This window comes from Zingiber officinale, chromosome 9B, assembly GCF_018446385.1.
Source record: "Zingiber officinale cultivar Zhangliang chromosome 9B, Zo_v1.1, whole genome shotgun sequence".
NCBI classification, from domain to species: domain Eukaryota; kingdom Viridiplantae; phylum Streptophyta; class Magnoliopsida; order Zingiberales; family Zingiberaceae; genus Zingiber; species Zingiber officinale.
In genome coordinates this window covers 35,458,836-35,530,924 of record NC_056003.1, presented here as the reverse complement: position 1 = coordinate 35,530,924, position 72,089 = coordinate 35,458,836, and the positions used below count along the sequence as shown (strand labels likewise).

At 38.0% G+C, this 72,089-nt stretch overlaps 2 protein-coding genes and 2 non-coding genes across 11 annotated transcripts in view; 2 read left to right on the top strand and 2 right to left on the bottom strand.

The window, feature by feature from the left end:
- Positions 1-32,730: 32,730 nt before the first annotated feature.
- LOC122025849 lies at positions 32,731-32,836 on the bottom strand. Its single transcript, XR_006123874.1, has one exon. It is a non-coding gene; the product is annotated as a small nucleolar RNA R71 (small nucleolar RNA).
- A 2,433-nt stretch (positions 32,837-35,269) lies between these two features.
- LOC122025253 lies at positions 35,270-38,255 on the top strand. Of its 8 annotated transcripts, XM_042584036.1 has the most exons (7): positions 35,271-35,543; positions 36,131-36,151; positions 36,315-36,434; positions 36,515-36,610; positions 37,222-37,334; positions 37,649-37,828; positions 37,915-38,255. In XM_042584036.1, exons 4-7 carry the CDS (start codon positions 36,598-36,600, stop codon positions 38,050-38,052), a joined length of 444 nt encoding a protein of 147 aa, XP_042439970.1. In that variant the 5' UTR covers positions 35,271-35,543; positions 36,131-36,151; positions 36,315-36,434; positions 36,515-36,597; the 3' UTR covers positions 38,053-38,255. The 8 variants fall into 8 exon arrangements, 6 of the variants coding, with proteins under 6 accessions (XP_042439968.1, XP_042439970.1, XP_042439967.1 ...); XM_042584034.1 differs by lacking the exon at positions 36,515-36,610 and having other exon boundaries at positions 35,270-35,543; XR_006123639.1 differs by lacking the exons at positions 35,271-35,543; positions 36,131-36,151 and having other exon boundaries at positions 36,198-36,434; positions 36,515-36,620.
- A 20,408-nt stretch (positions 38,256-58,663) lies between these two features.
- LOC122025842 lies at positions 58,664-58,769 on the bottom strand. The gene has a single exon (XR_006123867.1). It is a non-coding gene; the product is annotated as a small nucleolar RNA R71 (small nucleolar RNA).
- Positions 58,770-69,574: 10,805 nt separating this feature from the next.
- LOC122022464 (G-type lectin S-receptor-like serine/threonine-protein kinase At4g27290) overlaps positions 69,575-72,089 on the top strand; it is a 3,331-nt gene continuing 816 nt past the window's right edge. Inside the window, exons 1-5 of the mRNA XM_042580484.1 lie at positions 69,575-71,103; positions 71,184-71,294; positions 71,384-71,523; positions 71,594-71,804; positions 71,885-72,089. The exon at positions 71,885-72,089 is cut by the window's right edge and continues 33 nt beyond it. Coding sequence (XP_042436418.1) covers positions 69,732-71,103; positions 71,184-71,294; positions 71,384-71,523; positions 71,594-71,804; positions 71,885-72,089 — 2,039 coding nt within the window. The 5' untranslated portion in view covers positions 69,575-69,731. The remainder of the gene's footprint in view (positions 71,104-71,183; positions 71,295-71,383; positions 71,524-71,593; positions 71,805-71,884) is intronic.

Sequence of the window (72,089 nt, the reverse complement as noted above, 5' to 3'; positions counted from 1 at the left end):
AATCCGCGATCTCCTTCTGTAGGGGTGGTGACATGGCCGCTAGAGATAATAAGGTAGCGCTGGATTTTCCGCTAAGTGCATCTGCTACCCTATTGGCTTTCCCTGGGTGGTAGAGGATGTCTATGTCATAATCTTTGACCAGCTCTAGCCACTGCGCTGTCATATTCAGATCTTCCGAGTGAAGAATTACTTCAGACTCGATGATCTGTATACACTCTGCACCGAGCTCCATACAAGTAATGTCTCCAAATTTTGAGAGCGAACACTATCGCTGCAAGCTCAAGATCATGAGTAGGGTAGTTATTCTCATAATCCTTGAGTCTGTCTGGAGGCGTGGCGATTACCTTGCCATCTTGCATCAAGACCGCTCCTAATCCCAATTTAGAGGCGTCACTATATATATCAAAGCTGTCTGTATTTCAGGGTCAGAATAGGTGCACTAGTCAATCTCCTCTTGAGTTCGCTGAAGCTGTTCTGCAGTCCTCCGTCCACTGAAATTTCTTGTTCTTCCTGGAGTGGGGAGGCTATCCTGGAGAAGTCCTCTACAAACTTTCTCGTAATATCTGCTCTACCGAAAGCTCCGATCTCGTTGGCGTTCTTAGGTCTCCTCCAGTTACTTACTGCTTCTTGCTGGGATCTACCATAATACCATCCTTTGAGATGACGTGACCGGGAAGGACACTGATTTAGCCAAAACTCACATTTCGTGAACTTGGCGTATAGCTGGTCGCTGAAGGGTCTGCAATACTAGTTTCAGGTGCTCTGAGTGTTCTTCCGAGTTCTTCGAGTAGATAAGAATATCATCGATAAACACAATAACAAACTTATCTAAATACTCCCTGAATACCCTGTTCATGAGATCCATGAATGTAGCTGGAGCATTTGTCACGCCAAACGGCATGACTACGAACTCGTAATGTCCGTATCTGGTCCTGAATGCTGTCTTCGGTATATCACCCTCCTTGACCCTGACTTGGTGATATCCTGATCTGAGGTCAATTTTTGAGAACACTGCTGCTCCCTTTAACTGGTCGAACAGGTCATCTATTCTGGGAAGAGGATACCTGTTCTTGATCGTGACCTGATTCAGTGCTCTGTAGTCTATACATAGCCGCATGCTTCCATCCTTCTTCTTCACGAATAGCACAGGCGCTCCCCATGGTGAGTGACTAGGGTGTATGAAGCCCTTGTCAAGTAGCTCCTGTAGCTGCTCATGAAGTTCCTTCAGTTCTACTGGAGCCATGCGGTAGGGCGCTTTGGAAATAGGATTGGTGCCGGGGAAGAGCTCTATCTCAAACTCAATCTCCCTGGTTGGGGCTAGGCCTGGTAACTCTTCAGGGAAGACTGCTGGGTAGTCACATACAACTTAGACCTCTGTTAGCTGTTGGTCCTCGTCCTGGCTGGTAGTGACTACATGTGATAGGTACCCCGTACATCCTGAATCCATCAACTTCTGTGCCTTCATAGCTGAGAGAAATTTTCTGGCTTTTCTCCTTGGTTCTCCGATGTACTCGAACTGTGCTTATGCTTCGGGTTGGAATACGACTTTCTTTTTACGGCACTCTATGGAAGCACCATATTTGATCAGAAAGTTCATCCCAAGGATGACGTCGTAGTCAGCCATTTTTAGCAGGATCAGATCACAAAAGAGTTCCCGATCTGCTATAATGACTGGCACTGCTCTGAGCCAGTGCGTGGATGCCATGACCTCTCCTGAAGGTAGTGCCGTCAGAAACTGACCGCTGAGTATCTCTGGGGGTATTTCTAATTTCTCGGAGAACACCCTGACTATATATGAGTGGGTTGCCCCAGTATCAAATAGAACAGTAGCACTATACTGAAAAATGCTAATCTGACCTGTGACGACTGTCGAGGCATTTGCTACGTCCTCTCTGGTGAGTGAGTAGATCCTCGCATTCGCCATAGGAGGGGCTTCTAATCGCCCGGCCGATGAGTGGACCTTCTAGAGCGGCTCGATCCGATGTAACCGAGCCGGGCTGCATCGGATCTGGCTGTGGTGAGGAAGACCGGTCTTGTTCGCATGCTTTGCCATGTGCCCTTCTTGTCCACATTCAAAGCATCCTCGTGTGCCCTTACGACAAACCCCGGGTGGAATCTCCACAAGTGGCACACTTTGGATAACCGGGTCGCCTAGATGGTCCTCCTTTGAGTCACTCCCGATTTGCGCTTCGTTGGGGTTCCCTTTCCGTTAGAGCTGTGGCCTTCTTTGAGTGTGAGAGTTTCCTTGGCCTTGGACTCGAGGAGACTTGCTTCACGCCTCATGCTTTATTACGTAATGCTCGTGGTCAAGGCACCGCTCACCAATTCCTCCGTGGTTTGTGGCCTATGTATGCCACCACCCACGTTCATCGCTATCTCGGCCTCGGCATCTTGAGCATCAACCCGATCCGTTCCTTTTCGCTGACTAGCTCTGGGCATAGACGAGCCAACCTGTTGAATTTCTTCACGGCTTCCTCCATTGAGAGGTTGCCCTGAAACTTAGTGAACTCGTCATAGTGGCGATTTGTAACCCGTATGAATGAACTCCTCAAAGAATTCTTTCTCAAAGTCGGCCCATGTCATCTGGCTGGGCGCTTCGTTCGATTCTTTCCACCACATGCGCGCGTCTCAGGCGTAAGGAGGCACACTTCACCTTCTCGTGTTGCCCGTAAGCTCCATCGTGCTCTCCAGTGTTTTGAACCAGGCTTGTGCATCCCATGGTTCACTAGCGCCTGAGAAGTTCTCTGGCTTGACTCGCTGCCACTGGATCAGATAGGCTTCCTTTCTTGGCTCAGCTGCTGGGGCTACTGGTGCTGGTGCTGGTGCTGTAGGCTGAGCTGGTGGAACCTCTAAGACTACCGGAGTCGTCAAATTCGGTTCCGGGGTGACTGTGGGGGTATTCTGTTGATTAGCCTTTAAGGTGGCTATTTCCTGTTGCTGTTCAGCTAGTTGCTGCTGTAACTGAGCCACTAGTGCTGTAAGGTCTGGAGGAGGCACTGAACTGCCTGCCTCTTGCTGGGGCTCAGTAGCTAGTGCCCTTCTAGCTTGGCGTCCTCGTGCCATTTCTAAAGACATAGAAAACATAGGTATAACTAACACTATCACCGTTATCTAACTACTGATATCATGTTTAAACTATCACATACTAACAAGCAGTAGGTATATAAACATGAACTGCAATAATAAACAAGAAGCATAAATAAAGTAGAGGCGTTCTTACTTGGAAGCTGCAGGTACAATGCTGATGTGTGTGTAGGAAGTATGGAACACTGCTCTGATACCACTCTGTAACGACCCGCCTTCTACTGACTAGGCTGTATGGAAAATCGTCACAATAATGCTAAACTATGCTGTGCGGAAAGCTGGGCTAATTAAAATTTTGCTACTAACTGATCAAAACATAATGCTCTGGGTGTACCTAGGAGTTGTACACTTGCTAGGGGAGACAACCTATGCCTCCCGAATGACCTGCTAGCTATAATCAGGCATTTCAATCGATCCACAGATCGATTGGGCTGTCGGATCGATCATGGGATCGATCCAGCTTGATACTGGCACGGTAGAAGTCTCTGGATCGGCCGGCGGACCGATCCACTGACACCCACGCGAACACTGGCTGGATCGGTCTGCCGACCGATCCAGCTGCTCACTGATCGGTCGGTGAGACTGATCAGTGGCTCACTGATCGGTCGGCCGTCCGATCAGTGACTGCAGATTTCGTCCCGAACTCTCTGTTCGCGGATGGAACGGTCGGCTGACCGATCCTGGGAGATACAGTAGCTACTGTATCCATCTGGATCGGTCGGCTGACCGATCCAGGAAGAGGAATGGCACTGGATCGGTCTGCTGACCGATCCAAGTTCTGAAAGTCTGAAACGAAATCAGAGTTTCTGATTTCCAGCACTGATTCGTGCCAAAAATCACATATACCAGTTCTAGATACATGAGAACACTCTAGCATGCAAATACTAACATTCTAACATCATATATTTAACATTTTAAGCATAATCTAAAGCATGGTTCGTTAACTCATGTCAAACATGGAAATACTAAAGTTAATATGCTGAATTGAAATTACTAAAGAGTTCAAATGCGTAATTTAAAGCTTGTTAGATCCCTAAGATCTTTCATTTCCAGTTCCACACACACACATCTTGATCTGCATTGCCCTCCAGCTTCCTCTGCTAGTCCATCTTTCCTTTACCTTTATCTGCAGTATAAGGAAAAGTAGAATCTGTAAGCTTAAAGCTTAGTAAGAAACCATCTACCTCACAAAATCATGCATTCGATGCAGTATGCTTTTAAATCATGCTATTTGAAAATATGCACTGAACTTGCTAAGACATGGTATACTGAAATCGTAAGGCATAACATATAAGCATGACATAAGCACTGAATCATGGCAAAGCAACCAAATAAACACTGAACTGAATATAGCTAAATTAACTGAAACTAGATCTGTAACTGGAAACAACTCAACTAGAATAATTGATTTTGAGTTTTGAAATCTAATACATAATAGGTGAAAATACTAAACATGCTGTTGGGCCCGGCAACTGTACTTGCTGTGCGTGCATCCCTACTAGACCCGGGGTTGCAAGTCCCGAATTTAGCAGGGTTGTCTAGGCTATCTGAACCTAGGGACGACTGTGGGAGTCCAACCCAATGGATATCTAATCCAGTACAGTGCCACTGAAAATAAAATACTGATATCTATAACTAACTGATATAACATGCTGTTTCTAGGTTATCTGAACCTAGAGCTAGGTTATCTGAACCTAGAGGCGACTGTGGGAGCCCACCCATTGGACCGTAGTCCCATAAAACTGAACTAAACTAATGTGCTGGTTTAAATGCCTCTAATGCATCTAACTGAGCTATTAAACATAACTGAGGTGGTATTTAGCTACACTAACATTTTACCGAACACTTGGTGTGCTCCAACTCTCTCCTCTAATAGGGAGATCACCTCTAGGCACCCGACAACGTCTAGAATCTCCAACTAAAGGGGAACAACGTGTCCGGCCCGTCTAGAGGTGTTCAACTAGATCCCTAAATCCTCGAGGAGGGTTAAAACACACCCTATGTGCCGAAGACCTGCATATAGCTAAATCTAACAGTGTGCAATCAAACGAAAGCTATTATACTGCAGGTGAGGGGTTTCTTACCTCTTGATCGTAATTTCTTACGATTCTATTCGCTAGAGTTCCGGTGGAGATGATCCTCTCGACGATCCGATCACGTCTTCGCGTTCCTCTCGCGGAGAAGAACCTCTTTCGTGTTGGAGTCGTCGCCGGAAGGTGAACCGATGGACCGAGGGCTTGGTGTGTCGTGCGTGAGGAAGAGGAGAAGAAGAGGGGCGCCGGCGTGAGGGTTTGAGAGGAGAAGGCGCCGAACCAAAATAATAATAATAATCACCCAACTCCAACTTAAGTTTATTATTTATATTAAGTGGTTTAATGAACCCAACTCTAATATAAATATATTTGGTTCTCCTTTCTTTCAGCACGGCCCTGCTGGGTTCACCGGTTACTAATCTTATCTGTAAACCATAGGTCTCGGGTTCGATTCCCGCCTAAGCTATTTTACGGTTCTAATTATTTTTGCTACTTCCGATACTCGGAAAAATTCCGGAAAAATATCTAAAAATTCCAGAAAAGTCATAGAATAATTCTAAAATAGTTTTGAGAATTTTCGGGCGTTACAGCACACATTCTTGGGATCAAAGTTATAAGGGATCGCAAGAAAAGAATGTTGTGTCTATCCCAAGCTTTATATATTGATACAATCCTTGCTTGTTTTAGCATGCAAAACTCCAACAAAGGTTTCTTACCTTTTAGGCATGGAGTAGCTTTATCTAAAGAGATGTCTCCGAAGACATCAAAGGAGATAGAGGACATGAAGGCAGTTCCTTATGCCTCGATTGTAGGAAGCCTTATGTATGCAATGCTGTGTACGAGACTTGATATCTGTTTTGTCGTGGGCATGGTTAGCAGATATCATAGTAACCCTGGACAAGGACATTGGACTGCGGTAAAACATATATTAAAGTACCTGAGAAGGACTAGAGATTATATGCTAGTCTACAAAGCAGACGATTTGCTCCCTGTGGGTTACACGAATTCGGATTTCCAATCAGATAGGGACAATAGTAAGTCTACGTCAGGCTATGTGTTTACTCTAGGAGGTGGAGCCATTGCATGGAGGAGTGTTAAGTAGAAATGCGTCTCAGACTCAACCATGGAAGCAGAGTATATGGCAGCCTCTGAGGCAGCCAAAGAAGCTGTATGGTTCAGGAACTTTCTAATGGATTTAGATGTGATTCCTGGTTTGCCCAAGATCATCACAATTTATTGTGATAATAGCGGTGCAGTTGCAAACTCGAAGGAACCACAAGCCCATAAAGCAAGTAAACATATAGAGCGCAAGTACCACCTGATACGAGACATCGTCAAGCGAGGAGAAGTTATCGTTGCCAAGATTGCATCAGAAGATAACCTAGCAGATCCTTTCACAAAGGCCCTTCCGGCGAAAGCTTTTGATCATCATGTGGAGGGGATGAGAATCAGATGAAAGGCAACAGATATGGCAGCTTAGTCTTTTAGTATAAGTGGGAGATTGTTAGAGTGTATACTAAAAGCCTAGCTTTTGTAAACATTTATTTGTTGAAATAAAAGAATCACATTGGTCAATATCTTCATTTATTTATTAAATGTAATTGTTCAATTAATTTACATAGTAGACAACATGGAGTGTGGTGTCACACTCATAGATCATGTTGTCGGTTCTCTATAAATTATAAACAGTTGCTCGCGACTAAGATGGAAAGGAACAAACCATCAGAATAGTTGTAGTGTAATTAAGTATTAGTTTATCTTGACTAATAAATTACATTGATACACTTCAAGTGTATTGAGTAGGATCATTTAGGTAAGTTCTTTTTTTACTGACTTAGTAAAAGAACAAAACCTTAGTTATTATGGAAGTGGGTGCTCTTAATCCTAATATAATAACAAGCACATATATTTAATATTTATTTCTTTGATTTATCAAAGGGTGAGGTTTAGCTCGATAAATCAATATGCCCGATAAATTGGGAAATGATATTACCTATAGTGTGTGTTGTTGATTATAGAAGGAATCTGTGTCCTAGTTATCAAGGTTGAGAATGTCCCCAAGAGGAGCTCATAAGGATTGCCATGTAAAACCCTGCAGGTGGACCTAGTCCGACATGATAATAAAGTTGAGTGGTACTACTCTTGGAGCTAGATATTAATTAAGTGAGTTGTCAGTGACTTACTTAATTAGTGGACATTCGTAATCTTAAACACAGGTGTTGGAGTGTATACTGAAAGTCTAAGCTTTTGTAAACATTTGTTTTGAATAAAGAATCACATTTGGTCAAATTATCTACATTTGTTTGTAGTTGTTCAATTAATTTATATTGTAGATAACATAGCATGTGGTGTCACATGCAGAAGATGATGTTATCAGTACCTTATAAATTATAAATAGAAGCTCACGACCAAAATGGAAAGGAACAAATCATTAGAAGGTCGTAGTGTAATTAGATATCAGTTTATCTTGACTGTATAATTACACTAGTACACTTAGAGTGTATTGAGTAGGACCATTTGAGGCCGTTTTTTTTATACTGACTTTATAAAGGAACAAAGACCTCAGTTATTATGGAAGTGTGTGCTCTTAATCCAAATATAATAACAAGCACATATATTTGATATTTATTTCTTTAATTTATCAATGGGTGAGTTTAGTTCGATGAATCAATAAGTCCGATAAATTGGGAAATGGTATCACTTATAGTGTGTGTTGTTGATTATAGAAGGAAGCTGTGTCCTAGAGATACTAGGTTGATAATGTCCTCAAGAGGAGCTCATAAGGATTGTCATGTTAAACCCTACAGGTGGACTTAGTCCGACATGATGATAAGGTTGAGTGGTACTACTCTTGGACTAAGATATTAATTAAATGAGTTGTCAGTAACTCACTTAATTAGTGGACATTCGATATCTTAAACACAGGGAGACTAACACACTCATAATAAGAAGGAGCCCAAAAATGTAATTTGGGATTGGTGTGGTAGTTCAATAATAGTTCTCTAGTGGAATGAATTATTATTGATAAAATTAAGTTGTGTGTTCGGGGCGAACACGGGATGCTTAATTTTATCGGGAGACCAAAACCAATTCCTCCTCTCGGTCCCTATCATAGCCTCTTATTTATAGAGTACTATACCCACCTATACCCACCTTCTATACCCATCTAAAGGGGGCCGATCAAGCTAGGGCCGGCCTAAGCATGGATTTAGGGTGGCCGGCCCTAGCTTGAACCAAAGCTAGTAGGGCCGGCCATAATTAAATTAAAAAAGATTTTTATTTTTAATTTTAATTATGTGGAAGATATAATTTATTAAAGAGAATTAAAATTAAAATATCTCTCTTAAAAGGATCTACAAAAGATTAAAGAAAGAGATTAGATCTCTTTCCTTATTTGTAGATTGGAAAGATATTTTATTTTTTCTCTTTAAAAATTATTCACATGATTAAAAATTAAAATTATAGAAATTTCTTTTTATCAACCATGAAGGGATTTTAAAGGGAAATTTTATTTTTTAAAATTTCCAAAGACAAATAAGGAAGTTTTAATTATTGATTAAAAATTGGCTTATTTGTTCTCCATGAGGTGGCCGGCCACAATTCAATTAATTAGGAAATTTTATTTATTTTTTCTTAATTAATTATTGTCAAATAAAGTTAAGGAAATTTTATTATAAAAAAATTTCCTTATTTGACAAAGGCAAGGAATATAAAAGAAGGGGTAGGGGTGCCTTCATGAGGTACAACTTCTATTATTTCTCTCCCTCTTTTGTTCCTTGGTGTGGCCGGTCATTATCATCCTCTCCCTCTCTTCCTCTTGTGGTGGCCGAACCTCTCTCTCCCCTTGGAGCTCTCGTGGTGGCCGGATACTACTTGGAGAAGAAGAAGAAGAAGGAGAGAAAGCTAGCATCCCTTGGAGCTTGGTTGGTGTTTTTTCTTTCATCCTTGGTGAAGCTTTCTTTGTGTTGGCCGAACCTAGCTAGGAGGAGAAGAAGGTTCATTGGTGGTTTCTCATCTCGGAAGATCGTTGCCCACACAACGTCCGAGGTTAGAAGAGGAATACGGTAGAAGATCAAGAGATTTTTCTAAAAGGTATAACTAGTAATTTTACTTTCCGCATCATGCTAGTTATTTATGGAAATAATACCAAATACAAGAGGCTTACGTTCTAGTATTTCGAATATGTTTTTCGAAGTTGTGTTCTTTTGTTTTATTTTTCCTTGTGATTTGATTGTTCTTTTCGGTTAACCTAAAGTTATTTTAGGAAATTAAATATTAAATTTCTATAAAAGGTTTTGTCTAGTCGGTGGTGGTTGCTCCCATATCCAAGAAGGTCATGTGCCTCGCCACGTCAGTACTGGGAACCAATTATGGAAATTAATATTTAATGGAATTAATAACTTAAGGTGATTTGGGTCGAACGTGTTAAGTTCCGCAGGAGATCCAAGTCAAAACCTAAAAGAACAAATAGATTAAGTTTTGGATCAAACGTGTTAAGTTCCGCAGGCGATCCAAAATTTAATTTAAAAGAACACATGGTAGCTAGGAAAAGGTTCAGACCTTTGTACAAAATTTTTGTACAGTAGAACCTCTAGGCTTTCCGAGTAGCAACCAACAATTGGTATTAGAGCTAGGGTTTTGCCTCTGTGTATTTGGTATTAGGTTAATTATACACATGTTATACATAGTTTAGGCAGGTTAATAGTAGGATGTGCTAACTTTGTGGATGCAGGATCCAACTATTATGACTTTTAATTATTATGTGTGTGATTGGACCCTTAGACATGTCAAGGGCATTTATATGTGTGTGCATGATTGTATTAAAATACAGCAGGAGCTGTATTTAGTTTTATTAGGATTTTATTTTTGATCCAGATACATGTACATTCCTTTTATGGAATATAGGATCAAAAATGTAAAATTCTATTTATGTCGCGGATCGAATCTTGCAAAGCGTGGAACCTTCTAAGGACCAGAGGCGCAGCGGAACTAGGAGCAAGATGGAGGCGACAGCTAGACCCGGTGGCGGTGGCCAAATATGGCAGCAGCTTGGGATGACAACACACGGAGGACAACTAGAGACAAAAGCCATAATAGTTGAAAATTAGATTTTCTATTTATTGCTTTTATATTGTGCTGTGTGTGCATGTTAGTTTACAAGTTTAGTAGGCTAGCATAGTTAAAATTCCTCATTTATAAATAACTAAGTGGGAGAGAGATTTTTTAAGTAAATCCCATGGTCTCCATTACTGGTTTGTAAGTGATGCAAACAAGCTTGCGCGTTGGTTCTGAGTGCCTTCCTCCATAACGGATGAGCTTGTTTGCGGATCACTAGAACAGACTTCCATTTTTGGATGACTATAGGAAGTTAATTAAGAGCGTGTGATCTTCCCCAACGGAAGGGGCATAATCTTATTAATGGACTTAGTGTCAAGTAGTGGTATACACTTAGACACATCTAATAGTATCCTCCCCATCGGAGTCACTGCTATTATTTGTGTGACCAAATGATACCAACTATTAATTTTATTTGTCAAAAAGTTAGGTTGACAAGATAATAAAATTAATGGGATAAAACCCTCCTTTTATAAATGTTGAATTTGTATACGTCCACACTAACGTGACATACAAAATTCACGGTGTTTTGAGGTGTTGGTTAATTTAAAATAGTATTGTTTGAGGAATCAATATTATTCTAAATTTAGAGTTCTGACCAAAAGTTATTTGTGATTCTTAGGATGACTTTCAACCCACTGTTCATCATACTTCAACAGAATATACTTACTGGACCTAATTACATAGATTGGAAAAGGAACCTGGACATTGTCCTTACTGCTGAAAGCTATAAATTTGTACTGACTGAGCCTTGTCCTGAAGCACTTACTAGTGAATCTACCCAAGAGGAGATTGAATATCATAGGAAATGGGTAAAAGCAGATGAGATGGCGCGGTGTTACATTTTGGCTTCAATGTCAAATGTATTGTAACATCAGCATCAAGATTTACCAACAGCCTATGATATTATGAACAATCTCAAGGAACTCTTTGGTCATCAGGATAGGGCTTCTAGGCAAGAAGCCATGAGAAAGATAATGACAGCCACCATGCAAGAGGGTACTCCTGTAAGGGATCATATCCTAAAGATGATGGCTTATCTGAACGAGATACAGATCCTTGGAGGAGAAATTGATGGGGAAACCCAGATCGATATGATCCTCCAAACGCTACCTAGAAGTTTTGAGCAGTTCCGCCTTAACTATAATATGAATAAGAGGATTTATTCATTAGCGGAACTACTGACAGAATTTCAAGCAGCAGAAGGATTATTTCGTCACAATTCTCAAATTCACTATGCTGAGAATGGTTCTACTTCTAAACCGAGAGGAAAGAAGAAGAAGAAGAAACAAGCTAGTTCAGCAAAGAAAGTGAATAAATCTCAGAGTACAGGATTTAAAGCTGGAGTGAAGAAGCCGAAGGGCAAATGCTTCATCTGCAAGCAGTCAGGGCATTGGAAGGCGGACTGTCCTCATAGGAATCAGAACAATAAAGGTATATCTCATGCTCTAGTTGTTGAAACATGTTTAGCGGTGTTATCTACCAGCACCTGGTGTGTAGATACGGGAGCCACTGATCATGTTTGCAATTCCCTACAGGGGTTCCAGGAAACCCGACGACTAACTAAAGGAGAAATTACCGTCTACATGGGCAATGCTACTAAGGTGGCGGCTGTTGCAGTGGGAGACGTCTACTTATCTTTTAGTAGAAATAGAAATTTAGTTTTAAGAAATTGTCTTTATGTACCCAATTTTAGAAAGAATTTAATTTCAGTTTCTAAACTGTTTTTAGATGGATATTCAGTTTCTTTCAGTAACGATGTAGTTATTAAAAGAAATAAAGTGATTATCTATTCTGGTGCATTAGTTGGCAATTTGTATACTTTAAATTCAATTTCTTCCACAAGGCAAAACATGGAAATTTATAACTCATCTTCTAACTCTAATAAAAGAAAAGAACCTTCGGAAATAAACCAAGCATATCTTTGGCATCTAAGGCTTGGTCATATTAACTTAAGTAGGATTCAGAGGCTTATAGCTAATGGACTTTTGAGTTCATTAGAGTTGGAAAATTTTCCAACTTGTGAATCTTGCTTGGAAGGTAAAATGACCAAGAGGTCGTTCAAGGCCAAGGGGTATAGAGCCAAAGAAGTGTTAGAATTGGTTCATTCTGATTTGTGTGGTCCTATGTCTGTCCAGGCAAGAGGAGGTTTTGAATATTTTGTCTCTTTTATAGATGATTATTCAAGATACGGATACATTTACCTAATGCGCTGCAAGTCCGAGTGCTTTGATAAGTTCAAAGAATACAAGGCTGATGTGGAAAAACGATTAGGTAAAAGTATCAAGACACTACGATCTGATCGTGGTGGTGAATACCTCTTAGGAGAGTTTAGGAATTACTTATCAAAGGTCGGGATTCAATCCCAATTATCTGCACCTGGAACACCCCAACAGAATGGTGTAGCAGAATGAAGGAATAGGACTCTTATGGAGATGGTTAGATCGATGATGAGTTATTCAGAATTACCAAATTCGTTTTGGGGATATGCTCTGGAAACAGCAGTATACGTTCTGAACTTAGTACCTTCTAAATCAGTTTCTTCTACTCCCATAGAATTGTGGAATGGGTGAAATCTCAGTCTAAGACATATTCGGATTTGGGGTAGTCCAGCACATGTGCTGAAACCAGATGATGATAAGTTAGAATCCCGTACAGAAGTTCGCGTGTTTGTAGGATATCCCAAAGGAATGAAAGGTGGTTTATTTTATAGTCCTAAAGACTAGAAGGTCATTGTTAGCACCAATGCCCAGTTTTTAGAAGAAGATTATATAATGAATCACAAGCCCAGTAGTAAAGTTGTTTTAGAAGAACTAAGAGAGGACATGTCTACTTTAGTACCAACAGTACAAGATGAAGTACCACAAGAGACTGCAACATGTGTCACACATAATACACAACCACAGACAGTGCCTCGTCGTAGTGGGAGGGTTGTAAGGCAGCCTGAGAGATTCATGTTTTTGGGAGAGTCTTCGGACTTGATCCCGGGTAAACATGAACCTGATCCCCGAACATATAACGAAGCACTCCAAGATATAGATGCAGCATCTTGGCAAAAGGCGATGAATTCTGAAATAGAGTCTATGTACTCTAATAAGGTCTGGGAGCTTGTAGAACCACCTGATGGTGTAAAAGCCGTTGGATGCAAGTGGATCTACAAAAGGAAAAGAGGGACAGACGGGAAGGTAGAAACTTTCAAAGCTAGGCTTGTTGCGAAAGGGTATACTCAGAAAGAGGGAATCGATTATGAGGAAACCTTTTCACCGGTAACCATGCTTAGGTCTATCCGGATACTCTTATCCATTGCTGCTCATATGGATTATGAGATTTGGCAAATGGATGTCAAGACAGCTTTCCTTAATGGAAGTCTTGAAGAGAACATCCATATGAAGCAACCAGAAGGGTTTATTGAAAAAGGCAAAGAGCATCTAGTGTGCAAGCTCAATCGGTCCATTTATGGACTGAAGCAAGCTTCAAGGTCTTGGAACATCCGGTTTAATGAAGTAATCCAGTCATATGAATTTATTCAGTGTCCGGCTGAGTCTTGTGTATACAAGAAGTGTAACGGAAACGTGGTGATATTTCTTGTACTATACGTAGATGATATTTTATTAATTGGCAACAATGTCAAGGTATTATCAGACGTAAGGGTATGGTTGTCTAAACAATTTGATATGAAGGACTTAGGAGAGTGTGCACACATTCTTGGGATCAAAGTGGTAAGGGATCGCAAGAAAAGAATGTTGTGTCTATCCCAAGCTTCATATATAGATACAATCCTTGCTCGTTTTAGTATGCAGGATTCCAAGAAAGGTTTCTTACCTTTTAGGCATGGAATAGCTCTATCTAAAGAGATGTCTCCAAAGACATCAAAGGAGATAGAAGACATGAAAGTAGTTCCTTATGCTTCGACTGTAGGAAGCCTTATGTATGCAATGCTATGTATGAGACCTGATATTTGTTTTGCCGTGGGCATGGTCAGTAGATATCAGAGTAACCCTGGACAAGGACATTGGACTTTTGTAAAGCATATATTAAAGTACCTGAGAAGGACTAGAGATTATATGCTAATTTACCAAGCAGACGATTTGCTCCCTGTGGGTTACATGGATTCAGATTTCCAATCAGATAGGGACAATAGTAAGTCTACATCAGGCTATGTGTTTACTTTAGGAGGTGGAGCCATTTCATGGAGGAGTGTTAAGAAGAAATGCGTATCGGACTCAACCATGGAAGCTGAGTATGTAGCAGCCTCTGAGGCAGCTAAAGAAGCAGTATGGCTCAGGAACTTTCTAATGGACTTAGATGTGATTCCTGGTTTGCCCAAAAACATCACAATTTATTGTGATAATAGCGGTGCAGTTGCAAACTCGAAGGAACCACGAGCTCATAAGGCAAGTAAACATATAGAGCGTAAGTACCACCTGATATGAGATATCGTGAAGCGAGGAGAAGTTGTCATCGCCAAGATTGCATCAGCGGATAACCTGGCAGATCCTTTCACTAAGGCCCTTCCGGCGAAAGCTTTCGATCGGCATGTGGAGGGAATGAGAATCAGATGTATGGTAGAAGATATGGCAGCTTAGTCATTAGTATAAGTGGGAGATTGTTGGAGTGTATACTGAAAGTCTAAGTTTTTGTAAACATTTGTTTTGAATAAAGAATCACATTTGGTCAAATTATCTACATTTGTTTGTAGTTGTTCAATTAATTTATATTGTAGATAACATAGCATATGATGTCACATGCAGAAGATGATGTTATCAGTACCTTATAAATTATAAATAGAAGCTCACGACCAAAATGGAAAGGAACAAATCATTAGAAGGTCGTAGTGTAATTAGATATCAGTTTATCTTGACTGTATAATTACACTAGTACACTTAGAGTGTATTGAGTAGGACCATTTGAGGCCGTTTCTTTTATACTGACTTTATAAAGGAACAAAGACCTCAGTTATTATGGAAGTGTATGCTCTTAATCCTAATATAATAACAAGCACATATATTTGATATTTATTTCTTTAATTTATCAATGGGTGAGATTTAGTTCGATGAATCAATAAGTCCGATAAATTGGGAAATGGTATCACTTATAGTGTGTGTTGTTGATTATAGAAGGAAGCTGTGTCCTAGAGATACTAGGTTGATAATGTCCTCAAGAGGAGCTCATAAGGATTGTCATGTTAAACCCTACAGGTGGACTTAGTCCGACATGATGATAAGGTTGAGTGGTACTACTCTTGGACTAAGATATTAATTAAATGAGTTGTCAGTAACTCACTTAATTAGTGGACATTCGATATCTTAAACACAGGGAGACTAACACACTCATAATAAGAAGGAGCCCAAAAATGTAATTTGGGATTGGTGCGGTAGTTCAATAATAGTTCTCTAGTGGAATGAATTATTATTGATAAAATTAAGTTGTGTGTTCGGGGCGAACACGGGATGCTTAATTTTATCGGGAGACCAAAACCAATTCCTCCTCTCGGTCCCTATCATAGCCTCTTATTTATAGAGTACTATACCCACCTTCTATACCCATCTAAAGGGGGCCGGCCAAGGTAGCTTGGAATCAAGCTAGGGTCGGCCTAAGCATGGATTTAGGGTGGCCGGCCCTAGCTTGAACCAAAGCTAGTAGGGCCGGCCATAATTAAATTAAAAAAGATTTTTATTTTTAATTTTAATTATGTGGAAGATATAATTTATTAAAGAGAATTAAAATTAAAATATCTCTCTTAAAAGGATCTACAAAAGATTAAAGAAAGAGATTAGATCTCTTTCCTTATTTATAGATTGGAAAGATATTTTATTTTTTCTCTTTAAAAATTATTCACATGATTGAAAATTAAAATTATAGAAATTTCTTTTTATCAACCATGAAGAGATTTTAAAGGGAAATTTTATTTTTTAAAATTTCCAAAGACAAATAAGGAAGTTTTAATTATTGATTAAAAATTGGCTTATTTGTTCTCCATGAGGTGGCCGGCCACAATTCAATTAATTAGGAAATTTTATTTATTTTTTCTTAATTAATTATTGTCAAATAAAGTTGAGGAAATTTTATTATAAAAAAATTTCCTTATTTGACAAAGGCAAGGAATATAAAAGAAGGGGTAGGGGTGCCTTCATGAGGTACAACTTCTATTATTTCTCTCCCTCTTTTGTTCCTTGGTGTGGCCGGTCATTATCATCCTCTCCCTCTCTTCCTCTTGTGGTGGCCGAACCTCTCTCTCCCCTTGGAGCTCTCGTGGTGGCCGGATACTACTTGGAGAAGAAGAAGAAAAAGAAGGAGAGAAAGCTAGCATCCCTTGGAGCTTGGTTGGTGTTTTTTCTTTCATCCTTGGTGAAGCTTTCTTTGTGTTGGCCGAACCTAGCTAGGAGGAGAAGAAGGTTCATTGGTGGTTTCTCATCTCGGAAGATCGTTGCCCACACAACGTCCGAGGTTAGAAGAGGAATACAGTAGAAGATCAAGAGGTTTTTCTAAAAGGTATAACTAGTAATTTTACTTTCCGCATCATGCTAGTTATTTATGGAAATAATACCAAATACAAGAGGCTTACGTTCTAGTATTTCGAATATGTTTTTCGAAGTTGTGTTCTTTTGTTTTATTTTTCCTTGTGATTTGATTGTTCTTTTCGGTTAACCTAAAGTTATTTTAGGAAATTAAATATTAAATTTCTATAAAAGGTTTTGTCTAGTCGGTGGTGGTTGCTCCCATATCCAAGAAGGTCATGTGCCTCGCCACGTCAGTACTGGGAACCAATTATGGAAATTAATATTTAATGGAATTAATAACTTAAGGTGATTTGGGTCGAACGTGTTAAGTTCCGCAGGAGATCCAAGTCAAAACCTAAAAGAACAAATAGATTAAGTTTTGGATCAAACGTGTTAAGTTCCGCAGGCAATCCAAAATTTAATTTAAAAGAACACATGGTAGATAGGAAAAGGTTCAGACCTTTGTACAAAATTTTTGTACAGTGGAACCTCTAGACTTTCCGAGTAGGAACCAACAACAGGGAGACTAACACACTCATGATAAGAAGGAGCCCATAATGTAATTTGGGATTGGTGCGGTAGTGCGGTAATAACTCTCTAGTGGAATGAGTTGTTATCGATGAACTTGAGTTGTGTGTTCAGGGCGAGCACGGTATACTCAAGCTCATCAGAAGGCCAAAATCAATTTCTCCTCTAGGTCCTTGTCGTAGCCTCATTATAGCCTCAAGTCCATCCAAATTTAAAACTCTTCTTGGTGTCCAAGAAGGGGGTCGGACCATTTCTTGGTGACCAAGCAATAGCCGACCACATCCTCTTATAGGGGCCGACCCCATTGCTTGGTGACCAAGCTTGTAGGGGCCGGCCAAGATTAATTCAAATAGGAGGGGTGTTTTGAATTTTTAAAATCTTCTCTTTGAAAAAAAATATAAGTTTTAAAAGAGAGATTTAATTTTTTAAAACTTTCCTTATTTGATTTAGGCCACATGTTTTAATAGAGAGTTTTAAAAATTTTAAAACTTTCCTTTTTTAACCATCCTCATGGTTTAAGGAAAAAGGGAGATAAGTTTTAAAATTAAAATTTTCTATCATCATGTTAAAAAAGGAAATTTTATAAGAGAGTTTTTAAATTTAAAACATGGTTTTAATTTTTAGAAACTTTCCTTTTTTAACTCCTACTTTAGGAAAGAGAGCTTGTAAAATTTTATAAGGGTTTTTTCTCTTGTAAAATTTTATAAAAAAAAAATATTATTCCTTTCCTAAATATGGTGGTCGGCCACCTTGCTTGGTGCCCAAGCAAGGGGCCGGCCAAACTTAATCCTAAACCATATAGGATTGATCACAACCATTGATTGGTGATTGATTCCATCAAGAGGAAAGAAAAGGAAAAATAAAAAGGGAAAAGGAAAAACTCTTGGATGATTTTATTTTTTATAAAAGGTTTTTCCTTATTTGCCTTGGGCAAGTAATATAAAAGAAGGGGTGAGGGGGCTTCATGAGATACAACTCTTATTCTCTTGCTTGGAGATCCCTTGGTGGCCGGCCCTCTCCCTTCTCCCTTTCCCTTTGCTCTCTTCTCCTTGGTGGTGGTGGTGGCCGAATTCTAGAGGAAGAGGAAGGAGTCTTTTGGGTGGTGTTCATCTTGGAGGATCGTCACCCACACGATGTCCAAGGCGAGGCGAGGAATACGGCAGAAGATCTCGAGGTTATTAGCTTACAAAGAGAAGGTATAACTAGTAGTTTCTTACGCATCATACTAGTTATTTTCTTTGTAAGAATTCTAAATACAAGAGGCAATTAGATCTAGTTTTTCGAAATAGTTTTTTCAAGTTTGTCTTTTCTTCTTTTTCGAATTTGTGATTCGATTGTTCTTTTTGGTTAACCTAGAGTTATTTAAGGAAATAAATATTAGCTTTCCTTAAAAGGCTTTGCCTAGGCGGTGGTGGTTGCTCCCATATCCAAGAAGGTCATGTCCCTCGCCATGCAGTCCTAGAAGCCAATTTTGGAAATTAATATTTATGGAATTAATAACTTAGGTATATTTGAATCAATAGTGTTAAGTTTCGCTTGCGATTCAAATATAAACCATTAAGAACAGATAAGTTAAATTTGGAATCAATGATGTTAAGTTTCATCTGTGATTCCTAATTTAACTTCTAAAGAACACAATAGGTTATTTAAAGAAAGGTTTGACACTTATACAAAAAATTTTGTACAGTGGAACCAGTACGTTTTCCTAGGACTAACCAACAGTGCGTAGATTATATACACTTTTATGCATGTTTGGACACACATCTACTTATATTTCATTAGCATAATCTATGTATATTGCACCCTATTTTATTATAATGTCATACTTCCATCATATTTTGTTAGGAGATTTACTCTTTGCTTGTTTTGATTGATAGGAGGTGATTTGGAGTAAAAACAGAGTTTAAATGAAGTCTAGAGCTTCCAGAGTGACACGGGCATGCAAAAATAGGTTTTCTTCGTGTTTTGTCCATGTGGCACCCACACGGCCATGTCAAGGCCGTGTGGGGGGCGTGTCAAGGCCGTGTGAATGTCACACGGCCTTGTGAAGGCCGTGTAAGATTTTCAGCACTACAGACCAAAAATAAAATGGTCATAACTTAGTGCTCAGTTGGAATTTTGGGTTGTTATTTATACCGATTTGTAGATAACTTCAAGATCTACAACTTTGATGAAGACTTCAACTAGAGAAAACCCCATATTGATGGTGTAAAAGACATTGAAATCAGACATATCCATGCAGAGCCATGAAAGGGGTGTGCATGGGCCATGCAAGGGGTGTGCAAGGGCCATGCAAGAGGGTGTGAGCTCCACATGGTCGTTTGAGCCACAGGGCCCATGGCCGTGTGAGCCACACAGCCATGCAATGTTTCTATAGGAGAAGAATGACATGGCCGTGTGAATCCACACGACTGTGTAACCTTGACAGAGCTGGAGGCAGTGCAGGCCGTGTAGATCTACACGGCCGTGCAGGAGTACTAGAGCAGGAGGCAGTGCAGGCTGTGTCCTAGACACGGCCGTGCAGGAGTACCAAAACAGGAGGCATTGCAGGCATTGTAGATCTTCACGGCCGTGTAAGGGAGCAGTGGCAGAGCATGCCACGGCCGTGTGAGTATCACACGATCGTGTTACCCTGGCAGAGAGGGGAGTAGGGCAAGCCGTGTGAGCTTCACACGACCGTGTCTCGGGGCCGTGTGGCGTCCAAATCCCTCTTCTATTTAAAGCTCTCTTCGTGATTTGAAAGGGGATCTTCTCCCCTTTGGGAGAGAGCAAGATTTAGGCGTTCCTCCACATTCTTGGATGATTTTCCAACAATTCAAGGGCAGATTCTTCAACGTATCGACTCCAGAATCGAGGATTGGATCCGAAGACCGTTCTTCATCATAGATAAGCTTTCTTTCTCTCATTTCATGGATTTGGGGATCAAGAATGCTTGTAATCTTCCCCTTTTCGATTTTCTTTCCTCTTTTTATGGATTAGATCTCTATGTTCTAGAATGAAGGGAGTATTTGTAAGATAAATTGATGTAAAACTCTTGTGGATTTGTCAATTTCCTATTTCTATGATTTTGTCTTGTTTGTACCTATTCAATCTTGTGTGGATTGTTGTGATTTGGACCTAATTATCATTCTTGATTGAATGTTTGAATACCTTGTGGATCTTGTAGAGATAATCTTGTTGGATCGAGAAGCGCTAGAGGGGGTGAATAGCGCTCGTGGCTTTCACTTTGTGAATTCGTAAATCGTACGAAAAACTAACAGAGTAATAAGCAGCGAAAAATAAGATCAAGCACACAGACACGAAGAAATTTACTTCGTTCGGAGCCTGTGACGACTCCTACTCGAAGGCCCGCGATCCTTAATCGCTTTTCGTGGGCAACAACTATAATATCGTCAATAGTACAAGTATGAAATGAGTACAGAAAATCTAAGCAATACCGACAACAAAATTTACAGAAATCGGAGCGTCGGGTTGTCGGTGTCAAGTCACAGCACTTCCGGGTCATCTTGTTAGCAGCTAGTTGCAAAGGGATCGCTTGGTATTCGTTGTTTTGAGCTGCTGGTCGAGACCCTCTTATAAAGGGTGTTCAAGGCGCCTCCATCAAGCTCCAAGGCGCCCTGAATCCCTAAGTATTATCCCGTAAATGACTCTGCGATAAAGCTTTGATCGTTGCCTTTTATCCATCTCAAGGCACCTTCATCACTGTCCAAGGCGCCTTAAGCCACCTGTTCAAGGCACCTTGAGCTTCCTTCAAGGCGCCTCCAACCCTTCTGGACAGCTGGCTTCGGCTCGCACCCGAGGCGCCTCCAAGCTCCATGGAGGCGCCTCGGTACTGTTCATCCGAGGCTATTCTTTGCACTTTGGTCCCTGCAAGATATATTAATCCCAAATATACCCTGTGGTACAAAGTTAGCACATAAAACATAATAATATAAGTGAACGACAATCATCAGACTGTCCGAGTCTGACTTCGGGTTTCCAACCGGAAACCCTAGGTCGACTCGACGCCTACTGTTCCCTCCACGGGGAACGCGTCCTCACCTACTCCACTCAGGAGATTTACCTGCTGCTAGTACGATCCTCCAGATCGACTGGACTTTTGCTCAGTGCTCGATGCTTCCGGACTTTCTACTGGACTTCCGCTTCCAGGCTAGTCCAGTCTTTCACCTGGTTCGCGACACCAAGGCTTTCCACCTAGGGTTACCCCCCTAGGACTTTTGCCTGAAGCACTCGACCCACCAAGACTTTCCTCATAGGGTTACCACCCCCTAGGGTTTTCACCTTGCCTAACCACAGTTAGGGATTTTTGCCTAAGTATACTTAGGACTTTCCTACAATCTCATTCAGACTGTTAGATCACCACACACCTTAACTTTGAATCCTTTGTCATTATCAAAACTTATGTTTGATCGTCGGATGCTTCCCGCACCAACAATCTCCCCTTTTTTGATTATGGCAACCCAAATTCAAAGTTAAGTAAAACAAATGCATAAATATATTTAAAAGGTTTTAAGTGAGCAAGCTTAAGTATATAAATTCAAATACAAGCATAACTTAATCTAACACTTAAACTTTGTGAAGCTCCCCCTTAATACAGGGCTTGCTTTTTGAAGTAGACTTTCTTTTACTTTTGAATTTTCCTACTCTTGAAGTAGACTTTCTTTTACTTTTGATTTTCCCTACTCTCCCCCTTTGCCATTTATCAAAAAACAGTTGAAAGCAAGTTTTAAGTTTCTAGAAAAAACAGATTTAGGCTTTGAAAGAAGGTAAAAATGCTTGTGAAACTTAGTAAAAGGAATATTTTTCACCTAAGTTTAAAAGGCTAATATATTGTTGACTTTGAAGTGATTTTAGCCACTTTTGAAACTTAGTTGTTTTTAGAAAAAATACTTATCCAAATTTTGAAAAACTTAGCTAGATTTTAAAGAATTTTTGGAGGCAAATTATTTTGAAAATAATTTGAAGTCTTAGCAGAAATTTTTTGAAAACCATGAGTTAAATTTTGCAAGTAAAGAAATATGCATTTTAATACTTTTAGCTAAGTATAGAATGAATTTAATAGGTAACTTAGAAAAGTATTTTAGCAAAAATTTATAAAGATGGCTAAGTTTGAAAGTTGCTATATGAATCACTTAGCTAAGCCTTTTGCAAACATTGAATTTTGAAAATGTAGTTTCAGTTTAAAAAAGGTACTTAGCTTAAAAAAAATTTAATTTTGAAAAAAAATAGGAGTAAGAATTTGTTAAATTTTAGGACGAAGAGGGAGCGACTAAATATTTAATTTAGGTTATTTATTCAAATTTAGTTGGTCCTTAAGTCCAGGCATGAGTCAAGTTAAATAGTTGTTAACTTATCCAAATTGTTTTGATCAGGTATCAGAGCCCTAAAGTACAAACATGCTTAATCTTAATATTTCATTTCCTTCACCAACTGTCTAACCTTTAACTACTTGCTGATTGCGCAGCAGCTTTCACTCGGTTAGTCAAGTTAAGTCTTTTGGTCCAGTTAGCTTTGACTAAAGCTGGATGACTTAAACTGATTTATGTTAATAAAGTATTTAACGCCCAGACTCATAATGATTCATAGATATAAGCATACTGGAGTCCAGGCTGTACCCTATGCATCTCACGTCGTTCTATGTTTTTCAAACACAAGCAAGGTAAGCCTAGGTGTTTGTGAGATGCTCTGGCTTAAATCTAGGGGAACAGGATTTCTAGGGGGAAAGCCTAGGCTAAGTCCATATATGAAAAATCTAAGAAATCGGGATTTTGAAAAATATATTTTCCTTAGAATTTTCAAAACAATTTTAAAAGCAATTTTGAAATTATACTCACAATTTTGAAAATTGACAAATAAGTGCTGAATTAAAGCATAAATCAACAAAATATAAGATAATCAAATCCAAGAGTACGATAATCTAGATCCAGATCTAATATACAAGCAAAAGAGTGAGTGACATATCCAGATAATCTAAAAAGATAGAGTGTAAAGCAGGGGGATCGTCAGCTGGAGGATCGACAGCTAAGGGATCATCGGCCGAGGGTGGTGCTAGGGGTTGCTCGGGTGCAGGCTGAGGTTGTCCCTGTTAGGATGTATACTAAAAGCCTAGCTTTTGGTATAAACATTTATCTAGAAATAAGAATCACATTGGTCAAATGTCTACATTTATGATAAAAGTAGTTGTTCAATTAATTTATATTGTAGATAACATGGTGTGTGGTGTCACACACAGAGGATCATGTTATCAGTACCTTATAAATTATAAACAGTAGCTCACGACCAAGATGGAAAGGAACAAACCATTGGAAGGCAGTAGTGTAATTAGGTATTAGTTTATCTTAACTATATAATTACACTAGTACACTTAGAGTGTATTGAGTAGGACCATTAGAGGTCATTTCTTTTATACTGACTTTATAAAGGAACAAAGACCTCAGTTATTATGGAAGTGTGTGCTCTTAATCCTAATATAATAACAGACACATATATTTGATATTTATTTCTTTAATTTATCAATGGATGAGATTTAGTTCGATAAATCAATAAGCCCGATAAGTTGGGAAATGATATCACTTATAGTGTGTGTTGTTGATTATAGAAGGAAACTGTGTCCTAGTAATTTAGGCTAGAATGTCCCCAAGAGGAGCTCATAAGGATTGTCATGTTAAACCCTGTAGGTGGACTTAGTCCGACATGACGATAAGGTTGAGTGGTACTACTCTTGGACTAAGATATTAATTAAATGAGTTGTCAGTAACTCACTTAACTAGTGGACATTCGACATCTTAAACACAGGGAGACTAACACACTCATAATAAGAAGGAGCCCAAAAATGTAATTTGGGATTGGTGCGGTAGTTCAATAATAGTTCTCTAGTAGAATGAATTATTATTGATAAAATTAAGTTGTGTGTTCAGGGCGAACACGGGAAGCTTAATTTTATCGGGAGACCAAAACCAATTTCTCCTCTCGGTCCCTATCGTAGCCTCTTAATTATAGAGTAATATACCCACCTATACCCACCTTCTTATCCATCCTATAGGGGTCGGCCAAGCTAGCTTGGAGACCAAGCTAGGGCCGGCCATGGTTTGGTTCATGGGTGAATTCATGTGGCCGGCCCTAGCTTGAACTCAAGCTTAGGTGGCCGGCCCTATTAAAATAAAAAAGAATTTTAATTTTAAAAAATTTTCTTATGTGGATAACATGATTTAAAAGAGAGTTTAAAATTTTAAATCTTTCCTTTTATAAGATTCTACAAAAGATTAAGAGAAGAGCTAAATCTCTTTCCTTATTTGTAGATTAAAAGGTTGATTTTAATTTTGGTAAAAACTTTCCTTTTAATCATGTTCATGATTTAAAAGAAAGTTTAAAAATTAAAAATTCTCTTTTATTAGTTTCTACAAAAGATTAAGAAAAGATTTAATATCTTTCCTTATTTGTAGATTGAAAGGAGATTTTAATTTTTAGAGATAACTTTCCTTTTTAGAAATTATCCACATGTTTAAAAGAAAGATTTTAATTTATAAAATTTCTTTTTTAACCAATCATGAAGGGATAAAAATTATTGGAGAAATTTTTTATAAATTTCTGGAGACAAATTAGGAAGTTTTAATTAATTAAAACTTTCCTTGTTTTGGGGAGAAGAGTGGACGGCCAAATAAATTGGAGAAGAGAAAATTATTTTTAATTAAATAAATTTTCCTTTTCATGGCAAAAGAATTAAGGAAGTTTTATTTAAATTTCCTTATTTGCCAAGACCAAGGATTATAAAAGAGGGGGTAGAGGTGCCTTCATGGAAAAACGACTCTATTCTTTTTCTTCCTCTCTTTTCTTCCTAGGTGTGGCCGGCCCCTTGAGGTTCCCCTTTCCCTTCTCTCTTCTCCTTCTTGTGGCCGAGACTTCATCACCTCTTGGAGACATAGAAGTGGTCGGATCGAGCTTGGAGAAAAGGAGAGAAAAGGAGGCTTGTTTCTTGCATCCCTTGGAGCTTGGTTGGTGGAAAAAGTTCTTCATCCTTTGGAAGTTTTTGCTTGGCCGAAACTTGAAGGAAGGAAGAAGAAGGTGCCTTGGTGGTTCTCATCTCGGAAGATCATTTCCCACACAATGTTCGAGGTTAGAAGAGGAATACCGTAGAAGATCAAGAGGTCATTAAAAGTTCACAAAGAAAGGTATAACTAGTAATTGTTTTCCGCATCATACTAGTTTTATTTCTTTGTAAAAATACCAAATACAAGAGGCATGTGATTCTAGGTTTTGAATTAGTTTTCGATGTTGTGTTCTTTTGTTTTCTTTTCGAACTTGTGCTTCGATTGTTCTTTTTGGTTAACCTAGAGTTATTTAAGGAAATTAAATATTAACTTTCCTTAAGAGCCTTTGTCAAGGCGGTGGTGGTTGCTCCCATATCCAAGAAGGTCATGTGCCTCGCCATGCAGTCCTGGAAGCCAAATTTAGAAATTAATATTTAATCAACTTTGTGACCTAGGTGATTTGGATCGAACGTGTTAAGTTCCGCAGGAGATCCAAGTCTAAACCTAAAAGAACAAATAAATTAAACTTAGAATCAAATGTATTAAGTTCCGCAGGCGATCCAAGTTTAATTTAAAAGAACACGTGGTAGCTAGGAAAAGGTTCAGATCTTTGTACAAAAATTTTGTACAGTGGAACCGATAGGTTTTCCGAGTAGCAACCAACAGTCCCTGGCGTCGGATCTCGTCTCGGAGAGAGGCGAACCCAGCAACTATCTCGGATCGCATAGATCAAAGGAAGCAATGGTTATCTAGCACAGCTCGTCGCGTCTGAGAGGACTGGATCTCGAGCCGAGTGAGTCTGTCCTCGACAGAAAGTGGTGCCGAAGCTGAAGGCCCGGCTGATGTGGAGGGCCCGGCAGAGGAAGAAGGATCCGTGAAAAAATCCTCGGCTAAGAAGTTGGCCCACTCCTCTCCCTCGCCTGGTATATCCTCGGCCTCTGGAGCGATAGGGGCAGCGGCTGGCTGTGGTCGACCTGTCCAGGCTAGAACTCCATCAGCGTTGACCTCAGCATGGGCTAGTCTACAACTGCGTGACCCTAGTTCGTCGTATATGGTTAAAGGGATAACTGTCCCTCTGGTCCCATCTATGCCCTCAATGGTCGAAAAGATGGAAGTCAAAATATGGCAGTAGGGCATATGCACTATATGTGTTGTGACTGTACTAGATGCTGAGATAATGTTCTGGAACATGTGTAAGGCTAGATCAATGTCCAACCGATGACTTAGGGCATATAGAAAGAATGAATGTGAAGATCGCATCTTCGGGACATCCCGAGATGAGATCGGCAATATGCAGACTGTCAGGACCCTATACATAACATAGTCCTAGACTCTAAGAAAAACTAACCTGAACTCAGTCAAGCCGAGTGATTAATTTTGAAAAATTATTTTAAGTTAATTAATTTGAAAAGTAATTTAAGTTGATTAATTTTGAAAAATAATTTTTAAGTTGATTAATTTTGAAAAATGATTTTAAGTTAATTAATTTGAAAAGTAATTTAAGTTGATTAATTTTGAAAAATAATTTTTAAGTTGATTAATTTTGAAAAATGATTTTAAGTTAACTAATTTGAAAAGTACTTTAAGTTGATTAATTTTGAAAAATGATTTTAAGTTAATTAATTTGAAAAGTAATTTAAGTTAATTAATTTTGAAAAAAAATGATTTTTAAAAGATTTTTCAAATAATTTTGAAATTAAGTTTTAAAAGATTTTTAAAATAATTTTGAAAGGATTTTTAAATAATTTTGAAATTGATTTTGAAAATAATTTTTAAATAATTTTGAAATTGATTTTGAAAATAATTTTTAAAATAATTTTGAAATTAAGTTTTAAAATATTTTTAAAATAATTTTGAAATTGATTTTGAAAGGATTTTTAAATAATTTTGAAATTGATTTTGAAAGGATTTTTAAAATAATTTTGAAACTAAGTTTTAAAAGATTTTTAAAATAATTTTGAAATTGATTTTGAAAATAATTTTTTAAAAATAATTTTGAAATTGAAAAAAAAATATTAATTACGAATTTAATTTTCAATTTGAATTTCAAATTTGATTCTCTTTTAAATTTATATTCCTTAGTCATCTTACCCGATCTAAATTTTCAATCAGGTAATCCTACAATTTTTGTGAGATGGATTAGGTTCAATTTTAGGGTTTAGTTTAACTTTGTGTTAGATTTAGGTTTAGTTTTGGGTTCAACAAGCAGGCGTTCTTTGGATAAACTTCTGGGCTATGGTGAGTCACAAGGACATCATTAAAGTAACCATGCATTCGAGGTTTTCCAAATAGTCCTACCTATTGAACTTAGTACAAAACCTTGGTCTAACTGGTTAAGATCCATAAAGGGTAGCTTCGGTCAGTTCCACTTAGCCAAATGCACCAGGTCGAAGTCATATCTTCCTAGACATGCGATGACTAAGCTTCCCCAACGTACTATCATCCTATACTTCACCAGTACCGTGGGTCAAGTTAAGCCTAGCCCTTTTTATTCTAACCCTATTTACCCTGCCGAGTAGGTAAAGTTCGGTTACCCTGTCGGGTAGATTAAATTGGGTTACCCAGTCAGGTAGTTTAGTCGGGGTGCCAGCTATTCTGGATCCTCCTTCTATTTTTATTTGATTTTTGAATTTTGAATTTTTAATTTAATTTTGATTTTTTAATTGAATTTTTAATTTTTAATTTTTAATTTTTTAAATTTCGAATTTTTAAATTTAATTTTGAATTTTTAATTTAATTTCGAATTTTGAATTTTTTTTATTTAATTTTGAATTTTGAATTTTTTATTTTAATTTTGAATTTTAAATTTAATTTTTAGTTTTTAATTGAATTTTGAATTTTGAATTTAATTTTGAATTTTGAATTTAATTTTGAATTTTGAATTTTATGTTCGTTTTATTGATATCATTTTTCTTTTTGCTCCCCCTAGATCATAGCCTCAATATGGTCTATTGAGGTAGTGTATTTGATCCTTCGGGATCCAATATTGACCAAGTCCAACTTGATTAATCAATTTGGACTTGGGGACCCATGCTTGGACTGCTTTTCTATTTACTTTTTGTACAAGAGATAAATAAGATTTATATTTTTTCTTTGGTTTAAATCCTAGACCAGTTCTATTGTAAACGACTCTTTGTGTCCCAAGAATTAGGTCAAGATTCTTGGAACCTAAAGAAAACTGTTCTAGTGTTTTCTCCAAATCCTTGACTTGAGTTTTCAGGCTGAAATTCTCTTCTTCAAGTTTTTGGACTTGAGTTGAAGTTCCAGTCTGAACTGGTTCAGTCAAAGATTCGGAGTTAGTCACTTCTTTAAGGACTTCTACTTCCTTTAGAAGTGACTTGACTCTAAGATTTGATTTAGCTAACTTTCGCAATAAATAATTAACTAGATTATTAAGTCTAGAAATACTCACAGCGGGGTCTGGCCCTTCGGAAACGGATCTGGTCCCGGACACGTCGATCTGGTCTCGGGCCATCAGTGCGAGGAGACTCGTCTGATCGAGTTCGTCGTCGGTATCTTCTTCTGAGGATTCGTCCCATGTCGCCTTCAGGGCCTTCTTCTTTCGCTTCTTTGCATCCTTCAGACTTGGGCAGTTGGCCTTGATGTGCCCCTTCTAGTTGCACCCGTAGCAGATAACCTCGAACTTACCCTTCAAACTCGGTTGAACCTCTTTGGATTGTACTACCTTCTTTAGATCTCTCTTGTTGAAGCCCTTCTTCTTGTAGAGCTTCTTTACGAGGTTCACGAGCTCGGTTGTTAATTCATCGTCTTCATCGTTTGAGTCGGGTTCTTCTTCCGACTCTGATTCAGTTCTTCGTCGTGATCTCGGTTCGCGTGTTCGACTGGTACCTGCAACCAAAGCAACCCCCTTCTCGGTTGGTTGTGCATTAGTCTGCTCGTGAAGTTCGAATTCCGAAAACAATTCATCTAATTTAATACAAGATAGATCCTTAGAGACTTTGTAGGCATCTACCATTGGTGCCCACAATGTACTCCTTAGAAACGAGTTAAGAGCGTACCTTATGATATCCCTATGCTCTACCTTCTGCCCGATTCCGTGGAGGGAGTTGAGGATGTCTTGAATTCTTGCGTGTAGTGAACTCGCCGTCTCACCTTCCTGCATCTTTAGATTATACAATTTATTAAGCAACAAGTCACGTTTACTTACTTTTGTGTCGGAGGTTCCCTCATGGAGTTCGATCAGCTTCTCCCAGAGCTCCTTTGCTGATGTGAACGGGCCAACTCGATTGAGCTCCTCCTTGGTCAGTCCGCACTGGAGGGTGCAGGTCACTTTGGCATCAGCTTCCACCTTCTTGATTATGGTTGGTTCCCATTTTTCACAGGGTGTTGGCTTGCCGTCTTCGTCGGATGGGAGTTGTAGTCTAGTCTTGACGATCATCCATGTCTCGAACTGGGTTTTGAGGAATGTTTCCATTCGCCCCTTCCAGTACTCGAAGTCTTCTCCGGTGAAAAGCGGGGGGGCGAACGGTGTTATAACCCTCTTGATGGGCCATTTGAACTTCTGCACGACAAAAATAACGAAAATCTGTTCCAAGACTAAGTCTTGGATTAGTAGTGCGGGAATAATTTAAAAGAAAACGTACTCGAGTGGTGTTGCACCAACTTCGAGCAAAAACCGATTCGAGAAAAGAATTAGAATATAGCTATAAAGCTAAATTCTAATTGACTCCAAAAAATCTGAAAATACCACGAAAATTTGTTTTGAAAGGTGGTTGCACCGACAAAATGACCCCGCTCTGATACCAATTGTTGGATCGAGAAGCACTAGAGGGGAGTGAATAGCGCTCGTGGCTTTCACTTTGCGAATTCGTAAATCGTATGGAAAACTAATAGAGTAATAAGCAGCGGAAAATAAGAACAAGCACACAGACACGAAGAAATTTACTTCGTTCGGAGCCTGTGACGACTCCTACTCGAAGGCCCGCGATCCTTGATCGCTTTTCGTGGGCAACAACTATAATATCGTCAATAGTACAAGTATGAAATGAGTACAGAAAATCTAAGCAATACTGACAACAAAATTTACAGAAATCGTAGCGTCGGGTTGTCGGTGTCAAGTCGCAGCACTTCCAGGTCGTCTTGTTAGCAGCTAGTTGCAAAGGGATCACTTGGTATTCATTGTTTTGAGCTGCTGGTCGAGACCCTCTTATAAAGGGTGTTCAAGGCGCCTCCATCAAGCTCCAAGGCACCCTGAATCCCTAAGTATTATCCCGTAAATGACTCTGTGATAAAGCTTTGACCGCTGCCTTTTATACATCTCAAGGCACCTTCATCACTGTCCAAGGCGCCTTAAGCCACCTGTTCAAGGTGCCTTGAGCTTCCTTCAAGGCGCCTCCAACCCTTCTGGACAGCTGGCTTCGGCTCGCACCCGAGGCACCTCCAAGCTCCATGGAGGCGCCTCGGTACTGTTCATCCGAGGCTATTCTTTGCACTTTGGTCCCTGCAAGATACATTAATCCCAAATATACCCTGCAGCACAAAGTTAGCACATAAAACATAATAATATAAGTGAACGACAATCATCGGACTGTCCGAGTCTGACTTCGGGTTTCCGACCGGAAACCCTAGGTCGACCCGACGCCTACTGTTCCCTCCACGGGGAACGCGTCCTCACCTACTCCACTCAGGAGATTTACCTGTTGCCAGTACGATCCTCCAGATTGACTGGACTTTTGCTTGGTGCTCGATGCTTCCGGACTTTCTGCTGGACTTCCGCTTCCCAGCTGGTCCAGTCTTTCACCTGGTTCGCGACACCAGGACTTTCCACCTAGGGTTACCCCCCCTAGGACTTTTGCATGAAGCACTCAACCCACCAAGACTTTCCGCATAGGGTTACCACCCCCTATGATCTAGGGTTACCACCCCCTAGGGTTTTCACCTTGCCTAACCACAGTTAGGGCTTTTTACCTAAGTACACTTAGGACTTTCCTGCAATCCCATTCAGATTGTTAGATCACCACACACCTTAACTTTGAATCCTTTGTCATTATCAAAACTTAGGTTTGATCGTCGGATGCTTCCCGCACCAACAAATCTCTCATCCGATTTTTCGAGGGACGTTCGTGACAGACAAGCCCGTGTAAGGATGTTTGAGGGATGATCTTGAGGATGAAATAAGGTTATTCAAGGGGGTAGGATAGATTATATGCGTTCACATCTTATATCTTGATGTGGTTGAGGAGTGATGAATTCTTATGTTGATTATCCGAGGGACGCACGTGACAGGCAAGCCTGTGTAAGGACAACATAGATTCATTCCTAATTGATCACATTTAGGTATAGATTTCGGTCCTAGGCCGGTTGTCTATTGCAAGAGAGAACCGACAACCTTCTACAAATGATGGACAATTGAGGAATAAGATTTGATAGATCATCTACATTGATTAACCTTACAAAGAAACCAAAACTCCTAGAATATCTTTGATCACAACCCTATTTCTTGTTTCTATTTTTTTTATTTCTATATTTTGTTCTTCATAGTTACACTTATTTCCTGTAAATCAATTGATTGGTTGTTTAGCTAATTCGCGTTGAGAAATCTTTAGTGGTTATTCCAGTCCCTGTGGATATGATATCTTTTATTATTACTTACGACATTTTCCGTACACTTGCGGAGAGTCAACAAGTTTTTGGCGTTGTTGCCGGGGACTGCATTATAACATTAGAGATTATCAATTGAGTTAGACTAAACATAACTTTTCTTTTCATTTGCATAGTTGAAACTAATCTTTAGAATTCTGTTTTTCTTGTATAGCTTTTTACTTGTTAATTCTTTTTGTTGCAATTCTAACTCTGCATTCTTGATTTCTAGCATTCTAGTCTAGCTTTTCACTATTTTTCTTAAACATATTAGTTGATTAACATATGAATTATTCTAGATATTTTTTTTCCTTTTATTTTTTCTTTCTTGTTTTCATTATGCACTTTCTTTCTTGCAATTTAAATTCTGCGTTTTCTTTCTTGCTTTTCATATTGCATTTTATTTCTTGTCTTTGATTCTTCAATTTTTTTTCTTCTAATATTTTTTCTTGAATATCCATGAGCACTAACATGTCAAGCAGGGCCTTAAGAGATTTCTCTGCACCCATTTCTGCAAGATTTTTATCTCCCATTGTGCAGCCTCATATTGAAGCAGAAAGTTTCCAACTAAACCCAGAGTTAATTTTCATGATACAAGGTCACAAATTTGGAGAAGAACGTCAGAAAGTCCTTATCTTCACATTGAGACATTTCTAGAGCTTTGTGATATGGTGAACTGTGAGGGTGTCTTAGCGGATGCAGTTCGATTGATGGCATTTCCTTTCAGTATCAAGGATAAAGCAAGGACTTGGTTATATTCTCTCCGTCCTCAAAGTATCACAAATTGGGAACAATTGGAGAAGCAATTTCTGAATCATTTTTTTCCTTCAAGTAGGACAATTTATATGAGGCATTGCATTACAAATTTTGCTCAGGCATATGGAGAATCATTATTTGAAGCATGAGACAGATTCAAGAGTCTCCAAAGACAGTGCCCTCATCATGGTTTGGAGGAATGACTGATTTTACACATATTCTATAGGGGAATTTCTTTTTCAAATAAGTGCTTATTAGATTCATCAGCTGGAGGTTCTTTTATGGACAAAAGTATAGAAGAAGCTTATATATTAATTGATCAAGTGGCATTGAACCTCCATAGATGGTCGAGCAAAAGTTGGATGGAATCTCCCTTAAATATTCAAGAAGTGAAAGCCATAAATACAAGAGAGCCTATCAAACAAAATGTAGTTCAACCACCCAAGAATGTTGGAATTCACAAGTCACAGAATGAGGAGTTCAAACATTTGGGGGCAAAGATTGAAAGTATTGTTTCAAAATGGTTTAAAGAAGATTCCCCTCCTTCGCAGACAAGATCTAGTGTATCGTAGACAAGATCTAGTGTAAATGATAATGATCTTAAGTTGAGAAGTGGCAAGAATCATGAAGAATTTCTAAAGAAGGACATGTTTAGAATTGAGGAGAAGAACAATAGAAAACCACATGAACTCAATTCCATTATTCCAGGAGGTTCCCAAGTGCTACAAGTACCTTTCCCTCAATAATTGATCATACCAACACTAGATAAGCAAGTTGAATCTCCTCCACAAGCTAAAAGGGAATATGGGAAGTTAGAAGTACCTTCCCCAAGACCTTCACTAAGGGTTCCTTTTCCACAAAGGTTAGTGGGGGGCAATGAGAACAATGACTTTAAAAAATTCTGTGATACTGGTAAGGTTGAGTGCAGATTTTATAGTGTGTATAAAGATAAAGACTCTTCAGATGAGGATTGTGATGATAATGCAGTGGATAACAAGTTTTTAGATCTACCTCTAGGTTTTATTGGAAATAGTGAAATTGAATTTTCAGATGATGAATGTGATGTGGTAGATCAACTTAAAACTGCAAGTGAAGTTATCACTACAACAAAAACCCTCATAGACATCGGTGGAACAACAACAGTTTTAAGCAAAAACCGATGTCTTTGAGTATTTTAAACCGGTTTTTCCAAAAACCGGTGTCTATGAGCGCAGATTTTCCCTCATAGACATCGGTTTTTTAGCCGATGTCTATGAGCGCCCTTTTTTTCGTTAATAGACACCGATTTTAACAGCGGTTTTTTAAAACCCGATGTCTATGAATCAAAATAAAATAATATAATTTTTCCACCAATACTTAGCCAATATTTACAACACTTCACTCTTCCCTCCAAACCTAAACCTAATCGCGTCGTCCACCGTCGCGACGCCACCACCACTTTTCTCCTCGCCTCATCTCCCTCTTCCCCTTCCTAGATCTACGAAAGATGACATCTTTTTCGTGGACGGAGGAGGATGTGCTATGGTGCTGCGGTAGCAAGCGTTTCGCCAAGGAGCTCGCCTCCACCTCTCCGTTTTCCGCCTCCTTCTGTTGTCGAATGCTTTGCTGCTTTTCTTAAAAATGCGATTTTGATCGCCTCCAACCAAGTCGTACAACCCCCGTCTCCCCTTCTCGTGCTCTATCAGAACTATTGCTACTCTCTGTAGCTTTTCTTCAACTTTGTTCGTTTGATGTTGGCAGGTTTAGGAGCTTTTCCGTGCTGTTGATCGTCAAAGTTCGCATCTTGAAGATGGGCGCGTGTTCTTCGGTCGATAGAGATGTCGATCCCTGCATCAGATACCGCCTGGCCGTGAGTTACAAGGGGAGAAGGATCTCCGTTTCATGGCCGGCAAAGGAGAAGCCTTTGGATGGGGAAAAGCCAGTCGGCGGATATGGTCCGGAGGTCCCGGCTCATGGTATGCTCTTTTAGGGCATTTCAATGTTTTTTGTTATGCTCCTGTGTTTAACTGCAACTGCGAAAGATTTGGTTTTCTTCATAGTTCACTGAGGGAATAATCCAATTTCAGAGTGGATTATGGATGAGGAACTAGGGTTTCAGTAAGCAAAGATTAAGAGTATTGTAGATTTATATGTAGAAATTGAATCTGTTTCTACTGTATTTGAATGATTTTGTCTATCATCTACTTCTTGTTCAAACCTAAGGGCATAGTTAAGGTCAAGATTGGCCATAGGAAGAACTTGAGATATTGTTTGTATAAGATTTTTAATAAGGATCTATAGAATCTATACTATTAGTTACTGCAATTTTGTTTTTTGTTATTTGGTTGGCTGTGTGAACTGCATTACGAACATTTATTTGGATATTTTTCAAGTAGAACTTCTTGTTCATGTTCATGTCCTCCAGCTGATTTGAACAGGTATTGTGAATTTGGAGTTTCTCGAGTAGAATTAACGATGATGAAATATGCTCTTATCATACACTTGAACAAGAATCATCTCTCAGGTCCAATTCCACTGAGCCTTTTCAGCTCTAGCATGAATGTTAAACATATGTAAGATATATCAGCTATATTGCCACCTGAAGCTTCCTTGTAATAGGTTCTATTGCCACCTGAAGCTCTATTGCCACCTGTCGCTCGCTCGCTCTCCTGGCGAGATCTCTCCAGCCTCCTTTCTCTTCTCCGATATCCAGCTATGGATCTGGTGGCCCCAATCGCCGTGCTCCTCGTCGTCGCGGCGGTGACCTTGGGGACGGAGGCCTCGATCCACGCCTATGACCTCGAGCCCTTCAGGGAGGTAGGGAACACGCTCCTCCTCTCCGGCGGCAGCGAGGGCATCGTCGCGTCCCGCCTCGACGCCCTTGGTCCCCTACGGATCGGAGATGGTCGGGCTTACATCAAGTAACTACTTTATTTCTTTATTCTTCAGCTGCTTCGTGACTTGGTTTTTTCTCGTGGTTGAATTGCATTGTGAGGATCCGGCTGCAAATTCCATTTTTAGACGTGATTTTAATGAAACTGGTCATTTTTAGCTCCTTTTGTATTGGGCATTTGTCGCCATAAGTTACTGTGGATCTTCTGTGATCTATCAGAAGTTAGGGTTCATAGATTTTTGTAGATTGAAAGCGGTTGGGATTGCAAGATACCAGTTTGACTGGAGTTTACTTAGCTTTTAGTGCTGCTCGCTTTTGCATTGTTTCATTATTGGGATAGTTCACCACCTGCAGAGACCTATGTCATGCTGTTAGAGAGATTTTGAAAGGCTAATTCACTTTCGTAGCTTGTTTTGTTTAATTCTAGATGGATCAATCACTAACTTGTGCTATAGATAGAGATCAAACTATCGTTTTGCTTATGAATTTTACATATTTATAATATACTTCAGCAGATATTAGCTTGACTAGGTGTACTAACCAATTGTTTATTTTTTTCAAACTGCATGAAATCATCTTTGATAGTTTCATTACTTTGGCATGGTGGTTTTGCAGATAATAAAGACTTCTCAGAATGTGAGACCATCTCTCCCTCAATTATGTTATCAACTCTTTTAGCAATGGATTCTTGAGCTGCAAGCAAGCACGCATGACTTATTAAATATTGAGAGCCAGGGGAAATCATCAGATTTAGATAATCAGTTCAGGAACTCTAACTGCTCCCTGGGATGACTTGCAGATTGGTAACCTTGGAAAGGATGTGAAGGTGGATTATTGAAACCTACATCAAATGCATCAGCTTCATCAGCAATGTTTCTAGGTTCCAAACCCCACGACAGTAGTGGTCATCTTCATTTAGGTCAGAATTGTGACCAGCATTCATAGAGTTCACTGATGATACTTGCGTAGCATCTAATTGCTTCCCTATGTTTGTTACAGGAAGTGTTAAATTCTCTTTTTCAGAAACGACATGCATACTTACTGCATGGATATGACTCAAAAAGGAAACATCATGCTGCTGCATGGTTGAACGAGGTTCATGAATGTGGGAGTTGATATGCTCATCCTCCATTTTTTTATATGAGAAACTATCAGCTACTAAATTCTTAAAAGTGAAGCTAGATAGAAGATATAGCTAGATTGAATTTTTATCTTCTTTGAATTTTTATATATGACTTGCGTGTCTAGCAAGGCTAGATAGAAGATATAGATAGAATGAGTTGGTAGGGACATACTACATAGCCAATAAATTCTTAAAGAATTGAATTTATCAGAGTGTGATGTGAGGATGGTGTAAGGAGTAAATTCTTGTGTCGGAGGGTTTTGTTTACTCGATTTTAGCCTCTCTTTTTTTCCCCGATAGTCTGGGATGTGTTACTCTCTGAAGAAAAATTACTAGGAAACTGTGTATCTGCATTTTTTACTTCTCTTGGAAATTTGTTTCTTTGCCTTGGATCTACACTATTCGAATTGTATAAGGGCATGTTTCATCCTTGCCTAGTGCCGTCAGAATTTAATTTCCCATGACTCATCATTCAAGTTTATTTTGTATCTTGTATAACTTAGTTAATTTTGTTAATCCAGTGGATGGTGGCTGACTTTTACGGTGGAAAAATCTTACTAAAGTTTAATCTTTGTTCGTGCAGACCTAGTGGTTGCTAGTGCTGGTGACGATAAAAAGATATCACTTTGGAATAAAAATGGCCAAAGTATGGGATCCTTTCCTTCTCACGGCAGCGACCTTGCTGATGACATTGAGGTAGCTCATTGTTTGCTCATTAATTTGTTCTATTGTGATCAATACATTTGGTTTTCTAGAAATTTACAGATGTCCGGATGCCATTCAAATCATTGCCTGCATTTTTTCCCCCTCTATCTCTCTGGTTTACATCTTGTCTTTAGTTCAACCACTGTTAATGATTATTCTAGAGTGACCTGCGTGTCTCTGGTTTACATCTTGGCTCCTCTTGCTTATGTGCTCGAAAGGTTCAAGGAGCATGTCTCATTAGAATTGTTGAGAATAAGATATATGACTACAAATTGAATGTTTTTAAACTCATCTCACGGTTGTAGGAATCGAAGACCCAGCTTCTCATTTGGTGTCATGCTAAAAATATTCATTCTTGCTATGTTGGGTATAACAATTCAGCAAAATGTATACTACGTTGGACTCCATCTCATTTCTCCAACTGTTGCCAGTGCCTTGGGCAATGTCATTCCTGCTTTTACTTTCTTATTGGCAATTGTACTGAGGTTGATTCAGATATTAATTCCAAGTAATTTTATAGTGAATTTAGTTCATTCAAATATCATTCTATATTTGGTCTTTTTTTGCTCAGGATGGAAAAGCTCAACTTGAAGACTGTAAGGCCATCTTCTGCATCACTGGTTCCCTGATCTTCACATTTTGGAAAGGTCATTTTGTTGGGGGCCTTTGTTACTTCACCTATGATCCAACTTCATTTCGAAAGTCCTGAGAAAGGCGATGGCTAGCTTAAAGGCTCTGCTCTTATGCTATTCGGCTATTTTGCATGCAGTGTATCACTTGTTCTTCAGGTATTGCGTCAATGGTGTCCCTTGTGTTGTCACATGTATCGCTTTTGATGTAAAAAGAATGTTTGAGTATTTTATGGATATTGTTGTAAGAAGATTATTTATATAATTTGTGAATATTTGTGTATTTTATGGATATTATTGAATGAAGAATATTTGTACAATTTGTGAATATTTGTGTTTTTTTTTTTGTTATTGTCGGTTTTAAAATCAAATCTGTGCTGTTAAAATATATACATATTACATCGGTTTTCCACCGATGTAAAACCGGTGTTATAAAGTAATATTACATCGGTTTTACACCGTTGATGAAACGGTGTCGTTAAGTAATACTACACCGGTTAATAACCGATTCGAAAACCGGTGTCGTTAAGTGATACTACACCGGTTTTAACCCGATGTCTAAAATGGCAGATTTTTAACATCGGCTTCATAGACATCGGTCGAAAATCAAATAGACACCGATGGAAAACCGATGTCTATGAGCGATTTTGTTGTAGTGTATTGATCCTCCTATAGTTGATTCTCCTATTGAGGATATTGATGTTGGTTTGTTTTTTAATGTTTGTGTTGATGATGTTGATGTAGAACAATGTGTAGGGAGCTATGTTGTGGAAGTAGCATCTCAAGAATCACTTCCTTTGTCCACACAATCCTTAGATGTTGTAAGAGTTGCAAGGATTGAGCATGTTGTGGACCAATGTGTAGGGACTCATGTAGATATGGTTGAGTCTCAAGAATCACCATCTTTGATATCATCAACACCTGAGCGAGAGCCAGAACCATCATTTGATTCATAGGAAGTCACATCCACATGTTTAGAAATATCAGGTATCTCTCAGCAAAGCAAGGTTAGTACTTCTTGTGATCTTTTGGAAAATTTTATAGAGGTACTTATCATTGACTTTGTTGGATGTGATTCAGTTTTTATTTCTTATTCTGCTTATCTTAATATGGTTATGGAACTATCTTATCTAATATGTTTGCGGGAGATTTGTACTTTCTTTGCATGTGCATATTTCACTTGAGCTAATGATTGGAAGCTTAATCTGAACCATCTTCGACCACCTGAAAAAACTTTTAAGAAGATGAAGATGGAGAGAGTTATACTTTACTTTGTAGCTCCATTAATGAAAGCTCTCTCCATAATAAGAACCCCTGGTAGGAGGATTCTAAAATATCTTACCCCTCCAAGAGCGAGATTTAGATGAATCTAATGAGGTGGTCGAGCTAATGACCTTAAACAAGCGCTTCTTGGGAGGCAACCCAAGTTCATTTCCCTTGTTTTCTTTTATGTCTTTAGTTCTTTCTAGTTTCTTTTTACTTCATTGATAATAAATCATACCCTCTGCTTAATTTTTCTTGTCTATCTTTTTCTTTTTGTAGAATTCAAAGTTGTGGAGGAATATGAGCATTGGATTGAGGAATATTTTTAAAAACATGAATATCAATCATTTAGAGCTCATCACTTGATAACTTCTCTAAATTTCATAAATCTTCTCCACATTATTTTTAATTTTCATTGGGATAATGGAAAGTTTAAGTCTGGGGGGATGCATTAGATATATTTGATTTAGTTTAGTTTTTGCATAATATGCATTTGATTTAGTTTAGTTTTTGCATAATAATTTTTTTTGTTTTTGCTAGTTGCATCATTCATCATATCATGATTGTTTGTTCCTTAATGCAAAATACTAGCACGTTTATTCTATATTTTATGTGGTTTTTGTGTTACTTATGGTGCTAGTATATTTAGTGATCTATCTTTTTCTATCTATGATAGCATGAAGTGAGCAATGTTTTTACTATAAGAGTTTAAGTATTGACCTTGTTTTAGGACCTCTATACACTTTGCCTAGTTTTGATGGTAGAAAACTCTGAAAATAGTCATGATTCATAGAACTTGTTTAGTACTAGTATTTTCATGGTGATTTCTCAAACTATATTTTGGTTATTGGATGAGGCTCGAATCATGTCAATTCATTTGGAAAAATCAAAACATCCCAACATTTGCACTTATATGCATTTGTGTTCAAGTGTTGCATCTTGCAATCACTTAAAAAAAAATAGTGATGAGAAAAGGGGAAAAAATGAATAAGAGGTTTAAAAAATAGTTGTCGTGAGTGGAAACTAGCAACTTACCCCTTTGAGACCGAGTTAGGTTACTGGGGAAATAACTGCTAAGCTTTTCTTGATATCGAGCACGCCTTTGAGACCTTGGGTAGATTGAGAGGAATGAACCAAGCGTGTGGCAGGTAAGTGTCTATCGCTGAGAACATACGGAATACAGTTCTATGACGACTTGACTAGACTTAGAGATTGAAACTTGATAAACATAGGTCACTTTTGCACTGAACACGGAGGACTACTATTTAGGTCATACTCAAACTACTTTTGTATCTTGCTCACCAATGAAATCATTTGATAGGATTAGATTGACTCGCTAGAGATTATGATGCACTATGTAACCACATGAATCTAGATTGCAGGTTTTTCTTGAGGACAAGCAAAGGTTTAAGTCTGGGGGTGTGATGTGCGTAGATTATATACACTTTTATGCATGTTTGGATGCACATCTACTTGTATTTCATTAGCATAATCTATATTTATTGCACCCTATTTCATTATAATGTCATACTTCCATCATATTTTGTTCAGAGATCTACTCTTTGCTTGTTTTGATTGATAGGAGGTGATTTGGAGCAAAAACAGAGTTTAAATGAAGTCTAGAGCTTCCAGAGTGACACGGGCATGCAAAAATAAGTTTTCTTCATGTTCTAGCCGTGTGGCACCCACACGGCCGTGTCAAGGCCGTGTGGGGGGCGTGTCAAGGCCGTGTGAATGTCAAACATGTAAAACACACAAAAACACCAACAATGAACATTCAGCAAAAGCATCCAAACTCACAAACAAAATCCCAAACATGTAAAACACACCAAAATCTCCAAACTTTTAGAACACTAGAGAACTTTCACAAGAACTACCACCACACCACCAATACACAACATAGGAAATCCACCAATTCTTCCAAAAAATCAATATGCACACTAAAGCTTCATCAACAAATTCAGTCAGTAGCTCAAACCCCAACAACACCATAAATCATATCAATTTCTGTTCAAAATAAAACAAAGCCAGAAGGTATGTTTTCCAAACTCCCAATTGCAAAGAAAACCTTTAGAAATCCATCAAATAAAATTTTGCTCAATGAATTTGCCACATATACAACCCTTCAAAAAATCTACATTGCTCCACCTTCTTCAGAAACCATAACATCATACTCCAACAGTATCTCACAATCAAAACATATCAAATACCAACAACCCATATCAGAACAAAACCAACCAAATTCATAAACCCTTACACCATCAGAACATCACATTTTCTGATAAGAGAGAAGTGCTAGACATGAAAAACCAACCTTTACAAATTTCCAACAACCAATACAAAAAACCACTATAAACACAACACATCATACCAACATTCCTGCACAATAGATCATAAACCATCAAGACATCACAGCTTCAATCCAACCCCTCCTAGGCACATTCTGTAAATAAGCTTCTCCTTCCTGCAAGATACACACTGCAACATCCATACTCCATCCGGCCAACCACCAAAAGAAGAGCTACCCAATCTGACATGAATAAAGCCTCTTTGTATCAAAGCATATCAAGAATACTCTATAAAAAAGGATGCTCCTTGAAACAAAATTTCCACCACAGAAAATGCTCCACCATTTCCCTCCGAAAGCCATAGTAAACAAAAAAGTATCAATTTTATCAAACTATCAATTGATCTAATCACCAAAAGAAAAAGAGTATGAGTAACACCAATTAGCATAAGTACTGGAGTTGTTATGACTTATGAACACTTTAAGAGCATAAATACAATGCCACGTGTACTCATAAGTAACAAAATGGTTACCTACAATTGTGAATGAGAGCGAATGTAGAGGATATAATTAAATTATCGGTTGTAATACACCTGCAAAAAAAACACAAAGGTAACTCATTTAAAGTGTATTCATGATGCACTTTTAAAGATAAAATCATCAATAATGACATCATATTCAATGTTTTCTAAAATATTCTTTTCAATGCATAAAATTGCTAATCCATTTAGCCTATCTTGAGTCATTGTGGTCCGTAAATAGGATTTTATTAATTTTAATTTTGAAAAACTTCTTTCGGCAGATGCCATTGTCATGGATATTGTCAATAATATCCTATAAGCAATCTTCACATTTGGAAACATATCCATTGTTTTTAAAAAATCTAATATTTGAATGGAAGACCATTTTTTATTTGTTTCATAAGATTCCCTTGGTAATATTACTTGCAAAACTTATAGTTCTGAAAACATATATTTTACATCAATATTAGAAGTGTCACCATTTCTTAAAATATTTTCAAGATTTACATAAGAACTCATCAATTCATCATCATCTAATGAAACTAATTTTGTAACATCGTACAAGAACCCAAATATAGATTCAAAATATTGCAATTGTTCAAACCTACTCTTCAATTGCCCAATAGCAATATCGACACTAAGATAAAATAATTTATTCGAAAAAATTTCTTCTGGTGATTGATTTTCCCTTTCAGTGTTAGCAATTTCATCAAAATGCCTCTTTCTACAAATTTTACATTTTGTAGGAAATATAGGCTCAATTTCCATATCAGATGCTATTTTATTTGCATCAACTATAGCAGAGGCAAAACTATTTTCTCTATATTTTTCAAAAAAAAAAAGAAACAAGGTCAAACAATTGTTTTACAGGAATATCATGATGCATATCCTCTGACTGTAATTTTTTGCTAAGTTAATTTTATGTAAAATATCATGCCAAATAACAAGGCTTAATATAAATTCAAAACTTGAAAGTTCACCAGATGCTAAAGTTTCATAATCTCTACTTAATTTGTCATCTTCAATTATTTTTGCTAATTTGAACAAAACTTCTCTGATTTGGGAAGCTTGAGATAGTATTGCTTTGACTATTTCAATAATGTCTTTCCCATCTTGTAGTTGACAATGATTTTAAAGTTAATCCATCAATATATTCAAGTAAAATATTCCATCTTTTTGTTGAATTAGAGAACACAGTGTGCATACATTGACATGCTCCAAAAAATGATTTTGCTTTAGCACAAGAATTTGCCATGTCACAAACAACTAAGTTAAGAGAATGAGAACCATGTGGCATGTAAAATGCTCTAGGATTAATGTCAAGCAATCTTCTTTTCACACCTTGATTTTTGCCTTTCATATTAGATTCATTATCATAATCTTGCCCTCTCACATTATCAATATCAAGTTCTAAAGATTGTAAAACAACTTGTAATTTATTGAAAAGACCTAAACTAGTTGTATCTTCTACATTTATAAATTCTAAAAAGTACTCTTCTATTTTAATAGGAGTCTCTGAAACATCTACACATCTTAATATGAGAGTCATTTATTCTTTGTGACTTGCATCCGGTATATAATCAAGAATTACTGAAAAATATTTTGTTTCTTTTACTTTTTAAATTATTGCATTCTTGACTTTAGAAGCTAGAAGAGATATTAACTCGTTTTGAATTTTATGACTAAGATAATGATAATAAATCTTTTTATCTTTAATGAGTCGAAAATGATCTTGCATTATTGGATCAAAATCCACAGTCATTTCAAGTAGACCCAAAAAATTACCGTTACCATCTTCATAAATTTTGTCATGTGACCCACGAAATAACAAATTATGTATAGCAAGATATTTGACAACAACAACTATTCTTAACATAATGTGTTTCCAATGTTTACATAAATGTTTCCACTCATTAACTCCTTCTCTTGCTAAATTACTTTTGGTGTGTATTACTTTAAACAACTTACAAAAAATGTAAAATACTTTGTCCAACTCCTTTGAGTGTACTAACCATTTTCGATCACGAGTCTCACCATTTGGTAACATTTGAACATAGTAAGTATGAGAAAAGTGTCGAAATTCTTTATCTAAAGGAAACTTGAGAATATCTTCTCTTTTAGGACCTCTTTACACAAGTAAATCTCTCATTTTTGTATCAAGATTATCCCAAACTCTTGGATCAAATATGTTTATATCATATCTAGGTGTCGAACATTGATATTCGTTTGTACGCTCATCATCACAACAATTATCAATAACTTTAGTTTTGCCAATTTTAGTTTCATCCAAATCATTAAGATCTATATTCTCTTCGTTCTTATTTTCTACAAATTTCTCATTCTCATCACTTTCGTTTCACATAAATTCTTCATTTTCATTATCATTATTTTCAACAAAATATTCATTTGCATTTGATTCATTAATTAAAATCTGAACTAAGCTTTCCATTGTGTTATGGGATTCTTTACTAAAATATTTATTCAATGAACCTCTTAAGCTATGGGCTATGTCCTCTTCTTTTTTTTTTTTCTTTTTTTTTATCTTTTTTGATATCCAGAGAGTTGCTTCATGATGATAGATAATTATGAATAATAAGCAATAAACAAATAACAATAAAACTTGATGTAGAGAGTTTTTATTCAATTAGACATCCACTTATATAAGACCTTACACGGATATCCTGCAAATTTATAAAAAAAAACACAACAATTTAATTGTTTAGGAGTTCGAACCTTATTCATGCAATTAAAGACACAAGCACATTAATCTAACTAGCTAAATGACATGAAAACTTAGTTAATCTACTTATCATTTACTAACCAAAAGAATCCATCTGAACAGAATAAACAACTAGAAGCCAAGACTTTTTAGAGTAAACCAATAAGAAAGTTCTTATATCTCACACACAAAAAAATCATAAGATGCAAAAATAAATCAATAGATACTTACTAGACAAGTGCTACTGATCTCCTAAGTGACTCATAAGTGAGGATAGACAAATCACTAAATTGCACATTTCTCGAGAGAGAAATAAAATCATATCCAAGAAAATTATAGGACATAAGGATACTAAATTGATTTAAACTCTTTTAATCTATTCTAATAAATTAATTTATACATGGATCAAATAATCTTCATTTCCTCCAAAATGATATTCTAGATTGCAATCAAAACCAAGGAACCCTAATTCAAGTTGTTGACTTGACTTCCAGATACTTTGACAAGTCGGGAGACATGTTCGATCATAATTCCAGTTCAACGAGCTTGACTAAGTTCTAAAGTAGAATTCTAACTTCTTGTGTTTGACAAATTATTGCTATCTGCTTGTTGTTCTTAATCAGGAGTCTACTGAGTGTAACCAACTACAATATTTTAATTTATAACAAGAATAAGAAGAAAAAGTCATCTTCTTGTGATAATAAGAGCAATTTCTATTCAACTTGAAAAAAGTAGAAATTTTAGAAAAATATAAGTACTAGAGAAGAAGAAGAAGAAGAAGTAGAAATCATCTGCTTATAATAATGAGAATAATTTCAATGCGAATTGAAAAGCAAAAGTTGAAATTTTGGTAAAATCCAGGTACATGAAGGAGGGGAGGAGGAGGAGTAAGTGTGCGGGATAAAGATGGACCAGCTTGTTCAACCATAAAAAAAGTAATTACAATCAATAAAAACCCTAATTGATTTTCCAATCAAATAATAAAACCCTAGTTAACTAGGTGAAGAATCAAGATTTGGTCGCAGACCATGGTTACCCTAACCGATAAATATGATTACTAACTAGAGGAGCAGCCGTTGAGGTTACTAACATCGCAAGCCCTGGAGATATGGGTGGTCCTCTCGATGGTGAGGTTAAAGGCACTGGAGACGCGGGGGTCGGTGAGGATGGCAGCCAAGGAGAATCGCTACGAGGGTGAGAGTCGAGAGAGCTAGGGCTTCACCTCTTCGAAGATGGCTTCAGTGATGAGAAACGCGAGGGTGAGAAGAATATAATTTTAGTATATATATATATAATGGGCCCTTAGTATTTTTGGGCCCTAGTAGCCCTAGCCCAGGGATGGCTCTGTCTATACCACAACAGTTACCTTCTTCTTGGCTGAAACTTGCATCAACATCGAGTCAAAGATGATCTATTGGTGGCACTTGCCAATGTGATGGGGATGACAAAGGGGGATCTGTCCAAGCTTGTGAGCATACCTTTGCAGCATGGTGAAATTCACGTAGAAGAGTTTCAACAGCAATTAAAGAATTTCTTACAGCTCTGATCTCACGATCATGGACTGCATGACACCTCTCTCCCTATTCCATCCATGCTTGAACAATAAACACCTCTCCTCCATGTTGGCCTTGAGACGGATTGACGAGGGCGCTTGGGGTGAGCATAGTCGCCTTTTGCCACCTTGAACAATAAACACTTAGTGTACTTTCAGGACAATCTAGTGGCTAGCATATGAGGTCCTATCAACTTAAGGTCTGGTGTTTGAATCTTAGCATAGTCAAAGTAAATCTCTTCCTCACACATCAGTCACTATTTCAAGAATTAGTAGTCATCCATGATTTATGATCCGGTGGTAACGATGGGGCACCCACGTCGGCAGCGGTCAACGACGCGTGGAGGTTAAAGGTCAATAGGGGCGGCCCCAAGGTCCCACCAAGCAGACCGGCTAGTAGCCCGGTCGGCAGGATGTCCTCCAGGCCGACCGGAATATAGCTAGACCATAGGTCGAGCTTCCGACGCTTAAGGTAAAGAAGCTTATGGGCCGAGCAGACAGGCCGCTCGGTTGAAGCACAGATCACTGAGGTGTGATCCCATCCGAGCACAGGACCGAGGATCTTCCCGCTCGGTCCAACACATACACGTACCCGAGTGCTGGGAGCGTCGAGCGGCCGGACCACTTGACCTTGGAACCGACAAGAGACGCAAAAAGATGAAAGAGACAGCTGGTAACATACGTACGGTGGAAGTTTCCACCGTCACGTCAAGGATATGCTCGGACGATTGCGGAATGGCGTCAGGCGTGCTTTTCTGACACACTCATTTGGAGGTATGTTTGGGGAAGCGGGCACGCATCGAGGAGCGTGCCTGCGCCTCCCCAGGTCCTATATAAAAACCCCAGACTTCGACGGAGGTATGGAGAATTCTCATCATTGTAGCCATAGTTACTCTGCCTCCTTTCTCCTTCGTTGCCTGACTTGAGCGTCGGAAGGTCATTGCCGGGAACCCCTTCCCGGCTCAGCTTCTTTGTAGGTTCGTCGGAGATCCACATCACCAGTCAGAGACAGCGAAGAGCGTCACGTCCCCAGTGTCAGTCGACTCAGCGCTCGGACAGGATCACCCAGTAATCGTCTTTATAGTCCACCCAGTTACGGGTGACGTTTGATGAAGCCAAAGTATGTAACTCCTTATGTAGGGAACCATGGTGACTTCAGGTCCAAGGACTAATAGTCATACTAATAGCCACATGAGAAAGTATATGACACTCATATAACGATCCATGATACTTTCTCATGGCGGGTCATTCAGTATACATTCTCCAATGCATACCCATGTGTCAACTTGATATCTCTATATCCATGACTTGTGAGATCAAGTCATCGAGTTGACCTACATGCTAGTCTCGTCGCATTAACATTGTCCCTGAATGCTAATACTTGACTAGGAATGATTAAGAGTAGTGTTCCCTATATCATCTCACTATCGATTCAACTAACCGATTGATATAGGTAAGAACCTTCTACTCAAGGACGCTATTATACTTAGTTATTTGGCACCAATATAAGTAAGCAAAATAACCATAAACAAATGCCTTTATATATATAATAATATGATACAACGAGTCCATACAACAATCATCAAATGATTGGCTCTAGGACTCTAACTAACACATTTAAGTTCTCAATGTTATTTGGTGATTACTTCTCTTCAAGCTTTCCATGATTCAAAACATTCAATGCCATTGAATCTGATCTCTAAAATTGCCCAGCTGAATTGCAGTGCAAGGAAAAGAAAAAAAATCAATATATTGGCATGAGGTTAAAGAGGGCTTACATGAGTTATGATTTAGGGAAGTATTGCTGCAAGTTAGTTTGTTTTTCACCCATACAATTGAAAGAAATAGCAAGGAGGCTAACTAGCAATAAATTCAGAATTCAACAGTGAAATTATGAGTGCCAAATCTGTAGTGTGTCTTTAGATAGCAACAAATAGGATTTGATATCTTGACTTCCTGTGCTCAATGGGATTTATTGTTAAGCTGAATTCCACTTGAGTCAGGCTTAAATCACCTTGGATTTCAAGTTCTGGAACTTGAAGCTAAAAAACCTATGAAATCAGTAAATTGATTTCTGAATTGGTTGAAAATGCTAAATTATAAATCAGATTTGAATCTTTCCAAAATAAATTGTAGACTAAGAGAAGAAGAATAAACGGTAGATTTCTGAAATAAGTTTACATGGATTATATTCCAAGGAAGTAAACAAGGAAAAGAAGCTAAGAATAATTAAGCTATAGAGCCTGAGACTTTAACTCTGATTTCTAAAATTTTGGAACCTGTGGAGCTTCAATGTTGTAAGCTCCTGCTAGATTTAATGTTTTTGAATTTAGAGATTGCCAGGAGATCAGAGAACCAGAACTTGAAACTTGCTGAAGCTGCCAGAATTGGTGTTTTGAATTGCAGTACGAGAATGTGGCGGTGTGGGTTGTAGAAATTAAGTTGTTGAGTTACTTGAGATATATCTCGAGTTTATAAGTGTAGGTGCAGCAGAGGCCGGCAAGAGGGGGGTGAATTGCTCCTGAAAAATTAAAACTATACCCTCCTCGGAATTTAACTCAAAAATAAAAGCAACAGTAAAATAATAGCAACTAAATTAAGGAGACAGAAAATAAATCAGAAACATAATTTAACCTGGTTACAACCAAGAGGGTTGTTAATCCAGGGCGATGAAAAGTGCACTAACAAAAATCTCGTTATCTGAAGGCGGAGAAGCCTTTTACACTTTTGGAAGCTCACTAGTTGCTTAGGAATTGCTTACAGTATTGATTGCTTCAGTTGTTTTGAATTCCTAGCTCCAGGGGTCCTTTTATAGCCCCTGGAAATTCTATCTCAGAGGTCCAGGGCGCCTCCAACAGAGGTCCAAGGCGCCTCCAAGGAGTGAGCAGATAAAACTTTATCCGCAGCACAAACGGTCAGTTTTGACCTGTTGAAGACGCCTTCAACCAGGCTGAAGGCGCCTTCAATCTGGAGGCGCCTCCAAGCCTGATGGAGACGCCTCCAAGCTGGCAGCTTGAATTCCAGCTTACTTCTTTACTTCGCTTTGACTTCCGACGCTTCGATCTTTTGGGGGATTGCGGCCAACCGAAATAGGGCTCACCCGAACCCAATTCCCGGCCTTCTCCTCGAGCAGGCTTCCGTCCGGCTTCTCATCCCTTGAACACCGCGCACGTTCTTCTCGCTCCACCGGAGTACTCTTCCGTAGCTCTCTCGTCCTTCGGACGCACCGAGCTCGTCGATTCCCTTCCCGTGCCGTCCTTCTCGCTAGCTGCGTCTTCCGCTCGACTTTCTGCGCTCCTAAGCTCTTGCACACTCAGACACAGGGATCAAACAAAGGAGGATCTAACCAACTTGATTGATCACATCAAAACACCCACGGGGAGCAACAATAAGGTCATGGAAGTATAGTTGTCATCAGTGAGCTATTATGGAGACAAAGAAGAAATATGGAGCACAAACAGAAAACAAAATATGGCAGGAATTCATGAAATTCTATAACTTCATGTTACTTCTAACCAGAACATGAACCTTAATTGAGTTATGAGTTCATGAGTTGCAGAGATCGGTTCCATATAGAGACCTCTTAATTGATGATGGTAGCATTGCTGGAATTCTGGAGCAACATAACAGTGATACAAAGAATATATATCAAGACAAAACTGAGCTATTGAATTATGTTCTTTTCCTTGTTGTCACTGTTGTTGATGAAGCTTTGAAATATAACTAATAATTCCCTTACTTATCAAGTATCCTTCATTGGAAGAAAAGTTTCTATCTTATCATAGATGTCAAGGGTTCAACTTCTATTTCAAAAGCTTCTTGTATCTCACTATTTTCTGTTTCAATTTCTAAGTTCACCATGGAGTAGTGAGAACTGAATGATGCCACTTCGCAAAGTGAAATTGTTCACTAGTTAGGTGAGAAACTTATAGGAAGTTGAATCTTAACACTAAGGGTTATAATGTAGTTCAAAACAATAAGTTGAGTGGTTGTTCCATTAAAGTTTGAGTTGTGTTAAGATGCATTGTAGTTATTGAGGGTTTTAAAAGTGGATCAAAGTTTTGGCCAAGAAATAGATACCAGAACAGGATGGCTCTCATTTGGAACTGGGTTTCATTAGGAAAAGAAAATGAAGTAATAGAGGAGAAAAAAAAAGAAGAAAAATAGCCAGCTCATGTGTCAATGTTTTTGTGGTTTCTTATCAATAACAAATTGAACTCAAGTTTTCCCCATTCAATACTAAACGAGATCTACTCCCAAGCTAGATCCTTCATGGATTAAACTAGGATTTCCTTGACAACAATTCTAGAATTGAAGATCAGTAATCAAAGTGCAAATAATGCAGTTTGATATCAGGAACTCAAACTTGACTTTTGATGAATGACCTTGATTTCATACACTTCAGAAATTATTTTGGCAAGGAACCAGTCTTGTTATGTTGATGTAAGTTTGATTTTGTTAAGATTAGCTCGTGTTTTAAAAGAATTCAAGAAATGTAATTGGGTTCTGTTGTGCTACAAAAAGGCAAAAACTGAGTTGAGTGAGTAGAAATTCATTTGAGGAATTTGGATGGATTAAAAGGGAGTTTGAAGCCAGTTCAAAGAGTGTTGCTACACTGAAATGAGTACCCAGTTGTAGTAGAAAAAAGGAGAATAAAAGATAAAAAAAGAAGAGGAAAAAAAGAAATAGAAATAAAAACATGCAGATTTTGAATTAAAAGAAAATAGGCTGCTATTATCAGAGAGGGATAGCAAAACAATAAGGAAGAAAGAAAGAAACAGTGGCTAAAAGAGTTTCAAGTAATTAGATAGCATGATATGTTATATTGTCCGAGACGGCCAATATTTTAAGTGTAGGGGGAGCTCTTCTTCATAAGGTGATTTGAGATTATTTTAGCTTCAAAATTTTGGAATTGAAGTGTGGAAAAAAAATAGTAGCAATGAAGAGTATCAAGTAGAGAATATAGCATGCCAAGATTCTTTGGTGGTTATCAAATTAAGGGAGAGTTTGGCTTATTTTCTTGTTTTGGAATTAACAAATGGTGTACTTCACTCCCCATGATAAATTCTTTGATACATCTCAACTTGGAGCAACTCATCAGGTTTATTCTTTCAATACTCTCATTTCTTTATTGATTCCTTTCCCTTTGCCATTTTGTTCACTTCACTTAATTCTTTTTTTATTCCATTGCAATTCACAATAAATTCTTTGATTCATGTATGTTATGTTTTATAGTGATGGAGAATTAGAAAATAAGTAAGCATATGGTAGTGAAGTGTTGTGAGTGACATTGAGTGAGCTCCAATTATACATTTTTGAGTGTGAGAGTTAGAATAGGTGAATATCGTGTGAGATTGCATCTTGCTTAATTTTTTCAATTAGATTGAAATCGCCATACTTATCAATTATTGTAGAAATTGCATTCATGATTATTTTAATCTTTAGATGATTTTAGTTAAATTTCCTTTATTATCTTCTAGGTATTGCTAGGGAATTATTGTGGAAATGATTTTTAGTTGTTTCTTTGTTTTGTTTGCTTGCCCGAGACATGCAAGAATAAGTATGAGGGAATTTGATAACTATCATTTGGTCATGATATTTTGATTCATATAAGCATACCATTTGATCTTCTCGTGTGTTAATTCCATGTTTATATCACATTTCATGAGTTGTATTCATTTGTGGACTTAATTATAAATTATCTTATATTTACGATATTTTATGCTAATATTTGGATATATTTTTTGTAGGCATTAAAGGATCATGGATCCAAGTCAAATCAGACCAAGTTGGGCTCAAATCTACGTTTAGATGGGAAGATCAAGCTCTAGAGCAATTTTGACCATTCATTCAAGATCCGAGGAGATCTAAGCCATCTATCAAAGATCCGTCCCATCCAAGTCAAAGAGAGGGTAGATCACCACCATTGATCAAGATTGGGAGCTTCTGATCTAAATATGAAGTGATCCAATCATTAGATGAGATCTAAAGCATTCTTAGCCATTGATTGAGATCTGATGAGATTCAAAAGGAAATGAGAAGTTACAGTAAAGGTTGGTTCATAAAATTCTACAGGGCTCGCATCAAAAATAGGGGTGCGATCTTGCTCTAGCGATCCCGAACTACTTTCCACCACCGGCAACCAACGGAAGTCAAGGGCGCTTCCCTTCCTCCGGTCGTCATCCAACTGATCCAGATTTGACTGCCAACTCCGCCGCAACTTCATGCGAAGAAGAAGAAGCGGAGAAGAGGAGAAGCAAGCGGATTTGATCTAGTTTCGTCTTTCAACCAACGATCCTCTTCCTTGAAGCTCTGAATGCACCCAATTGGATAGGAGTGTTTGCTTCTACTTCCATTGGTTTTTGGTTGCTGCTATTGATTTCTGTATTTCTGAATTCAAAATTGATGCAACTACTAGATCAAAATCAATGATCTGAGTTGATCGGTTCCTCATTGATCTGTGAATGCTTGGGAATACCCTAGCTCACCCAAGTTTATCTCCTTCCAGATTCCCTTTCTGCATTTATATTTTCTAATTTCTAGTTTCATTTATGTTTTTCTTGCCTGTTTAGTTTCATAGATCTAAATTGTTAGGTTAGATGAAGTTATAGATTTGTTTCTTATATGCTCATTTGCATGGATCTGAGTAGATCTTCTACCATCTAACAAATGATTAGTTTGATCCATTGAGTATCCAATCCTTTGCAATTTGGTTTGTTATTTTCTCTTGTTCAGTTTTCAATATGTTTAGATCTATTAATGGTGTAATCCATAGCATAGAGTGGCAATATGTTGTGGGTTCATGATTAATAGGCAGGTAGGATTTCTTTCATTGCATTAGATTTAGTTCATAATTGTATTGCTATTTCATTCCTTAGTTCAAGAACGCAACAAATCTGAAATCCCAATTTCTTATCAAAAATACAAAAGCAATAACAAATCAATCCTAAGATACCATCATTGCTACATTTGTTGGGAGACGGTCCAAGTCATCTCTATGCTGCATTAGTGTAGAATAAATTCGGTCACTTAATTCTTTTGATACCCATTTCATGACAAATTTAGGTTTATCACTTTCGCCCAGAAATTTTTTACTAGCCCTGCATTTAACCTGAGACATCTTATTTTCTCAATGATGATCCTGTTCAACCTTTCTGCTACCCCATTCTACTGAGGTGTCCTGCAAACCGAGAAATGCCTCATTATCCTACATTGCCCACAAAATTCCTGAAACTTTGAATATATGTACTTAGTCCCATTGTTTAACCTAATGCATTTGATCTTCCTTTTGGTCTAGTTCTCTACTTCAATTTTCCATAATTTAAACTTTATAAAAGTTTCTGACTTGTCGTATAAAGTATACCCAGACTTTCTATGAGTAATCATCAGTAAAACTCACAAAATACAAGTGCCCTCCATGTAATACTATATTGGTTAGTCCTCAGAGATTCGTATGTACGTAATTCAGAATCCCCTTCATCTTGTTTGATGTCATCTTGAATTGCACTTTGCTTTGTTTTCCAAGAACATAGAATTTGCATAATTCAAGCTTGCACATCTTGACACCCTTTAACAAATCTTTCTTGTGAAGTTCTAACATCCCACGCTCATCTATATGCCCTAGCCACATATGCCACAAGACAGTACTGTCTGATTCAGACTCTACCAAGGCGACTCCACCTATAATTATAGTCTCTATCAACTTATAGATGTTCTATGCTAACTTTTATCCTTTCATTACCATCAGAGCTCCCTTGTTGACTTTTATCACCCCGCTTACTGATTTATAACTACAACTAATATCATCCAGTGTGCCAAGTGAGATCAAGTTCTTCCTTAGCTCTGGTATATATCTAACATCACATAGGGTTCTAATCACACTATCAAATATCTTGATTCTGATGTTCCCTATACCGATAACTATGCATGATGCATCATTTCCCATCAACACTGAACCAGAATCCACTGTCCTATAGGTGTCAAGCCACTCCTTGTTTAGAGTCATGTGATATGAACATGCATAGTCTAAGATCCATGCATCCGTCAATTGCTCTGAACTCGACATAACTAATAGCATATCTCCATCACCGCTCTCTGAATTTTCTTCTTCAACTATGTTTGCGGATTTTGCCGAACCACCTTTGGTTTCTGTAACATGTTTCTTTATCTCTGGACAATCTCTTTTAATATAACCTTTGCCTCCACCCTTATAGCACGTGATCATCTTCTTCCTTCTTGACTTATAACGAGCCTTGTTGTTGTTACCCGATCAATGTCGAGATTTGCTCTTACCACGCTCTTGGTTGCTATTTACCACAAGTCCTTCTCATTGAGAAATTTCATCGCTTGTTTTCTTCCTTTGATGGAAACCTAGTAATGCACCTATGAACTCCTCCAATTTGAGAGTTTCCTTACTTTATATCAAAGTAATAATCAAATTCTCGTATATAGGAGAAGAAGGTAGAGAATTCAACAACATCAACGCCTTGTCTACATCTTCTATCTTCACATCAACCTCTTTAGATCACTTATAATATGGTTAAATACGTTGATGTGCTGGCTTAGATCGGTTCCTTCTGTCATCTTCAATCCAAATAATTTCTACTTGAGATACAACTTGTTTGTCAAAAACTTTGACATGTACCGACTTTCTAGCTTTTGCCAAACTGCCACTTGTGACTCTTCATTCATGACATGGTGCATCATATCATCCGTAAGATAAAGCTTTATTGTTACCACTACCTTCGCCTGAAGTTCTTCCCAATCTGATCTCTCCATGTTTTCTTATTTCCTTTCTCCTAGTGCCTTCACCATGCCTTGTTGCACCAACAAGTCCTTGACCATTCTTTAACAAAATCCGAAGTTCCCGGTTCCATCAAACTTCACCATATCAAACTTCGCAGAAGTCATCCCTGACATGTTGAAGAAATCCGCCAAAACCTATAGCTCTTATACTAATTGTTGCTCAAAGAGGGGCAACCCTCTCAACCTCTAATGTGGAAGAAAAGGAAGAAAGAGAGAGGTCACATGAAACAACGAGATAAAGACACACAAAAGGAGCAAACAAGAGAAAGAGAAGAAGAGAAAGAAGAAGAGTTATCGTGGTTCAGCAGCGTGCCTATTTCACAAAAACGGCCAAAGTTTTATTAGAATTCTCTCTACACAATTGAATTATATTCCATGATTCTTGTGATTTTATAATAAGTTTACAATGATCCCTATAAATAGTACATAAACCTCATACCCGATAAAATCGTAACAGAATTTTGTTACGAAAAATCACAACAAAATTCTCTTATGAAAAACTGTAATAGAATTCTGTTATATAAAATCGTAATATAATTTTATTACGAAAAATTTTAACAAATTTTTCTTCCATGACATCCATCGCATTGACTTTCATCCAAATATGAGTCACTGATGTGCGTAGATTATATACTCTTTTATGCATGTTTTTACGCACATTTACATACTTTGAGCATGCTTGATCTATGCATTTTTATACTTCCAGCTTTCCTTTTAGCATATTTACTCTTTTGGTTCGGAGATCTGCTTTTTGTGCATTTTCTGTACACAGGAGTCGATTTGGTGAAGAATCTACATCTTTGGGCATGCATTGGAGGAGACGAAGGGAGAAAGCACCGGGCCGTGTACCTCACACGGCCTTGCACTGGTATGGAGCTCGGGCCGTGTGGAGTTTGGCACCAACAGAAGAGAAAGATGACATGGCCGTGTGAACCTCGCACGGCCGTGTCAAGATTTGAAGCCAACCAGAGCAGAAGCCTTACATGGTCGTGTGGATCTACAAGGCCGTGTGAGACTTCCAGAGACCAAGCAGGTTGTGGCCGTGTGCACCACACGGCCGTGTAGCATTTCCAGAGAGCAGAAGGGTTCTGGCCGTGTGGAGTCACACGGCCGTGCAGGTTTGGCAGAGAGGGAACTGGACATGGCCGTGTGAATCTCACACGGCCGTGTCACGGGGCCGTGTGGCGCCCGATTCCCTCCTCTATTTAAACCCTTCTTCATGAATTGAAAGGGGATCTCTCCCCCTTTGGGAGAAGGCAAGATTTGGTGGTTTCCTCCCATTCTTGGGAGGATTTCTGGGCGATTCAAGGGGAGTTCTTGGCGATTCCGGCTCCGGAGCGAGGATTGGATCCGAAGACAAGGCTTCTTCGTAGATAAGTTTTCTCTTTTCCCCTCTTCTTGTTTTCTTGGATTGGGGATTCAAGGAGTGCTTGTAATCTCTATTCTTTCGGGTTTTCTTCCTCGATTCATGGAGTAGATCTTGTATTCTAGGATTAAGGGAGTATTTGTATGATGGATTGATGTAATCTCTTATGGATTTGCCATTTTCTTGTTTCAATGACATTATCTTGCTTGTATCAATTAGATCTTGAATGATTGATGGTGGTTTATGCTTAATTCTCATTCTTGATTGATTGTTTGGATTTCTTATGGACTTGGTAAGGATAAACTCTCACTCGATCATCCGAGGGATCCACGTGACAGGTGCAAGCCCGTGTAAGGACGTTTGAGAGATAATCTTGAAGAGGAAATAGGAATATTCAAGAGAGTAGGATGGATTCTATGATTAGCTTCTTGTATCTTTATAGATTAATAAGTTGTGGGCTTCTATGTTGATATCCGAGGAAGGCATAGTAATAGGTGCGCTTCTGTGTAAGGACAACGTAGGTTCATGTCTAATTAATCCTATTTAGATACATTTCTCAGTCCTTAGTCGGTTGTCTATTGCAAGAGGGAACCGGCAACTTTCTACATGTTTGGCAATTGAGGAATAAGAATTGGTGAACCATTTACATTCAAGAAATCTTACAAAGAAACCGAAACTCCTAGAATCTCCCTTTATCATAACCCAAAACACTAAACTCTTGTTTGTTGATCTCTAATATTAGATTTGTTTACCTTTACTTTGCTTTTGAAACGATTGGATAGTTGTTTAGCTAATTCGCATTGAGACATTTTTAGTGCTTATTCCAGTCCCTGTGGATACGATAATCTTTTATATTACTTGCGACATTTCCGTACACTTGCGGAGCGTAACAAGTTTTTGGCGCCGTTGCCGGGGACTGCGCTATAACATTAGGAATTATCGATTGAGTTAGACTAAACATAATTTTCTTTTTTTCTTTTGATTTGCATAGTTATAACTAATTGTTAGAATTCTGTTTTCGTAAGTTTTTCCTTTCTTGAATAACATTCTTGACAACTCTTTTTGTTGGAATTCTAATTCTAATTCTAACTTTGCATTCTTGATTTCTAGTACTCTAATCTAACTTTTCTCTGTTTTCTCTTTTGATCTTGTTTCTTTCTTCTTTTCTTTTGTAAACATATCTTGCAATTTTTAGCATATGAATTATTCTAGACATTTTTTTTTCTTTTATCTTTTCTTTCTTGTTTTCATTATGCACTTTCTTTCTTGCAATTTAAATTCTGCATTTGCTTTCTTGCTTTTCATATTGCATTTTATTTCTTGTTTTTTATTCTTATAATTTTCTTTTTCTTTTTGAATATCCATGAGCACTAACATGTCAAGCAGGACCATGAGAAATTTTTCTACACCCTTTTTGCAAGATTTTTATCTCCCATTGTGCAACCTCAAATTGAAGTAGAAAGTTTCCAACTAGACCCAGAGATAATTTTCATGATACAAGGTCACAAATTTGGAGGAGAAGTATCAGAAAGTCCTTATCTACATCTTGAAACATTTTTAGAGATTTGTGATTTGGTGAAATGTGAAGGAGTATCAGCAAATGCAGTTCGATTGATGATATTTCCTTTCAGTATCAAGGATAAAGCAAGGACTTGGCTAGGGATGGCAATTCCACCCGAACCCGATGGAGGATCCGACATCCGACCCGAATGGAGGAGGGTATGGAGGGACTATCAATACCCGATACCCGACCCGAATACCCGATTAAATAATATATATACATATATTAAAGAAAATTTTCTTTTTCTAAAATCAACTTACTATTTTTTGTTGATATTAGTAGGCCTATATAGATGTTTAATCTATTTTTTTAATTATATATATATATTTTAATAGGATGTTAATTTTAATATGTTTTTGTTGAATGATAATAGCTCGATAGAAAGAAGAAAAATTACACGTATAGAATATATCCGGTCCTTTAATGGGTATGGGTATACCCATTGGATATCCTATACCCGATGGGTATGGGTACGGAGGATATAGAATCCGACCCGAACCCGACCCATTGCCATCCCTAGACTTGGCTATATTCTCTCTGTCCTCAAAGCATCACAAGTTGGGAATAATTGGAGAAGCAATTTCTGAATCATTTTTTCCCTCCAAGTAGAACGGTGTATATGAGGAATTGCATAACAAATTTTTCTCAAGCATATGGAGAATCATTATTTGAAGCATGGGATAGATTCAAGAGTCTTCAAAGATAGTGCCCTCATCATGGTTTTGAAAAATGGTTGATTTTGCACATATTCTATGGGGGAATTTCTTTCTCAGACAAGACTTTATTGGATTCATCAGCTGGAGGTTCTTTTATGGACAAAAGTGTAGATGAAGATTATTCGTTAATTGATCAAGTGACATTGAACCTCCATGAATGGTCGAACAAAAGTTGGATGGAATTTCCCTCAGATATTCAAAAAGTGCAAGCTATAAATGTAAGAGAGCCTGTCAAACAAAATGAAATTCAACCACCTAAAAATGTTGAAATTCACAAGTCACAGAGTGAGGAGTTCAAACATTTGGGGCAAAGCTTGATAGTATTGTTTCAAAATGGTTTAAAGAAGATCCCCCTCCTACACAGTCAAGATCCAATGAAAAGTGTGATGATGTTGGGTTGAGAAGTGGAAAAAATCATGAAGAACTTCTGAAGAACGACATGTTTAGAATTGAGGAGAAGAATAATAGAAGATCACAAGAACTCAGTTCCATTTCTCTGGGAAGTTCCCAAAGGCCAGAAGTACCTTTCCCTCAACGATTAATCACACCAACATTAGATAAGCAAGTTGGACCTCCTCCAAAAGCTTAAAGGGAATTTGGGAAAAAGGGAGTTCAGTCTTTCCCAGGACCTTCACTAAGGGTTCCTTTTCCACAAAGGTTAGTGGGGGTCAATGAAAATAAAGACTTCGGCAAATCCTGTGACACTAATATGGTTGAGTGTAGATTTTTGAATATATATGAAGATGAAGATTTTTCAGATGAGGATTTTATTGATAATGTAGTGGTAAATAAGTTTTCAGATCTATCTCAAAATTTTATAAGGTGTTATAGTGACATCGAATTTTCAGATGATGAATGTGATGTGGTAGATCAACTTAAAACTGCAAGTGAAGTTATTGATCCTCTTGTTATTGATTCTCCTATTGAGGACATAGATGTCGGTTTATTTTTTGATGTATGTGTTGATGATGATGATATGGAAGAATGTGTAGGGAGCTGTGTTGTGGAAGCAGCATCTCAAGGATCACCACCTTTGTCAAGATAACTCTTAGAGGTTTTAAGAATTGATCATGTTGTGGAACAATGTGTAGGGACTTATACAGAGCTAGTAGAGTCTCGAGAATCACCATCATTGATATCATCAACACCTAAGCTAGAGCCAGAACCATCATTTGATTCAGAGGAAGTCACATCTACATGTTTAGAAATTTCAGGTATTTCTCAACAAAGTAAGGTTAGTATTTCTTGTGATCTTTTGGAAAACTTTATGGAGGTACCTATAATTGACTTTGTTGGATGTGATTCAGTTTTTATTACTTATTCATCTTATCTTGATATGGTTCTAGCTCTATACTATATAGCATGCTTGTGGGAGATTTGTTTTTCTTTTGGATGTGCATATTTCACATGGGCCAATAATTGGAAGCTCAATCTGAACCGTCTTCGACCACCTGAAAAAATTTCCAAGAAGACGAAGATGGAGAGAGTTATACTTTACTTTGTAGCTCCTTTGATGAAAGCTCCCTCCATAATAAGAGCCCTTGGTAGGAGGGTTCTAAAATATCTTACCCCTCCAAGAGCAAGATTTAGATGAATCTAATGAGGTGGTCGAGCTAATGACCTTAAACAAGCGCTTCTTGGGAGGCAACCCAAGTTCATTTTCCTTATTTTCTTTTATGTCTTTAGTTCTCTCTTTATAATAAACATGTATCCTCTACTTAATTTTTCTTGTCTATCTTATTGTTGTAGAATTCAAAGTTGTGGAGGAATGTGAGTATTGGATGGAGGAGTATCTTTAAAAACATGAACGTCAACCATTTGGAGCTCATCACTTGGTAACTTCTTTTAAAATCTCCTCCACATTGTTTTTAGTTTTCATTGGGACAATGAAAAATTTAAGTCTGGGGGGATGCATTAGATGCATTTGATTTGCTTTGTTTGTTTTTGTTTTTGCTTATGTCTTGCATTGTGTTTTGATTTTTTGTGGTATACATCTTGAGAACATCAAAACTTCACTTATATGCTTTCTTGGATTCAAGTGAAATGTTAGCACGATTATTGGCTTGATTCATGATGTTCGAATGATGCTACTAGTAAACTTTGTGTAGTTCTTTTTTCTATCTTGGGAAGCATTAATAAGCTAAGAATCTTATGGTGATGAGTTTTAGTTTTGGTTCAACCTTAAGGATTTTATCTTCACTACACTTGTGCTTGATGCTTGAATAGTTGATGTCATTGAAATAGTCATGATTCATCTTGTTTGCTTAGTACTTGGTTTCCATGGTGATTTCTCAACTTTCATTTTGGTTACTGGATGAGGCTCAAATCATTAAAGCTCATTTGGAAAAATCAAAATATCCCAACATGTGTGCTAAAAGTACATTTGTGAATAAGTTTTGCACAATGCAAACACTTATAAAAAAAATAATAAAAAAAACAATAAGGGATATAAAAAACAGTTGTCATGAGTGGAATCTAGCAAGTCACCCCTTTGAGACCGAGTTAGGTTACTGGGGAAATGACTGCTTAGCTTCCCTTGAGATTGAGCACACCTTTGAGACCTTGGGTTAGTTGAGAAATATGAACCAAGTGAATGGTGAGTAAGTGCCTATCACTGGTTACTTGTCTTTCACTGAAAACATTAGGAATTCAAATTTGATGACGACTTGACTAGGACATGGATTGAAACTTGAAGGGTGTTGAGTTACTTTTACACTGTGCACAAGATTCTTATGCTTGAACCATACTTTACTTGTTTCCATGATCATGCTCGTTAATGAAACTTTTTGATAGAGTTAGGAAAGTGCACTGGGTTTTATGAATGTGTTGTAGGACATATGAATTTAGCGGATATTTTGCTAGGACAAGGCATAAAGCAGTCTGGTGATGTTCGTAGATTATATACTCTTTTATGCATGTTTTTACGCACATTTACATACTTTGAGCATGCTTGATCTATGCATTTTTATACTTCCAGCTTTCCTTTTAGCATATTTACTCTTTTGGTTCGGAGATCTGCTTTTTGTGCATTTTCTGTACACAGGAGTCGATTTGGTGAAGAATCTACATCTTTGGGCATGCATTAGAGGAGACAAAGGGAGAAAGCACCGGGCCGTGTACCTCACACGGCCCTGCACTGGTATGGAGCTCGGGCCGTGTGGAGTTTAGCACCAACAGAAGAGAAAGATGACATGGCCGTGTGAACCTCGCACAGCAGTGTCAAGATTTGAAGCCAACCAGAGCAGAAGCCTTACATGGCCGTGTGGATCTACACGGCCGTGTGAGACTTCCAGAGACCAAGCAGGCTGTGGTCGTGTGCACCACACGGCCGTGTAGCATTTCCAGAGAGCAGAAGGGTCCTGGAGTCACACTGCAGTTGGCGAGAGGGCGGACATGGCCGTGTGAATCTCACACGGCCGTGTCACGGGCCGTGTGGGGCCCGATTCCTCCTCTATTTAAACCCTTCTTCATGAATTGAAAGGGATCTCTCCCCTTTGGGAGAAGGCAAGATTTGGTGGTTTCCTCCCATTCTTGGGAGGATTTCTGGGCGATTCAAGGGGAGTTCTTGGCGATTCCGGCCCGGAGCGAGGATTGGATCCGAAGACAAGGCTTCTTCGTAGATAAGTTTTCTCTTTCCCCTCTTCTTGTTTTCTTGGATTGGGGATTCAAGGAGTGCTTGTAATCTCTATTCTTTCGGGTTTTCTTCCTCGATTCATGGAGTAGATCTTGTATTCTAGGATTAAGGGAGTATTTGTATGATGGATTGATGTAATCTCTTATGGATTTGCCATTTTCTTGTTTCAATGACATTATCTTGCTTGTATCAATTAGATCTTGAATGATTGATGGTGGTTTGTGCTTAATTCTCATTCTTGATTGATTGTTTGGATTTCTTATGGACTTGGTAAGGATAAACTCTCACTCGATCATCCGAGGGATCCACGTGACAGGTGCAAGCCCGTGTAAGGACGTTTGAGAGATAATCTTGAAGAGGAAATAGGAATATTCAAGAGAGTAGGATGGATTCTATGATTAGCTTCTTGTATCTTTATAGATTAATAAGTTGTGGGCTTCTATGTTGATATCCGAGGAAGGCATAGTAATAGGTGCGCTTCTGTGTAAGGACAACGTAGGTTCATGTCTAATTAATCCTATTTAGATACATTTCTCAGTCCTTAGCCGGTTGTCTATTGCAAGAGGGAACCGGCAACTTTCTACATGTTTGGCAATTGAGGAATAAGAATTGGTGAACCATTTACATTCAAGAAATCTTACAAAGAAACCGAAACTCCTAGAATCTCCCTTTATCATAACCCAAAACACTAAACTCTTGTTTGTTGATCTCTAATATTAGATTTGTTTACCTTTACTTTGCTTTTGAAATGATTGGATAGTTGTTTAGCTAATTCGCATTGAGACATTTCTAGTGCTTATTCCAGTCCCTGTGGATACGATAATCTTTTATATTACTTGCGACATTTCCGTACACTTGCGGAGCGTAACAGTCACCCGTCAACATGGGTACTTATCTGTGATTTATCCAATACTAATAGTCATCTGTGATTTATCTCTTCCATGTTGGCCTGGGACGAGCTGACGAAGGCGTTGGAAACGAGCGAATCATCTTTTTACTACCATTGATGCCGATCTTCTCCGTTTCAACCCAATTTACCATAATTACTGACTAAGTTGCATCCTGGACATCATGACATGATATATTGGACAGGAACATAATAATGATGGTTAGATTATATATATTTATATGCTTATAATTTTTAGGATAATATAATCTTTTTTCTTTTCTATTTAGGATTTAGGATTTCTAACTAGCTATATATAAATTTGTACTCTATATTTTTATAGATTTTTTATTGCTAGTTTTTTTTTTCCTCTTGATAGATGCAACTGAATATAAAGATGCAAATGAATATAACGAAAACTCTTACCGCAGCTTGTATAATCAACGGCCCATTCAGCACCAACTGACAAAAACTTAGTCAATAATACTCTGGCTTCCACATGTAGTAGATACAGGTGGATTTCTATTGAAAAGGCATATCATCTAAATACCATATGGCTTCAAATGGAATAATAGCACTAGCTTCCTGTACAATCACAAAGGCCTCAAAAAAAGAATCAACGACTCTATAAAATTCCAAGTTATACACATCTGACTTGGAATAAAACAATCTTGAATAAGTTTTTGACAAAGATCATGGAGGGCAAAGAATTTGCTGGGGAGCTCTATATAATTTTAGACGTACAAAGAGTTTCTTCTTTAGCATTTTAGGATGAGACTCAGATATTAACCACTTTGTAATTAATGAAATTTTACTTAAGGAGCAATAGATGGTAACAGTTTGATTATTCATCTTAGACTTAACCAGTAGAAGATACACTGGTGCCAGACTATATAAAACCTAACGTGGACAGTGTAACACAAGATTCAAGCTAATTAGCAAATGTCAGGAGAAAGAACATTCTTCGAGTATAAAATCATTACTTATTCCAACCAGTGAGCATAGAAAATACAAATTCATGGGTCCAAGCATAAATTATTTTTGAGTATGCATAAATTATTTCTTTATTTTTGAGTATGCATAAATTATACTCTGAATTTACTTTGTACGCGAATTAATTAAGAAAAAACGACGGTTTATCTCCAAGATTAAGCCAAGCATCTGGACTACAAATATATATAATAGTAAATAATTAGTGACTAAGAGACGTGTGTGGATACTCCACAAATGCCATTTTTAATTAAATTTTAGCTAAGAAATTAAAATAACATACGTAACTCTATCATTTATATATATAATTTTATGATCCTTTTCCTAATGCCTTCCATGCCGTACTTTTGCGACCATTAAAAATTAATAATGAGCGAATTTGAGAAACGTGCCATGTGGGGTCGTGCAAAGGCATCTTCCTCACTCCATCTATTTAAAATGTTCCATTTGTTGACGTGCACTAAGCAACCCGATAATCTAAATATTGGGATTAATTTCCTACTGTCCTAACCCTAAGCCTAGATCATGTGCGTGGGTCAAAAGGACGATAAAAAGCAAAAGTAATGAAGAGAGTTGTTCAACGTCATCAAAGTTAACAATTCTTTTGAATTGGAATAGTAAAATAATAATAATAATTCTTATTCAAGTATTTAAAAAAGGTATTATATCAGTTTATTACGACATGGCTTGAAAGGGATTTGAGTATGCCACTTCAAATAACACGAGTGCGACATTTCTCACGTAATATGATTTAATGTGAGTGATCTCTTCTTCTATAATTTGTAGATTGGATCATAAGTTAGAATTTAATTAAAATTAATTATACTTTTTTCTGGATTTATTTTTCCACTTAGAGTATAATTTTGGATCAAGTTAGGCGATTGGAGGCCGCTGATAGTAGACGGACGGCCTGGTTCGACATCATACAGTTCGTCTACTGTTGGCGACCTTCGACAGCATAACTCGACCTAAAATTATAAACTAGATAGAAAGATGAATCAAAGGAAGATCGTAATTAATTTTGACTAAATTTTGATCATGATCTAATGTGTAAATTAAAAAAGGACTAAGAATTACGGATCAGGATGATGTACACTCCTTGACTCCATCTATTTAAAATGTTCCATTTGTTGACTTGCAGTAAGCAACCCGACAGGGCCGACCCTGGAGGAGGGCGACACTGGCCCTGGGCCCATAATTTGAGAGGGTCCAAATTTATTTTTTTTAGTATTATGTATTATAGGCATGTAATTAGGGCCTTGGACCTAAATTCATATTTCAGAATCTTTTGATATTATCTTTTACTTTTATCTTTTTAGGCATGTAATTGGGACCTTGAGTAGTTGGGGCCCAAATTTATTTTAAACTTTTTTTTTCACCCCGAACATCCTCTGTAGAAGGACCAGAGCTGCAACCCGACCATCTAAATATTGGGCTTCATTTCCTACTCTTCTAATCCTAAGCCCTAGATCATGTGCGTAGTCAAAAGGACAATTAAAAAATCAAAAGTAATGATCAAATGAACATTTTTTTTATTTATAATAATAATAATAATAATAATTCTTATTAAGTATTTAAAAAATGTATATCAGTTTATTAGGACATTGTTTTGTTGGAAGGAGATTTAGGACCGTAAATGAACCAAGTATTTATGAATAAATTTATTGTTTGATTTAGTAAAAATTTATTTATATTCGTTCAATATACACAAGATTAATTAAACAAATAAACTTGAATAATTCGTTAAGCTAAACAAATAAACTTGAACATATATGTGTTCAATTTGTTAACATTCGTGAACAACGTTCGTGAACAATATTCATGAACAATGTTCGTGAATAACATTCATGAACAATATTCACGAACTATATTTATTAATAAAATTCTTTCAATATGCTAAATAAATAATAAAATAAATAAGTTTAAATTATCAAATTTAATAACCAATCAAATAATTAAAAATTTCAAACAATCAAACAAACTTGAATTGAGAGCTTGATAACATTTAAACCTCAACTAATCTCGAATCAAGCTCAAGCCAAACTTGAACCAAGCTCAAGTCAAGCTTGAATTAAAAGTTCGATAACATCTAAACGAACCAAACTCTAGTCAAGCTTCAAACAAGCTTAAGCTCATAAAAAAATAACCAAGACAAGATTGAATAATTATTTTAAAAGTTTAATTCGACTCAGTTCGACTCAATTATCTTATCAAATAAATTTAAATATCCTAAAATTCGACTTGACTCAACTCCACTCAATTTGTTTACAGCCCTAGGGGATTTGAGTATGTTACTTCAAATAACATGAGTGTGACATTTCTCACAAAACATCATTTAATGTGATGGCTAAGTGTTTTTCCAAAGTAGCACATACAATGACATAAGTCCGACATACGACATACAACTATTGGAGAAAAAAAAAATTAAAGTCGTCATCTAGCCTCCCTCTCCCCACTTAAAAACACACAACATAAAATGATGTTATGTTTTGATTTATTTATCAGGGCGTGGTACAGACAAATGGTGAGAGTCGATTTTCACGTAATGATACGATCTTTCCTGCATCATTCACTTAAATATTTATAAATCTATATTTATCTTTCTTTATATATCTATAAAAATTAGAGGGCCGTTAAAATAATAGATTTATTTTTTATATTATATTTTGATTTAAAAAAACAAAATATGATAAATTAATTTTCATTTCACTTAATAATAAATACTGAACTTTAGAAGGGTGCTACTTAATTTTGTTATTGTCAAAAGATTATATTAAAAGAATACTCATCCTACTTTTTTATCTCATTTTTATTTTACTTTAGTATGGTACAATTTTGATCAAAGTTGCTCTAGAGAATTTATATTATTTGCTCTAAGCTATAACAATTGTGATTAAAGCAGTTCGAATTGAATTAGTTATAGGCAAAGGTATTACAAAAGTATTTGATCAATTTTGATTAAATTAGAACAGTTTGAACTAATTTTTGAGGAGTTTTGATCAATACCGAACAATTTTGACTTAGAATTGCTTAGAATATTATCAACGTATTATAGTGTTATAGTAAAAAAATAATAATAAATTCAATTAGTCTCATTGATTATTTCTAGAAATAACTGATCCGATCTCATGAAAATTTTTCATCGATTGTACATTATAGTGTTATAGTAATTTTAGGGGGTGTTTGGTTGATGGGTTTGAGAATGAGAGAATGGAATGATAGTAAAAGATAGTGTTTGGATTGTGGGTTTGGGAATGACATTTTGGGAATGATTACTAGATTTATGGGAATCAACCAAACTCATATAACTTGATGGGTTTCATTTCCATTACTATTCCCATTCCACCCTACTATCAAACTCATACCCATAGTGAATCCCATCATTTAACCAAACGCCCCCTTAGTTAAAGTTGTCATAACAATTAATTAGTAACATTAGAATAAAGATATATTTAAAATGAAAAATAAGATGAAGGTGTCCTTTTAATATTTTTACATAATAAGACATCCTTTCTGTTATAATAAAAATAAGGGTAATGCTAAATGATCAGAATCTGACCAACTAGAATTCATACATACATACATATACAAGGGTATTTTAGTAATATCATATGCATATATTAATTACATGCATGTATTATGATTGACCGATAGAGAATTCTAGCTGACCAGATTCTGACAAATAAAATTTACTCTAAAAATAAGGAGTTTTTGCCCTAATAACAATGGAGGAAAGTTAATATGCAACTTATCATTATCTACTTCAAATCAAATCATAACATTTATTTCTTTATTTCAAACTTAATTTGATTAAGCATTTCATTTGGATCAAACTTACGGAGAAGCAAGAAGGATAAAAATATTAAAAAAAAAAGTAAGAAGGTTAATCCTCCGGACCCTAATTCATTGAGGCCATTACTCCTCTTCGAATGTCATTTATTGTTGTACGAATGAATCCACACTAAAGTAATATTTCATTGATTATCCTTAATATGTCACTCCCCATCAGCATCGGTCATAAAATCATCATTCATTGCCACCTATCGCTGGCAAATAGCATTACCCTTCTATTGGAAATTGTTTGAATCTTTATCCCTTTGTTAGCGTAAATCGAGAATCCAATTAATTCTGAGATGAACGACTCAATCCTATTAAAATTTTTCATTAATTATTTGGATAAATTCAGAACACAAGATGGTCTAGCGATCCCAAAAGTTCAAATAGGTTCCTTGAATTTTAAATTCTAGTGTTTGGGAAGGACTTACCACTACATCATAGGCCAGAAAAAAATAACAAAATTGATGAATTAAGAAATATCGAATCTGGGATCATCTATTTGATCCTTTAGAATTTTTTTTATCAGTCATTAATATAAATCTGAAAGTGTTCATAGAAGGTGGTCTAAAAATTCCACATCTTATAATTATGTACTCTATTTAGAAGAAAAATTTATATAAATACACTATATCCAGAGATTAAATCAAGAATATATGAGTAATAACTTGACATCCTTAGATTGGACAAAAACTTCAAATATGGTAGATGAAATTTTGGTGTATGGGAGGGCTTACCACTACCTCATAGGTCGAGCGAAAAAAAATAATAAAATTGATAAATTAAGAAACATCGAATCTAGGATGACCGATTTGATCTTTTAGAAATTTTTTTTTTATTAGTTATCAGGTTGAATTGGGAAGATTTCGTGGTGGACGATCTAGAAGTCCAACATCTCATAATTATACACTCTATTTAGAGAATTTTTTTTTATAAATACACCGTATCTGAATATCTGGATATCGAATCAAGAATATATGAGTAATAATTTAACGCCCTTCAACCATCCTAGTCTCAAGAAAGATTATTGAAATTGGTAAAAGATGATTACGTTCGTCTTTAGTGGTTGTCAATCTGATCTAGATTAATACAGAGAAGATAAATTATAAAGGATTATTAACTTTTTTTGAAATAATGATTAAAGTATGACAAAAACGATTCAAAGCCTAAATTTTACCTTGACATATTACATCGTCGTCCGGAGAGAAACTAAACGGGTCGGAGGATCCGCCCGCCTGTGGATCAGCTTGCCATCTAATTTCAACTTTGTTGATTGATATTTAAGCTTTTAGTCCGTTTGCCTTCGTAGACTGTTGACTCTGACCACCCAACTTTCGAAAAGAGTTTGTCCACAAAAAAGAGGTCCCAATCCAAAGCATACATCAATAAAATTTTTCGCAAAATATATTTTAAAAGGGATTTTTTTTTCTTCTAAAACATCGATTTCGGAAGCAACTGGGTCTTCGAGTCTTCGAACGCACGGCGTTCGTCGCTTGATGATGATTACGACAAGCGTCCAAATTCACTCGCAGTTTGCAGAGCAGACGTCTCTCCAAAATCAGCCACAGAAGAAAAAAAAGGCGAAGAAATTCGTATAAAACCCAGAGAAACGATCGATAAACTTTATGGATCCGCTGATTTCTATTTCAGCTGCGGCAGGCAGTAAACGCCTTTTCTGGTGTTCCGCCATGATCGCAAGAGCTCTGTTCCTTGTCTACCTGCTTGTTGCTTTCTTCTTCTCCGCCTCCTTAGCCGGCGACACCTTAATCCCCGGCCAACCCCTCCTTGACGTCGCTAACGTGACCTTGATCTCCGCCGGAGAGACCTTCGAGCTCGGCTTCTTCAGCCCCGACGCTGGCTCCCCCAACCGCTACCTTGGGATATGGTACCACAGCTTGTCTCCCCGAATCGTGGTTTGGGTCGCCAACCGGGAGAGGCCTGTCGCCGGCCGCACCGGCCGGCTTTCCCTCTCCCCGAACGGCACGCTCCTCGTCACCGAAGGCGGCAACTCTTCGACCGCCATCTGGTCGTCGTCGTTGTCGTCCGGCTCGCCCGCCCTCGCTAGCCCCGTCGCGCGGCTCCTCGATACTGGAAACTTCGTCGTCGGGGAGGAGGTGACCTCCAGCTCGCCGGCGTGGGAGAGCTTCGGCTTCCCCACCGACACGCTACTCCCGGGCATGCAGCTGGGGGTCAACACGACGAGCGGGCGCAGCACCAACATCACGTCTTGGAGGAGCGCCACTGACCCGGCCGCCGGCGACTACACCCTCGGCATCGACTGGCACGGCGATCCCCAGCTCGTAATCTGGCGCGCGGGGCAGAAGTACTGGCGTGCGGGGCCGTGGAACGGCATCTACATCACCGGCGCGCCGCAGATGGACACCGAGAACCTGGTGCACTACCAGCTGAGCGTTAACTCTCGCGAGTTCATCCTCGCCTACACCGTCGGCAGCCCGTCGGTGACGGTGAGGATAACCATCAACTCCTCCGGGCTGAACGAGATCCTCACGTGGGTGGACGAGCGGCAGGGATGGAACGTGCGCGGCTACGTGCCACTGGATCCCTGCGACAACTACGCCCCTTGCGGCCCCAACGGCGTCTGCTTCCCCAACATGTCGCCGCTGTGCCAGTGCCTGCCGAAATTCCACCCTGCGAATCCCACGAACTGGGATCTCATCCGCGACTGGTCCGGCGGCTGCGTGCGGGACACGAACTTGGACTGCCGGAACGCCACCGACGGGTTCATTAAGCAAACCGGGCTCAAGCTGCCAGACACCTCGACGGCGACTGTGGATGAGAACCTGAGTACTCTGGACGGCTGCCGGAGTTGGTGCCTGAACAACTGTTCCTGCACGGCCTACGCGAGCGCCAACGTCAGCGGCGGCGGCAGCGGGTGCATCTTCTGGACCTCGCCGCCGACGGACATGAAGTTCTACCCCGACAGCGGGTCCGGGCAAGACCTCTACATCCGCCTAGCGGCCGCCGACGTCATTACCCGTGAGCAGAGCAGCCTTCCCTCCCTTCTCATTCTCATCCATATCGCCGGTTAATTCATACCTTAAATCTCTGATTTGCAGTCTCAGAATCCAACCACTCGAATCGAAATCGTCTGGGAATAATTATTGGCATCTCTTGCGCAGCAATTTTCCTCCTCGCTTGCGTTTTGATCCTATGGAAGATGAGAAGCAGTAATAAACATTCTCACACACAAATTTCATCTCCTTTCTTCATTCTGTTCTTAGTTGATCCTATCAACAAGATCTCTTTTGTTTGACAGAGCACCACGTTCCTGAAGAAGCAGCAGAAGGAGAAGACCTCGACCTACCTCTGTTCGATCTCAAATCAGTCGAAGATGCCACTGAGAACTTCTCCATTGCCAACAAACTTGGAGAGGGAGGATATGGCCCTGTTTACAGGGTATGCTAAAAACCCTTATCATATTGCAGTCTCAGCATTTACATTCCATGGATGTGTCGATTGATTGCAGGGTAAATTGAGTGAGGACCAAGATATAGCAGTCAAGAGGCTTTCCGAGACATCGACCCAGGGAGTTGATGAGTTCAAGAACGAGGTGATCTTGATCGCCAAGTTACAACACCGGAATCTTGTTAGGCTTCTTGGCTGTTGCGTTCAAGCCGGGGAAAGAATGTTGATCTATGAGTATCTGCCCAATGGAAGCTTAGATACTTTCTTATTTGGTTAGTCAGTTTTCCTTTCAACCAAGTAATATTGGTGATCTTTCCATGAAACTAACCACTAGTTTTCGAGAATTGAGCAGATAAGGATAAGCGCGCACTAGTGGATTGGAAAACTCGATACAATATAATAGTAGGAATTGCACGAGGTCTTCTTTACCTTCATCATGATTCTAGATATAGAATCATCCATAGAGATCTAAAGGCGAGCAATATCCTTCTTGATAAAGATATGAATCCGAAGATTTCAGATTTTGGCATGGCAAGGATATTTGGTGGTGATGAAAC

What these genes read in the sequence shown, in the direction of transcription:
- LOC122025253 (XM_042584034.1), top strand. Translation starts at nt 36,386, where the DNA reads ATGTTTCTAGGTTCCAAACCCCACGACAGTAGTGGTCATCTTCATTTA. An exon ending in TAGTGGTCATCTTCATTTAG is followed by an intron (nt 36,435 to 37,221) that starts GTCAGAATTGTG and finishes TTGTTCGTGCAG; the next exon opens with ACCTAGTGGTTGCTAGTGCT. An exon ending in ACCTTGCTGATGACATTGAG is followed by an intron (nt 37,335 to 37,648) that starts GTAGCTCATTGT and finishes TCACGGTTGTAG; the next exon opens with GAATCGAAGACCCAGCTTCT.